The 69,068-nt window shown below is 42.3% G+C and overlaps 2 protein-coding genes across 4 annotated transcripts; both read left to right on the top strand.

Moving 5' to 3' along the window:
• The first annotated feature begins 38,064 nt into the window (after window positions 1-38,064).
• LOC106603908 (hepatitis A virus cellular receptor 1 homolog) lies at window positions 38,065-58,083 on the top strand. 2 transcript variants are annotated; one of them, XM_014198132.3, is made up of 10 exons: window positions 38,065-38,140; window positions 38,354-38,437; window positions 48,069-48,221; window positions 48,645-48,870; window positions 48,971-49,309; window positions 49,451-49,525; window positions 49,650-49,711; window positions 49,804-49,891; window positions 49,972-50,008; window positions 57,275-58,083. In XM_014198132.3, exons 4-10 carry the CDS (start codon window positions 48,822-48,824, stop codon window positions 57,408-57,410), a joined length of 786 nt encoding a protein of 261 aa, XP_014053607.1. In that variant the 5' UTR covers window positions 38,065-38,140; window positions 38,354-38,437; window positions 48,069-48,221; window positions 48,645-48,821; the 3' UTR covers window positions 57,411-58,083. The 2 variants fall into 2 exon arrangements, with proteins under 2 accessions (XP_014053607.1, XP_045573336.1); XM_045717380.2 differs by lacking the exons at window positions 38,065-38,140; window positions 38,354-38,437; window positions 48,069-48,221; window positions 57,275-58,083 and adding an exon at window positions 53,775-54,065 and having other exon boundaries at window positions 48,663-48,870.
• A 151-nt stretch (window positions 58,084-58,234) lies between these two features.
• LOC106603907 (hepatitis A virus cellular receptor 2 homolog) lies at window positions 58,235-61,825 on the top strand. 2 transcript variants are annotated; one of them, XM_082974769.1, is made up of 7 exons: window positions 58,235-58,588; window positions 59,137-59,472; window positions 59,682-59,744; window positions 60,501-60,577; window positions 60,715-60,826; window positions 61,069-61,102; window positions 61,289-61,825. In XM_082974769.1, exons 1-7 carry the CDS (start codon window positions 58,525-58,527, stop codon window positions 61,371-61,373), a joined length of 771 nt encoding a protein of 256 aa, XP_082830895.1. In that variant the 5' UTR covers window positions 58,235-58,524; the 3' UTR covers window positions 61,374-61,825. The 2 variants fall into 2 exon arrangements, with proteins under 2 accessions (XP_082830895.1, XP_045573338.2); XM_045717382.2 differs by having other exon boundaries at window positions 58,238-58,832.
• The last annotated feature ends 7,243 nt before the right edge of the window (window positions 61,826-69,068 follow it).

Raw genomic sequence — 69,068 nt, 5'->3', positions numbered from 1 at the left:
GGAGGTAAGGCAATAAATAGGCCATAGTAGCGAAGTAATTACAATTTAGAAAAACAATATGGGGATGAGGTAGGTAGATTGGGTGGGCTATTTACAGATGGACTATGTACAGCTGCAGCGATCGGTTAGCTGCTCAGATAGCTGATGTTTAAAGTTAGTGAGGGAAATATAAGTCTCCAGCTTCAGCGATTTTTGCAATTCGTTTCTCCTTAGAATAGTAAGGAGAATTTGGGACAGGGAATGATTCAATCAGATGGTTTTTCTTTGTCAGGACTAATTTCAGAGACTTTATCGCGGAAAGGACCGGAACAGACTTTTGTATCTCCCTAATAAAATCCACAAAATTGTTTCATCAGACTGACTCTGACACCTGACTTCACTTGGGCAAGAGGAACACCTATGTGAGAATGCTGTTCATTGACTACAGCTCAGTATTCAATACCATAGTGCCCTCCAAGCTCATTATTAAGCTAAGGACCCTGGGACTGAACACCTCCATCTGCAACTGGATACTGGACTTCCTGACGGGCCGCCCCCAGGTGGTGAGTGCAGGCAACAACACATCCGCCATGCTGACTCTCAACACGGGGCTCCTCAGGGGTGTGTGCTTAGTCCTCTCCTCTTCACCCACGACTGCGTGGCCATGCACGACTCCAACGCCATCATTATGCTTGTCGATGACACGACGGTGGTAGACCTGATCACAGATGACAATGAGACAGCCAATAGGGAGGAGGTCAGAGTCCTGGTAGTGTGGTGCCAGGACAACAACCTCTCCATCAACGTCAGCAAGACAAAGGAGCTGATTGTGGACTACAGGAAACGGAGGGCCGAGCACGCCCCCATTCCATCCTGTGTCCACATCACTAAGGATCTATCATGGTCCACATACACCAACACAGTTGTGAAGAGGGCTCGACAATGCCTCTTCCCCATCAGGAGGCTGAAAATATTTGGCAGGGGATCTCAGATCCTCAAAAAGTTCTACAGCTGCACCATCGAGAGCCTCTTGACTGGCTTCACAACTGCTTGTAATGGCAACTGCTTCTCATGCAACCGCAAGGCACTACGGAGGGTAGTGTGTATGGCCCAGTACATCACAGATAAAGCAACACCTCACGGCACAACGCCTCTCCCCTATTTGACCTAGATAGTTTGTGTGTATGCATTGATATGTAGGCTACGTGTGCCTTTTTAAAAATGTATGTCATTTTGTCCTTGAGCTGTTCTTGTCTAATGATGTTCTGTATTATGTCATTCTGTGTTATGTTTCATGTTTTGTGTGGACCCCAGGAAGAGTAGCTGCTGCTTTTGCAAAAGCTAATGGGGATCCTAATAAAATACTAAATACCAATACCATTGGGGCCGAGCTCCCTGCCATTCAGAACCTCTATACCAGGCGGTGTCAGAGGAAGGCCCGAAAAATTGTCAAAGACTCCAGCCACCCAAGTCATAGACTGTTCTCTCCGCTACCGCACTGCAAGCGGTACCAAAATGACCTGTAACCAAAATGACCCTGAACAGCTTCTACCCCCAATCCATAAGACTGCTGAATAGTTAGTTACATAGTTAACCAAATAGCTACCTGGATTATCTCCACCCTTTTTGCACCAACTTTTTTAACTCATGACATACGCTACTGCTACTGTTTATTATCTGTCACTTTATTCAGTTGCTCAGTTACTACTTATTTATCGATTACCTCGTACCCCTGCATTGTTGGGAAGGGCCTGTAAGTAAGAATTTCACTGTTAGTCCACACCTGTTGTTTACGAAGCACGTGACAAATCATTTTTTTATTTGAGCAGCCCAACAGGTCATCCCTTTCCTTCAAACATTTTATTAATATGTTCAACATACCACAGTTATCAACAGCATGACACATATACCTCATACACAAAGCATACAACACAAAACAACAACGACGCCCAAGTCCTCCAAAAAAACATGTTTCAACGAGACGACATTTCAAACATCCTGGGCCTTCCAGTTGGTCCACAGCCACCCAAACACGCCCCGGTGTCCACACCCCAACCAACCCCGCACCAAAATGCCACAAAAAAAAAAAGACCATCTCCAAGGCAACAACCAGACACCTGAACAGTTTGTACTAGATGAGCCCCAGCACATCCGGAGCCCCGAGGTGCCCCAGCTTGTTAGGGCCAGATCCATCTGTATAAAAGGAAGTCAAGCAAATACATCTCTGCAGTTGAAGGAAACTGAAAAACTGTGAATGTGATAAAACCATATTCTTGTTGCAATTGCTGAAGAAAAAAATGTATGGTGTGTTCCATCATAGAATAAATCATTCTGTGTCGTGGTACCAGCTTTGTACCAGTCTTTAAACCTCACTTTTTGATTGGCAGTTTGAGTGTTTCTTATTTAATTTTAGGTTGCTTGTTGTGCCAAATAAATATTGACATTACTCTGTGAATTGATTTAAAAAAAAAGGTAAACCCTAATCTGTTCAAGCCATGCAGCAGATCCATGCAAATGATACAATAGCCATTGAAACCTCAAATTCATCCACTGATGCTCTGTCATCTCTTTATAATGGATGTGGACTGATGCCTTTAAACAATGTGTCCCAGTGGTATTAACTGACCTTCACCATCAACAGAGAGTTCTTTTAGAACAAATGACCTGCCTCTGAATAAAGGTAAAATAGGACAGACATTACAATAGTAATTATGGGCTACAAATGCAGGTGGGACTTTCTGCCTCCCAGGACATGACATAATAGTCTTCAAGGTACCTCTAGTCACTATAAGGCTGCATTTACACAGGCAGCACAAATCTGATTATTTTGCCTCTAATTGGTCTATTGATCAATCAGATCTGCTATTTGGCAATAATTGGGTAAAAGATCAGAATTGGGCTGCGTGTGTAAACTGGAGGCTTCAAGAAGCACTCAAACAGACTTGATCTGATCTAGCTACTGTTGTACCCTGTATCTCTCTTTATATTACTTATTGCATTTTATTCTGCTTAACAAGCACTTTGAGATTCTGTCTGTAATGAAAAGCACTATAAAAGTTGAACAAATGATTTGTTTTATTACTGTAGCATCTTTAGGGGAGAGAGGGTCTGGGGGAAGTATGATAAGCACATCATCCGTTTACACTACACACTCCAGAAACAAAGTCCTACAGGAGAGAAGAAAAGTTTACTGTGCGGAATAGGAAATTCAGAATAAATATTCTGATTTGAAGCCAGAAACTTAAAGTGGTGGAAAATTGTGGTGGAATATGTAAAAGGTAATTACCTAATCTTCTTCACTCATTTCAGTGGCTGATTTGATCTACAATATGGCAAATTAGGGGATGAAGCAAAATCATTACTATTCTGTCATTCATTTAAAATGGACACCTTTATAAAATATGAATTTCAATAGACCTAAAATACAGAAATGTATGTAAAAATAAACATTATCTGACAGTGTTATAGCTCTGTACAGAAAATGTACATCTGTTATCAATTCACGATAGTAGAGGAAGCCTGACTTTTTGATTAATGAATTTGGGGTATTTTTCCGCAGAGAATAACTATGAGCATAAGGCTGGCAGGACCCAGGCTTTAGAGGAGAAATGAATTGCCAAGCTTTTAATGGCTTTTTACATATTTCTTGGTCCCCAGTGAGAGTTTTTGAATGGAGCAGTATTTGCCATCATTGTGGCCTCAAAGTGGGTATGATGTTACGCTGATCTAACATTATCGTGATCGCTACTACAGAGCCTGTCATATGAGGATCCCAGCATTACTTTACTGTGAGGTGGAAAATGTATCATATTCATTACTCTTAGCCCTGATGAATGAAGGGTTTAGTCGGAAAGACAGAAAACACACTGAGTTGGTGGGGCCACGGCACTTTTCCCAAAATGAGTGCTTCAGAGTGGATTGGATTACAACATCTAATGAGACTGTGGTTGGTACGTACTGTAAAGTAAACATTTCTGATGCATGGTGTGGGGCCAGAACAGTGATTCTCAGCGGGAAGTCGATAGCTGTGTCAATAAGACTGGTCTTTTCTAGAGCCAAGTCCTGCTTGAGTTGGCGGCCAATGCAGCGGCTTACTCTGGGACTTAGCATTTATCTGTCTAGCCAGGAGCTCAGATGATCTGTGCACAGACCTGGAGCATTCTACCAAATGGGCCTTCACTTTGCCAGCTGACAAATCAAACGGAAAAAAAGGAAACTGGCAAAGTAGATAGAGGAGAGCATTGGAATGAAATACAGTAGATATTAAGAGGAAAGGAAAGATTGATGTAGTGGCGCTCCAGAGGGCCTAAACCTCTGCTGTTTGGTAGCATGATGTAGTGGCGCTCCAGAGGGCCTAAACCTCTGCTGTTTGGTAGCATGATGTAGTGGCGCTCCAGAGGGCCTAAACCTCTGCTGTTTGGTAGATTGATGTAGTGGCGCTCCAGAGGGCCTAAACCTCTGCTGTTTGGTAGCATGATGTAGTGGCGCTCCAGAGGGCCTAAACCTCTGCTGTTTGGTAGCATGATGTAGTGGCGCTCCAGAGGGCCTAAACCTCTGCTGTTTGGTAGCATGATGTAGTGGTGCTCCAGAGGGCCTAAACCTCTGCTGTTTGGTAGCATGATGTAGTGGCGCTCCAGAGGGCCTAAACCTCTGCTGTTTGGTAGCATGATGTAGTGGCGCTCCAGAGGGCCTAAACCTCTGCTGTTTGGTAGCATGATGTAGTGGTGCTCCAGAGGGCCTAAACCTCTGCTGTTTGGTAGCATGATGTAGTGGCGGCTCCAGAGGGCCTAAACCTCTGCTGTTTGGTAGATTGATGTAGTGGCGCTCCAGAGGGCCTAAACCTCTGCTGTTTGGTAGCATGATGTAGTGGCGCTCCAGAGGGCCTAAACCTCTGCTGTTTGGTAGCATGATGTAGTGGTGCTCCAGAGGGCCTAAACCTCTGCTGTTTGGTAGCATGATGTAGTGGCGCTCCAGAGGGCCTAAACCTCTGCTGTTTGGTAGCATGATGTAGTGGCGCTCCAGAGGGCCTAAACCTCTGCTGTTTGGTAGCATGATGTAGTGGTGCTCCAGAGGGCCTAAACCTCTGCTGTTTGGTAGATTGATGTAGTGGCGCTCCAGAGGGCCTAAACCTCTGCTGTTTGGTAGCATGATGTAGTGGCGCTCCAGAGGGCCTAAACCTCTGCTGTTTGGTAGCATGATGTAGTGGCGCTCCAGAGGGCCTAAACCTCTGCTGTTTGGTAGCATGATGTAGTGGCGGCTCCAGAGGGCCTAAACCTCTGCTGTTTGGTAGCATTGATGTAGTGGCGCTCCAGAGGGCCTAAACCTCTGCTGTTTGGTAGCATGATGTAGTGGCGCTCCAGAGGGCCTAAACCTCTGCTGTTTGGTAGCATGATGTAGTGGCGCTCCAGAGGGCCTAAACCTCTGCTGTTTGGTAGATTGATGTAGTGGTGCTCCAGAGGGCCTAAACCTCTGCTGTTTGGTAGCATGATGTAGTGGCGCTCCAGAGGGCCTAAACCTCTGCTGTTTGCTAGCATGATGTAGTGGCGCTCCAGAGGGCCTAAACCTCTGCTGTTTGGTAGCATGATGTAGTGGCGGCTCCAGAGGGCCTAAACCTCTGCTGTTTGGTAGATTGATGTAGTGGCGGCTCCAGAGGGCCTCAACCTCTGCGCTCCAGAGGGCCTAAACCTATGCTGTTTGGTAGCATGATGTAGTGGCGCTCCAGAGGGCCTAAACCTCTGCTGTTTGGTAGCATGATGTAGTGGCGCTCCAGAGGGCCTAAACCTCTGCTGTTTGGTAGCATGATGTAGTGGCGCTCCAGAGGGCCTAAACCTCTGCTGTTTGGTAGATTGATGTAGTGGCGCTCCAGAGGGCCTAAACCTCTGCTGTTTGGTAGATTGATGTAGTGGCGCTCCAGAGGGCCTAAACCTCTGCTGTTTGGTAGCATGATGTAGTGGCGGCTCCAGAGGGCCTCAACCTCTGCTGTTTGGTAGCATGATGTAGTGGCGCTCCAGAGGGCCTAAACCTCTGCTGTTTGGTAGCATGATGTAGTGGCGCTCCAGAGGGCCTAAACCTCTGCTGTTTGGTAGCATGATGTAGTGGCGCTCCAGAGGGCCTAAACCTCTGCTGTTTGGTAGCATGATGTAGTGGCGCTCCAGAGGGCCTAAACCTCTGCTGTTTGGTAGCATGATGTAGTGGCGCTCCAGAGGGCCTAAACCTCTGCTGTTTGGTAGATTGATGTAGTGGCGCTCCAGAGGGCCTAAACCTCTGCTGTTTGGTAGCATGAGTCATGTTGTCATGTGGTAAATAACTTGTCTCCGACAATTTTGTTGTTGTAGACAAAAGGAACTCTGCTAAGGAATGTTCAGTCAGACATCTCTGACTGGGTGTTCCAATCAGTTTCAGAACTCCCATAAAGAGATCTTAAACACCACTTTACACTCTGCAGTATAATTTCACCCTCTGTGCAAAGGGTGTTGTTGCTGCTAGCCTGTTACAACAACTTGTTTGGAGGAAAGAAAGAAGACTGTTTAGCCAGACAATATAATAAATAACAACTAAATCCAATTGCTTGAAACAAGGCGAAATCAAATCAAGTCAAATTAAGTTAGAGGTTACACAAAGAGGTAAGCTAATGCCGGACCATGTTAGATACACGTGCTTTCTCAGAGAATCTTTTGGTTAAGGGATAAAACGGAACAGAACATCAGCACAGATGTATTTCTGATGCTGCATCATAGCTGTGGTGCTTCACAGGAAAACACTCAGAGCATCACACTAGTATGTATGATATGGTGTAGTGTAAGGGTTAGGGTTGACTGACACTAACGGTTCTTTGAAGAGACAGACAAACTGCTGGTTCTAAAGTATTTTTCTCACATAGGATCTAATGATAAGACAGGAGGTGGCGGCACTAATGACCAGTATATAATGTACACTAATGACCAGTATAGGGCTTTAACCCCTCTGAATTAGAGAGATGGGGGGGGCTTTAACCCCTCTGAATTAGAGAGATGGGGGGGCTTTAACCCCTCTGAATTAGAGAGATGGGGGGGGGGGCTTTAACCCCTCTGAATTAGAGAGGTGGGGGGACTTTAACCCCTCTGAATTAGAGAGGTGGGGGGACTTTAACCCCTCTGAATTAGAGAGATGGGGGGGCTTTAACCCCTCTGAATTAGAGAGGTGGGGGGGAATTTAACCCATCTGAATTAGAGAGGTGGGGGGGCTTTAACCCCTCTGAATTAGAGAGGTGGGGGGGACTTTAACCCCTCTGAATTAGAGAGGTGGGGGGGCTTTAACCCCTCTGAATTAGAGAGGTGGGGGGACTTTAACCCCTCTGAATTAGAGAGGTGGGGGGGACTTTAACCCCTCTGAATTAGAGAGGTGGGGGGACTTTAACCCCTCTGAATTAGAGAGGTGGGAGGCTTTAACCCCTCTGAATTAGAGAAGTGGGGGGACTTTAACCCCTCTGAATTAGAGAAGTGGGGGGGCTTTAACCCCTCTGAATTAGAGAAGTGGGGGGACTTTAACCCCTCTGAATTAGAGAGGTGGGGGGCTTTAACCCCTCTGAATTAGAGAAGTGGGGGGGCTTTAACCCCTCTGAAGTAGAGAGGTGGGGGGGACTTTAACCCCTCTGAATTAGAGAAGTGGGGAGGCTTTAACCCCTCTGAATTAGAGAGATGGGGGGGGCTTTAACCCCTCTGAATTAGAGAGATGGGGGGGCTTTAACCCCTCTGAATTAGAGAGATGGGGGGCTTTAACCCCTCTGAATTAGAGAGGTGGGGGACTTTAACCCCTCTGAATTAGAGAGGTGGGGGGGGGTTTAACCCCTCTGAATTAGAGAGGTGGGGGGCTTTAACCCCTCTGAATTAGAGAGGTGGGGGGGGTTTAACCCCTCTGAATTAGAGAGGTGGGGGGGACTTTAACACCTCTGAATTAGAGAGTGGGTGTGGTGTAACTAACGATCACGCTAGGACAACTCAAAGGCCCCTCTGCGCAGTAGGTCTGGCAACATCATAACAAAACCCTCTATGCTCGGATGATAAAATGACTGCCCTGTCTCAGTTGGTAAAACCCAACCACTCCGAAAACAAAGGAACAAATCAGCAGAGCTGGTTATTTGAAGAGAGATTATTCGGCTCTCATCGGTGAAAGAAATACAAAGAGACGTTTTAAAAGTTGGAAAACAAACTCCCAATCTGTATTTCAGAACTGCCTCTGACGCCATGGCACTTGGAAATGAATTATTTGCTACGACAAGCTGCAAATTGATTAATGGCTCCTTTCCGAATTGAGGACAGAATGCAGAAACAAGGGGGCCTGTAGTGCACATTGTGTACTCCCTGAAAGATTTACCTTGTTGCTGACAACAGCATATAAACACCTGTCAGAGAAAATTTCATCTCGTTTATGTCACACAGCCAGGTAGATAAAATTTGGACATTTGCAGCTAAAACACATCCCTATCGATAGTTAAGAAAATACTTCTTTGACCAAAGCATACTGTATGTCGGCAATGTGTTCATGAGACCCGAATACAAAATAATCTTTTTCAGCACCATCCCGAGAGTGTCCAATATGTTTAGCTACATGAGCGAAGATTACACACATGCAGAATCAATTTAAGAGTTAAACGTCATAAAAAGTTATAACATTAGAAGTTATGTTATGGGTTGTTCTACGAAATGAGTGTCTTTTCCCTCCCTTTGATGTTTTAAGTAGAAATTGTGCACCAATATTACATTTTGAAAGCCAGTTATATTAAATGAAATGCCCTTTAATATAGACCACATGGAGAATAAAATAAAATGAATGCCATATGTACAGAATAAAGACTTGCTAAAGTGCCAAACTTCAGCATTTTGACATGTCCCTCTGTTCATCCTTTGTGACTTCTAGGAACATTTTAACCCAATTAACCCCAAAATGTCTCATTTGATTAGTGATTAATTTACATCTGTCCCTCCCTCATTTTAAGGTCAACCCTGTTACGTGAACTGAACTCTCGTTTTAATATGGTGAAACTATTCCTTTTAAACATTGAACATCTAATAGTCAAATTCATAGTATAAAATATGGTGAGCAGGTTCTAGAGTTTTTGTCCATTTTCTGGTGTTTGTTGGTGGAAAACTGAGCGGTTCGAACATAATAGGTCAAAATAGACATAGATAGACAGGCTAGAATGTTTGAAAACATTATTTTTTTTGTGAAGCTTGCATTCAATTGCCACTCCGTGTTGCACACAACAAGCTTCAATTTGTTGATTTAAAGATGCAGTCAGTAACATCAGAAGCTAGCAGATTCATTACTTACCAACAACAGCTGCAAATTCCAATAAAAATACCTCACGTTTTGAAGTTTCTTTGTCTAACAACACTAACATGAATCTAGCAAAGATCTTTTGTGGGTCAGAGTGAAGTATTTATTTCGTTTCATGGCAGAAACATTTGTTAGCATGTTTCTCACACTTGCTTTAGTCACGGAGGGAGCAGGCCTGCTTTAGCCAAGTGGAAAAGGGAAAGGGGGGATACCTAGTCAGTTGTACAACTGAATGCATTCAGTGCGGGGGGTTGCCTAGCAACACGTGCCTCTGAGGGAGACAACGTCTGCATAGTGGACAAATTCCCATAATTTATAAGGCTGTTCGGACCTAACAGCTAGCACGACATCCAAAAAATATGATTTCAGCTAATAGGGAGAAGTACAGTGTCTAACAAAATAACTACACTAATCATAAACTGTTTACATGTAATATACATTTAGCTACATTTGTAGATATAATTCATATTTATTCAACCTTTAAGATGATGTTGTCAACCCTGTTATTTAATAGGCACTTACTATAGTCATTTCTCTATATAATAACCTTGAGATGGTGATGTGACAGAATATTAAAATGAGGTGAAATCAAATGTTTTTTTGTTGTTGTTGATCAAGTTCACATCTCAAAAGGCATTGAATTGGTGGAAAATATGACACAAAGTCAAATGTTAGATTTCATTTTGAGTACCTGTATGACCAAAACAAACAATACAAAATTGTATCTAAATTCTAAATAGTAATCCCAGTAGCCCAAGGTGAAAATCAAGTGTACCGTAGACAAGATCCATCAAAAACTCACAACAACCCCTCAGACTTCAAACAACCTCACTTCTCATCCGCAGTGTGATATTAATTAGGACAGAATACAGTTATAACAGCCTTGTCCTGATCAACACGCTTCTATTATTCAAAGTCAACAGAACATTAAGCCACAGTGGCTTTCCTGACCAGTGGCTTTACCGTCTCTTCAAATGTTATTACATCTAGCTGTGACCAACTGGGAGGAGATAGATAGCAGCGTTGGGGGAGGTGGGATCTCTAAATATCGGCATTAACAAAACAACACGCTACACACCAGGCGACATGCATGGATGGAAAAGGGGACTATGTCCAGCAAGCACATCCAACAGGGGTTAAATATGTTGAGGACAGAGAGGCATCATAGCACTGGACCTTCAGAGTCTGAACTCTGTCACCCCTCAGCTCTCCCCAGCTTTCCCTCACTACCTCACACCCCTTCACCAGACAACTAGAGACATAGAAACTGCACAAGAGCCACAGTAATGAATAGAACTATTAGTATTGATAAAAAAATGGACCAAGGCCAATGTTAGATGTGTATACTTCAAGTCTGGGTACAAAATGGTTAGGTCAGGTGCCTTTAAAACCAAGTCCCATTTATATAACATACCTATTTTTCTTGATCATTAAAATTGAGATGATGCTGTGTACAGGTACATAGGAAACTCTTTAATTTCATGAGTCTATTTTCTGTCACACCTGTCAGTGAGTCACGGTCCAAATGATTGGTATGAATGGTCCAATGAGACAAAGGATTCATTTGACTATTTTAACAAAGGCTGTTGAAAACCCTGTGGCTAAAATGTAAATGTCTTTGCTTCATTGCAAGTAAAACAAATTTGAAAGGCAAATGAAGAATGTAAATTCTGAGATAATATCACATAATATGCATTAGATGTTTATTTTGTCAATTACTTTTAATTAATGAACATGCTATTCTTCTAACCAACCCTTTCATAATACTAAAAGTTAAATTATGGAAAACGCCGCGAGGCAATTAGCTAATTAGAGAAAAGAGATGCATTCACGACCATGTTCACAATCAATGATCTACAGTCAATGTTAGTGTAGCGCATACATTAACTATGTTAGCTGATATATGTATGGGTATGGAACATTTCTGGGAACTTTTATTTCAACTCATGAAACATTGGACCAACACTTTACATGTTGCATTTATTTATTTGTTCGGTATCATTTTGCCAAAACCACCTTATTTCTAAACACAAAAGGACCAGACATAACCATCCATAAAACATATAGATATATCATTATTATAATGTTGTTTTTTTTTTTTTTTTTTTTTACTGTATACAGTAATGCAGATATCCAGTGTATGTTCTCTGAATGAAGGGAGGACAAAGTCTCAAAGGGTAGGCAACCATTGAAGAGAGGTTGTGTCCCTGGCCTTCTTGTGAAAGCCTATGTAACTGTCTCACTGTGAGATAGGTTATACCGTTACCATGGTAATCAGGTCAAGATGTTGATGAACGTCACAACTAGGGTACATGTAATCTTTTCAGACTGTATACAGCCCTGTGCAAATGTCCTCAACATGCGCTGGACAGGCTCAACAGGAAACAGAGATGGATAGAGGCTTCTGGAATCTCCTCCCTGTCTAATTCCCAGGCATGCAGAGAGCTCCACACTAGCTGTTCTCCTAAGGGAATAAATCCTATTCATATGACATATTCATGTATCGCTGGTGAAAATTCAGTAGCTCTGTTTATATTTTTGAGATGAGTTTGCAGCTTATCAAGTCCACAAATAAACATTCCCTGGCATTCATCTGGGAGATGGAGAAAAGGGTAAGCTTCTGTTCTTAATCTAGGGATAGCTCTTAGGACATACTGGATGACAGTGGATGTGTCTGTGGATGCTTCTGTTCTTAATCTAGGGATAGCTCTTAGGACATACTGGATGACAGTGGATGTGTCTGTGGATGCTTCTGTTCTTAATCTAGGGATAGCTCTTAGGACATACTGGATGACAGTGGATGTGTCTGTGGATGCTTCTGTTCTTAATCTAGGGATAGCTCTTAGGACATACTGGATGACAGTGGATGTGTCTGTGGATGCTTCTGTTCTTAATCTAGGGATAGCTCTTAGGACATACTGGATGACAGTGGATGTGTCTGTGGATGCTTCTGTTCTTAATCTAGGGATAGCTCTTAGGACATACTGGATGACAGTGGATGTGTCTGTGGATGCTTCTGTTCTTAATCTAGGGATAGCTCTTAGGACATACTGGATGACAGTGGATGTGTCTGTGGATGCTTCTGTTCTTAATCTAGGGATAGCTCTTAGGACATACTGGATGACAGTGGATGTGTCTGTGGATGCTTCTGTTCTTAATCTAGGGATAGCTCTTAGGACATACTGGATGACAGTGGATGTGTCTGTGGATGCTTCTGTTCTTAATCTAGGGATAGCTCTTAGGACATACTGGATGACAGTGGATGTGTCTGTGGATGCTTCTGTTCTTAATCTAGGGATAGCTCTTAGGACATACTGGATGACAGTGGATGTGTCTGTGGATGCTTCTGTTCTTAATCTAGGGATAGCTCTTAGGACATACTGGATGACAGTGGATGTGTCTGTGTGGGTGGAAACAACACACACAACTTAATCTATCAATATTGTGTTTTGGTTGTTTAGTCTATAAAACAGTGATTTTTGAAACCTCATAAAAAAAGTGACCCAACGTCAATTTCTTTGATCCATAAAGTTGGTGCAATAATAATAGCAGTGAAAATGCCAGAGGAGTAAAGGATATTTTAATGACAATCCCGAGATGAAACACCAGTGACCTGTGACATTATGAAAGAGGCTAAATAGGTACAGATTTTGGTAAACTAATCTCAAAAATATATTTGTAGGGAACTTTCAAGGCTTTATCGATTTTCAGCGTCAATACAGGTAAGGGAACCCCGTATATGAGGAATAGGTTGTATTCAGTACGTTTTGCAATGGAAAATGTTTATAGTTTAAGAACCAAACGGAAGCAAAAACATAACAAACGGAACGGGGAGGAAACTCTAGTTTTCCTTGCAAAACATTTTCCGTTTGGAGTAAAATGGTTTCTTTTGCAAAACGTTTTGCACCAGACGAAACGTTTTGCAACAGAATCTCCGTAATGAATACACCCGTAAATTGACAGGTGGAAACACCCAGCAGAGGATCTTCACCCCACAGAAATAATGTCAAAGCTCAACATCCAGATAAAAAACAACCATTAAGTACACAAATCAAAGAGATACAATGTGAGGAGAGGTAAGTAAGCCCTAACACTTCATTTCAAGTAGGAGTCATGATGTCCACAGCATGATTAAGATATATGTTACAATCTGTCTCAAACACTATGGGGAAGTTGGACAAACAATACATATTAAGCCTGTTCCTGGACACTACTGCAAGAAGCATTTTTCTCAGTCAAGGAGTACGTTTATAGTCTAAATCCTTGCAACTGCCTAACAGTTCATTAAAAAGCATACCCAGCAAACGAAAATTGGTTTTGTCAACGTTCCCAGAACATCCTTCGTTAGGTTGCCCTAAAACTTCTCACAACACAAAAACTGTCTGAGTTTGTATAAAACATTTGCCTGATGTTGCAACAAATGTTGTTATTATATTACCTGGGGGGTGGCAGGTAGCCTAGTGGTTAGAGCGTTCGGCCAGTAACCAAAAAGTTGCTGGATCAAATCCCCAAGCTGACAAGGTAACAGTCTGTCGTTCTGCCCCTGAACAATGCGTTTAACCCTCTGTTCTTAACTGACTTGCCTAGTTAAATAAAGGATAAACTGGAAACCTAGCAAGAACCTCATGGGAATGTTCTGTGGTAGACTTTACAGATGTTGTGCACAACATTTTAGTGAATGTTAGGAAAACATTCCAAGGATTTCATTTAAAACATAAATAAACAAAAAACATTTTGCAATCAAAACCATTATTTGATGGTGTTTTTGGGGATGTTACCATCCTAATATGAGACAAAAACCCTAACTAGAACACAATGAGAATGTTAGCTAATGTTCTGGGAATGTTGCCAGTTTGCTGGGTAAAATCTGGTAGCCTCAGATTTGAAAATGATGCAGTGCACATGATGTTAGCACTCTCGGCCTCATCAGTTTGTGTTGTACCCTCCAGCGCTACCAACACATCAGTCACGTGTTCCTCAAAATGTTTCTCACCAATTGAATCTTAATCATCTGCTTTCCCTTTGCTAAAATAGCACCTTTATCTGATTATCTGATAAAGGATAGAGAGAGAGCGGGAGAATAAACAGTGTCCGCCTAGTGATGTTTGAAATCGGACATTATTTCATTTGGCACGCTCAGGAAACGAATATCTTCATCTGAGATGCAGGTGTGTGTTATGGAGGATGATGGTGGTGGGTGGGTGAGTGGGTGGAGTGTATTGAACTTTGCAGATAAATGCTGCATCCTGCATTGTCACAGCAGCCTGGTACTAGAGGGAGGAGGCTGGGGGATAAGGGGGGAGGAGGGAGAGGGAGAGGGGAGGGAGGAGGGAGAGAGGGGTAACTGAATCAGCACTCTCAGCTGCTAACTTGGCGCTTACTCATAACTCCATGCTCCTCCCAAACGGTTGACAGCCAGGCTCATTCCCTGCTTCCCTCACACTCTTGTCATTCATATTTCTGGACAGCCAGGCTCATTCCCTGCTTCCCTCACACTCTTGTCCTCTTTCCTTTATACAAAACATTATGAACACCTGCTCTTTCCATGACATAGACTGACCAGATGAATACAGGTGAAATCAATGATCCCTTATTGATGTCACCTATTAAATCCACTTCAGTCAGAGTAGATTAAGGGAAGGAGACAGGTTAATGAAAGAGTTTTAAGCCTTGAGACAATTGAGACATGGATTGTGTATGTGTGCATTCAGAGGGTGAATGGTCAAGACAAGAGATTTAAGTACATTTGAACGGAATATGGTAGTAGGTGCCAGACGCACCAGTTTGTGTAAAGAACTGCAATGCAGCAGTTGCCTGTGTGTATGAAGAATGGTCCACCACCCAAAGGACATCCAGACAACTCAAAACAACTGTGGGAAGCTTTGGGGTCAACATGGGCCAGCATCCCTGTGGAACGCTTTCTACACCTTGTAGAGTTCTTGCCGACAAATTGAGGCTGTTCTGAGGGCAAAACGGCAGGGGGGGGGGGTTTGCAACTCAATATTACCGACCTGGTTAAAAGAGTCATAAAAAACCTTCATTCCTACTGTTAGGTTCAGAGAAATCCCCATCTGTCTCTTTTAGTTGGACTACTCAGGGAGCTGGGAGCAGTGCCAGGTGACAGAGAGGGGTCTGACGAGGCGAGAGGCTGGTCACACGGTGCAGGGGAGGATTTAGTGTGGCTCTGTAAGCAGCTGTACCGCAGTCGAGGCAATCATTGGTTTAACCAATTAAAACTATTCATAGAGCTATGCAATAATGCAGGGAGACTAGTGGTTAGAGTGTAGGGGCGGCAGGTAGCCTAGTGGTTAGAGTGTAGGGGCGGCAGGTAGCCTAGTGGTTAGAGTGTAGGGGCTGTAGGTAGTCTAGTGGTTAGAGTGTAGGGGCGGCAGGTAGTCTAGTGGTTAGAGTGTTGGGGGCGGCAGGTAGCCTAGTGGTTAGAGTGTAGGGGGGGTAGATAGTCTAGTGGTTAGAGTGTAGGGGGGCAGGTAGACTAGTGGTTAGTGTGTAGGGGCGGCAGGTAGCCTAGTGGTTAGAGTGTAGGGGCGGCAGGTAGCCTAGTGGTTAGAGTGTAGGGGCGGCAGGTAGCCTAGTGGTTAGAGTGTAGGGGGGGTAGGTAGTCTAGTGGTTAGAGTGTAGGGGCGGCAGGTAGTCTAGTGGTTAGAGTGTTGGGGGCGGCAGGTAGCCTAGTGGTTAGAGTGTAGGGGGGGTAGATAGTCTAGTGGTTAGAGTGTAGGGGCGGCAGGTAGCCTAGTGGTTAGAGCGTTGCGGCAGTAACCGAAAGGTTGCTGGATTGAATCCCTAAGCTGACAAAGTAAAAATCTGTCATTCTGCCCCTGAACAAGGAAGTTAACCCACTGTTCCCCGGGCCCCGAAGTCGTGGATGTCGGTTAAGGCAGGCCCCCCGCACCTCTCTGATCCAGAGGAGTTGGGTTAAATGCAGAAGACACATTTCAGCTGTACAACTGACTAGCTATTCCCCTTAATGAGAGGGAAATACAATTTTTGAGCATTTCTGGAAACATGCGGAACACATTTTGGGCACTATTCCAATTGAGGACAACAACAAAAACGTCTTAATTGGTAACCAATCAAATAACCAGAAAAACATTGCAGATACACTACGTGATCAAACATCTCATTCCAAAATCATGGGCCTCCAGTCGAGCCAGGGACTTGTTTCCATTCAGCCACAAGAGCATTAGTGAGGTCGGGCACTGATGTTGGGAGATTAGCCCTGGCTCACAGTCGGCGTTCCAATTCATCCCAAAGGTTTCCGATAGGGTTGCAGTCAGGGCTCTGTGCAGGCCAGTCAAGTTCTTCCACACCGACAAACCATTTCTGTATGGACCTCGCTTTGTGCACGGGAGCATTGTCATGCTGAAACAGGAAAGAGTGTTCTCAAAATTGTTGCCACAAAGTTGGAAGCCCTTATTCTTCTCGAATGTCATTGTATGCTGTAGCGTTAAGATTTCCGTTCACTGAAACCATGAAAAACAGCTCCAGACCATTATTCCTCCTCCACCAAACCTTATAGTTGGCGCAATGCATTGGGGCAGGTAGCGTTCTCCTGTCATCTGCCAAACACAGATTTGTCCATCGGAGTGACAGATAGTGAAGCGTAATTCATCACTCCAGAGAATGCATTTCCACTGATCCAGAGTCCAATGGCAGCGAGCTTTACACCACTCCAGCAGACACTTGGCATTGCGCACGGTGATCTTAGGCTTGTGTGCAGCTTCACGGCCATGGAAAGGTATTTCATGATGCTCCCGACAAACATTTATTGTGTTGACGTTGCTTCCAGAGGCAGTTTGGAACTTGGTAGGGATTGCTGCAACCAAGGACAGACGAGTTTTACGCCCTATGCTCTTCAGCACTCGGTGGTCCCGTTCTGTGAGCTTGTGTGGCCTACCATTTCACAGCTGAGACGTTGTTGCCCCAAGATGTTTCCACTTCACAATAACAGCACTTACAGTTGACCGGGGCAGCCCTAGCAGGGCATAAATTTGCCGAACTGACATACTGGAAAGGTGGTATCCTATGACGGTGCCACATTGAAAGTCACTGAGCTCTTCAGTAAAGCCATTCTACTGCCAATGTTTGTCTATGGAGATTGCATGGCTGTGTGCTTGATTTTATACACGGGGCAGCCGGTAGCCTAGTGGTTAGAGCGTTGGGCCAGTAACCGAAAGGTTGCTAGATCATATCCCGAGTTGTCAAGGTAAAAATCTGTCGTTCTGCCCCTGAACAAGGCAGTTAACCCACTGTTCCTAGACCGTCATTGTAAATAAGTATTTGATCTTAAGTGACTTGCCTTGCCTGTAAAATTAATTAATACACCTGTCAGCAATGGGTGTGGCTGAAATATCAGAATCCACTGATTAGAAGGGGTGTCCACATACTTTTGTATATATAGTGTATATTATCAGATGATCATGTGTCAAGTTTCATTTAATCATTATTTGAATATAGACTGCTTTCTTGAGACTATACTATTTCATGTCAGTGGGAAGATGTGACAGTGCTCAAGTCTGTCCAAAACAGAAAACATCAAAGCTATTCTATTTACCATTGTAATGACAACTGTAGTCTCTAAATGTACACTTAAAATAAAGGCTGTAAAATGCCTGGCCAAGTTACCAATGTGAAGAGATGGAACTGCAGACTGCATAAAAATCCATGTCTGGGACAGGCCCATAAAAGGCGCAGAAGTGAAAGGGGAAAAGTTTTGAGGCCCCATACCAAAAGCTTCTGCTCAACTGAGAGCATCATGAGGAGTATAGATTGCTCTCCGTCAGTTTCCCATGAGCAAGACATCCATCGCACAAAGCTAACATCCCCCACCAGAAAGACTGTATGGTGGTTGGTGACTATAAACTCCCTCTAACTAACCTGTTCCCAAGGTTGATTTCATCTGTCATCTCTATGACAACATAGTAATTCCCCCTTCCAAGAGAAAATCAAATCAAACTGTATGTGTAGGCTTTACGGTGAAATGCTTACTTACAAGCCCTTAACCAACAGTGCATTTCAAGAAGAGGTAAGAAAATATTTACCAAATAAACTAAAGTAAAAAAATTTAAAATAATAAAAAGTAACATAATAACGAGGCTATATACAGGGGGTACCGGTACTGAGTCAGTGTGCGGGGGTACAAGTTGGTTGAGGTCATTTGTATATGTAGGTAGGGGTGAAGTGACATACATAGATAATAAACAGCGAGTAGCAGCAGTGTACAAAACAAATGGGGGGGGGGTCAATATAATAGTCCGGTGGCCATTTGATTAATTGTTCAGCAGTCTTATGGCTTGGGGGTAGAAGCTGTTAAGGAGCCTTTTGGTCCTAGACTTGGCGCTCCGGTACTGCTTGCCATGCGGTAGCAGAGAAAACAGTCTATGACTTGGGTGACTGGAGTCTCTGACAATTTTATTGGCTTTCCTCCGCCTATTATATAGGTCCAGTGATGTACGTACGCACTACCCTCTGTAGCGCCTTATGGTCAGATGCCGAGCAGTTGCCATACCAGGCAGTGATGCAACCGGTCAGGATGCTCTCGATGATGCAGCTGTAGATCCTTTTGAGGATATGGGGACCCATGCCAAATCTTTTCAGTGTCCTGAAGGGTAAAAGGTTTTGTCATGCCCTCTTCACGACTGTCTTGGTGTGTTTGGACCATGATAGTTTGTTGGTGATGTGTACACCAAGGAACTTGAAACTCTCGACCCACTCCACTACAGCCCCGTTGATGTTAATGGGGGCCTGTTTGGCCCGCCTTTTCCTGTAGTCCACGATCAGCTCCTTTGTCTTGCTCACATTGAGGGAGAGGTTGTTGTCCTGGCATCACACTGCCAGTTCTCTTACCTCCTCCCTATAAGCTGTATCATTGTTGTTGGTGATCAGGCCCTACCACTGTTGTGCCATCAGCAAACTTAATGATGGTGTTGGAGTCGTGTTTGGCCACGCAGTTGTGGGTGAACAGGGAGCACAGAAGTGGACTAAATACACACCCCTGAGGGGCCCCAGTGTTGAGGATTAGTGTGGCAGACGTGTTGTTGCCTACTCTTACCACCTGGGGGCGGCCTGTCAGGAAGTCCAGGATCCGGTTGCAGAGGTAGGTGTTTAGTCCCAGGGTCCTTAGCTTAGTGATGAGCTTCGTGGGGCACTATGGTGTTGAACACTGAGCTGTAGTCAATGAACAGCATTCTCACATAGGTGTTCCTTTTGTCCAGTGGGAAAGGGCAGTGTGGAGTGCGATTAAGATTGCGTCATCTGTGGATCTGCTGGGGCGGTATGCGAATTGGAGTGGGTCTAGGGTATCTGGGAGGATGATGTTGATGTGAGCCATGACCAGCCTTTCAAAGCACTTCATGGCTACCGACGTTAGTGCTATGGGGCGGTAATCATTTAGGCAGGTTACCTTCGCTTCCTTGGGCACAGGGACTATGGTGGTCTGCTTGAAACATGTAGGTATTACAGACTCAGTCAGGGAGAGGTTGACAATGTCAGGGAAGACACTTGCCAGTTGGTCCGCGCATGCTTTGAGTACACATCCTGGAAATCGATCTGGCCCTGTGGCTTTGTGAATGTTGACCTGTTTAAAGGTCTTGCTCACATTGGCTACCGAGAGCGTTATCACACAGTCATCCAGAACAGCTGGTGCTCTCGTGCATGCTTCAGTGTTGCTTGCCTCGAAGTGTCACTGGGCAGCTCACATCTGGGGTTTCCTTTGTAGTCCGTAATAGTTTTCAAGCCCTGCCACATCCGACGAGCGTCAGATCTGGTATAGTAGGATTCAATCTTAAATCTGTATTGAAGCTTTGCTTGTTTGATGGTTTGTCTGAGGGCATAGCGCGATTTCTTATAAGCGTCCGGATTAGTGTCCCGCTCCTTGAAAGCACCAGCTCTAGCCTTTAGCTCAATGCGGATGTTGCCTGTAATCCATGGCTTCTGGTTGGGATATGTAAGTACGGTCACTGTGGGGACGACGTTGTCGATGCACTTACTGATGAAGCCGTTGACTGAGGTGGTGTACTCCTCAATGCCATTGGATGAATCCCGGAACATATTCCAGTCTGTGCTAGCAAAACAGTCCTGTAGTGTAGCATCCGCGTCATCTGACCACTTCCATATTGAGGGAGTCACTGGTACTTCCTGCTTTAGTTTTTGCTTGTAAGCAGGAATCAGGAGGATAGAATTATGGTAAGATTTGCCAAATGGAGGGCGAGGTAAGCTTTGTGTGCATCTCTGTGTGTGGAGTAAAGGTGGTCTAGAGTGATTTAAGTTTACCTGCATTAAATTCCCCAGCCACTAGGAGCGTCGCTTCTGGGTGAGCATTTTCTTGTTTGCTTATGGCCTTATAGAGTTGATTGAGTGCAGTCTTAGTACCAGCATTGGTCTGTGGTGGTAAGTAGACAGCTATGAATAATATAGCTGAGAACTCTCTTGGTAGATAGTGTGGTCTACAGCTTATCCTAAAGTACTCTACCTCAAGCGAGCAATACCTCAAGACTTCTTTAATAATCTACAGCATACAATGACATTCTAGATGCACCAGCTGTTATTGACAAAAAGACACACACCCCCACCCCTCGTCTTACCAGACATAGCTTCTCTGTTTTGCCGGTGCACATGGAAAATCCCACCAGCTCTATATTATCCGTGTCGTCGTTCATCCACGATTCGGTGAAACATAAGATATTACAGTTCTTAATGTCCCTTCGGTAGGATAATCATAATCGTAGGTCATTCGTTTTATTTTCCAATGATTGCATGTTAGCAAGTAGAATGGATGGCAGTGGGAGTTTTCTCGCTCGCCTACGGATTCTCAGCAACAACAAAAAAATGGTGTCCCTGAAGTGACGAAAAATCCTTACCGTTGTCCAAAACAAAAACATCACAAAATGTCATCATAATATGTATGTAATATGTACCGCATGTTTCGTCAGGGAAGCATGCGGACTCCTTAAATCATCACTTTTTTAATGAATATTTAGAGTATTCAATGGCACCTGACCTTATATGTGAGATGACATCAGTAAGACATTGACATTACTAAGAAAAAGTTACATTCCTAGAAGTCCAGTCAGAGGTTTGGTGACCCATAAGAGAGTCAGTTAACAAACACAATATCTATCCAAGGCTACTATCTTTGACTTTGCACCGGCATACATTTATCTAATGTAAGAGGGGGTCAGGCATAATATGTTTTGACTGTAAATTCAATTTTATAACCCTCTGATCCTAAATAAGGTTTTCAGTCCTTTCTCTGGTGATTCATTGCCATCTGATCTACTAAGACTCATCCTGGATCTGAAGGTTAGACTAAATATTGTCAACCCCTACCATATAATACTATAAATACTGTATTTTGTATATACAATTTGTTTTTATATTTCTTATTAAGACTCAGGCGATGTCCTTTCATAATCTGTAACTAAACATACTGCTCTATCTAAAAAGATCTGTTTCCAATATACCAATTATTGATAACAAAACCGCAAACAGAAGGTGCAAAGCGATAGCTCATAGTTTTATAATTTCCTTGTTGTTCTTTCGCTGACTAGAGATTGATACTGCTGCTGGCCTTGCCAGCTTTGGGGCACTTGTTAAGAACGTGGCATGATTCATTTCTCACAGAGGCAGGCAGCACCGCCCTGGGGTGTTGCTATGATATGGGACACTATCTCACTGTGGCATAATTTTATTGAGCTACTGCACTTAATCTATAGAAGCACTGATTGGTTCACAATGTGTGTATCCCGAAGCTTCACAGAGTCTAAATTAGATGGCAAACTCACTAATCTGATGACCACGGTAATGTCAACAGAATTGAGATAAACAAATAAATAGCCTAAAACTCACATTGCGGTCTCTGGATATAGCAACAATCACACATTTTTTGAGATGAAACAGATTTAACTCACATGTTATTTCAAGAAACAATTCGTTTTTTCCTTGTTATACGTTTAATGTAATAACACAGGTGAGGTATGCCGGGTGATCGGTGCCCATACAGCCCTTCACGGCGGCTATATGCCGGGTGATCGGTGCCCATACAGCCCTTCACGGCGGCTATATGCCGGGTGATCGGTGTCCATGTAACGCTTCACACCGGCTGTCCCCACCAGCAGACACAACATTGGGCCCGGACCCCTGAGAGCAGGCATCCCAAAAATTCCCCCCAGACTCCAGCTCATTTCCCAGGCATTCAATCTAGTTTATCGGTGGGGCGAAGGCTATAACTCCCAGAGGAGGTGATGGGATGTCCTCCCTGTTCATGAGCAACACAGGAGTCACATGTGACGCGGTCAGAGATTTAGATATTACAGTAGTGACAGTGTCTGGGATGATGAATGCCATGGAGCTCAGTGTGAGAGAGCCCTGGATCAGAGCAGGCTCGACACACACAGGACAAAGACCACCTCTATAAATAAACTCAAAGATACACCACAGTGGTGGGCTGGAGGGATGGTGGGCTTTATGACATCACTTCCAGGTAAGGACACTACTCTGTGGTGTGAAGTTGAAGTAACTTCATTATTTCACAAGGACAAATAAATACCAGAAAAAGCGGATGCCAAGTGCGTAAATCACCTTTATCCACAATAGAAAATTGAAGGAACTTGGACAGAGTGTCACATGGATGACGCTGGAGAGACGAAGCAGGTACGGAGGGGGAGTCAAACATTTAATGTAGAACGGACATGAAACGAGACAGGAACAGCGTCAGCAAACAGGTAATACAAACAAAAAACAATTAATGCAGCAGCAGGGAACAGAGCAAGGGAACTGACAAATATAGGGAAGGAAATAAACAGGTGATGAATGAGTCCAGGTGAGTCCAATATCGCTGATGCGCGTGACGAGGGAAGGCAGGTGTGCGTAATAGATGGAAGGAGTACGTGATGCAGTGCAGCCTGGCGCCCTCAAGCGCCGGGGGGGGGGGGGAGAGCGGGAGCAGACCTGACACAGAGATACAACTGTGTGATTTTAAGGTGTCATAAAGGTTTTTCAGAAATAGAAAAGACTGAATCCTAAATCCCATTGACATCAATGCATGGTCTATGCAGAAATTTGAGTTACGTGTGCAGACTTAAATAATCCAACATCAAGGATGTAATTTTGTCACCATAGTGATGATTACATTCAGTGATCAGCGCTGCAGCTGTTAACTCCCTGTTATCCCCCTGAGCAGTTTTTCACTTTGGTTTACACTCAGAAAAATAGCGTGTTATTAATAATAGATCCCATTTAGCAGAAGCTTTTATCCAAAGCGGCTTATAGTCATGCGTGCATAAATTGCACATATGGGTGGCACCAGCAGGAATCGAACCCGGGAAAACGTTGGCGTTGCAAGCACTACCGACTGTCTCTCTGCCAGGAGCATGGAGCCACAGACAGACCGAGTCAGGGTGACTGACAGACTACTCCTCTAATGGCATAGTGCCCTAGGTCTCCATCGTCCTTTGGTCTGATGAAATGACTTGTCATAATTACTTCACCTGGAACAGTGTGCTGCTGCCTGAACGAAAGTAGAGTCACCGGCCTTATCAAGAGAACACAAGAGGTAGCATTAAAGTGTCTGAATAGGCACCGGTAGTCCTGTACATCTTGACGGGGAAGGATAACAGGAAGCCTTTATGATCAGAAAGGAAACTGAAAAGCTCCGTAATAAAACACTGAAGACGTGAAACTCAATACTCTTCAATATAATGTAATTTAGAGTCTATCTCAGACATTTACCGTAAACACCATTCGATTTAGGCTACGACATCAGCAGAGAGAAGGCTTCCAAAATAAAAGGAGAACTGCATGAGTAATTATGACAAGTGACACGGTCATTTGATGGTCTTGCTACTGTATTTCTCCATAGGTGATGTCATCTTAAGCCGGTTATCGGTGTGGCCCAGGGCTGGTTGTGACAGTGAGTTAAGCTGCACATCTGTTGTGGTCATTCGTCTGCGGAGTCACTCACACCAGTCTCCTCCTGAATTCTTCTGTTACAGGAATGATTAGAGGTCCATATTATCTTGGAGGTGAATTCTGCTGTTACAGGGATGATTCGAGGTCCATATTATCTTGGAGGTGAATTCTGCTGTTACAGGGATGATTCGAGGTCCATATTATCTTGGAGGTGAATTCTGCTGTTACAGGGATAATTAGAGAGGTCCATATTATCTTGGAGGTGAATTCTGCTGTTACAGGGATGATTCGAGGTCCATATTATCTTGGAGGTGAATTCTGCTGTTACAGGGATGATTAGAGGACCATATTATCTTGGAGGTGAATTCTGCTGTTACAGGGATGATTAGAGGACCATATTATCTTGGAGGTGAATTCTGCTGTTACAGGGATGATTAGAGGACCATATTATCTTGGAGGTGAATTCTGCTGTTACAGGGATAATTAGAGAGGTCCATATTATCTTGGAGGTGAATTCTGCTGTTACAGGGATAATTAGAGGACCATATTATCTTGGAGGTGAATTCTGCTGTTACAGGGATGATTAGAGGACCATATTATCTTGGAGGTGAATTCTGCTGTTACAGGGATGATTAGAGGACCATATTATCTTGGAGAAGAATTCTGCTGTTACAGGGATGATTAGAGGTCTATATTATCTTGGAAGTGAATTCTGCTGTTACAGGGATGATTAGAGGACCATATTATCTTGGAGGTGAATTCTGCTGTTACAGGGATGGAGAAGTCCATATTATCTTGGAGGTGAATTCTGCTGTTACAGGGATGATTAGAGAGGTCCATATTATCTTGGAGGTGAATTCTGCTGTTACAGGGATGATTAGAGGACCATATTATCTTGGAGGTGAATTCTGCTGTTACAGGGATGATTAGAGGTCCATATTATCTTGGAGGTGAATTCTGCTGTTACAGGGATGATTAGAGGTCCATATTATCTTGGAGGTGAATTCTGCTGTTACAGGGATGATTAGAGGACCATATTATCTTGGAGGTGAATTCTGCTGTTACAGGGATGATTAGAGGTCCATATTATCTTGGAGGTGAATTCTGCTGTTACAGGGATGATTAGAGAGGTCCATATTATCTTGGAGGTGAATTCTGCTGTTACAGGGATGATTAGAGGACCATATTATCTTGGAGGTGAATTCTGCTGTTACAGGGATGATTAGAGGACCATATTATCTTGGAGGTGAATTCTGCTGTTACAGGGATGATTAGAGAGGTCCATATTATCTTGGAGGTGAATTCTGCTGTTACAGGGATGATTAGAGGTCCATATTATCTTGGAGGTGAATTCTGCTGTTACAGGGATGATTAGAGAGGTCCATATTATCTTGGAGGTGAATTCTGCTGTTACAGGGATGATTAGAGGACCATATTATCTTGGAGATGAATTCTGCTGTTACAGGGATGATTAGAGGTCCATATTATCTTGGAGGTGAATTCTGCTGTTACAGGGATAATTAGAGGACCATATTATCTTGGAGGTGAATTCTGCTGTTACAGGGATGATTAGAGGACCATATTATCTTGGAGGTGAATTCTGCTGTTACAGGGATGATTAGAGAGGTCCATATTATCTTGGAGGTGAATTCTGCTGTTACAGGGATGATTAGAGGACCATATTATCTTGGAGGTGAATTCTGCTGTTACAGGGATGATTAGAGGTCCATATTATCTTGGAGGTGAATTCTGCTGTTACAGGGATGATTAGAGAGGTCCATATTATCTTGGAGGTGAATTCTGCTGTTACAGGGATGATTAGAGGACCATATTATCTTGGAGGTGAATTCTGCTGTTACAGGGATGATTAGAGGACCATATTATCTTGGAGGTGAATTCTGCTGTTACAGGGATGATTAGAGGTCCATATTATCTTGGAGGTGAATTCTGCTGTTACAGGGATGATTAGAGGACCATATTATCTTGGAGGTGAATTCTGCTGTTACAGGGATGATTAGAGGACCATATTATCTTGGAGGTGAATTCTGCTGTTACAGGGATGATTAGAGGTCCATATTATCTTGGAGGTGAATTCTGCTGTTACAGGGATGATTAGAGAGATCCATGATGGTGGACCGCTCCAGGCACTCCTTTTGTGAAATATTAGGTTGGTAGATACAATAGAGCGCAGTACAGTAATGTGTTTTTGTTTACTGTTTGATTTCCCAGCAAGGAACATTAAAATAGTAGGCTTAATAACGACTGATGTTCTGGATGTGCTCTTCACAAATACTCTCACAGCACTGTTTTCACACATTCACAATAAAATAGGATAAATTATTTTCATCTTGCATTTTGCCTGCAAGTATACCAACTTGTAGACTTGTATTTTATAAAGGAGATTGCATATGTACATCCAACTTGGAACAGGAGCTGGACAAAAAAGATCAACCTGGAATGAAGCTAATCGACATAACCTTTTTCTTAACTTGTCTTTTTACCTTCTATCAGGCCTTTTGCTGAGAAATCAATGAAATAACCCTCCCTCCACCGCATGACACGTTCTGTTCAGGCTAAACTCAGTAAAGGCTGATTCTAAGGAGCAGCATAATTAATTCAGGTACGTGTCAGGTCCCAGGAATACAAAATGTTCAAGGCCATTGAAAAGAACATCCTGGAAAATTGGCTTTTAAGTTTTGTTTAGGATTCAAGATGGTCAAGAAGAGAAAATAAACGACAAACACCAAGTTGTCTCGATTATTCATAGCTTTTATTAGTTATGTCTGAAATCTAGCTACGGAATACTACTGTAAATATTAAACATTATATTAGCATCTGCAACCTTGCTGGTAGGCAACCTGACATTTTTCAAAAGCTTGCTTTAATAATATATTTTGGAAAAAGTACAAATCGTGCTTAACGACAAAACTCTACTCAGGCAAGAATATATACACAGGTATATGCCATTTAGCAAACAGTAACATATCCAAAGCAACTTACAGTCATGAGTGCATCCATGTTTTTATATATGGGTGGTCTTGGGAATCAAACCCACTATCCTGGTACTATAAGCATAATGCTCTACCAACTGAGCTACAGAGGACCAGAGAAGTTGCTCATCATGTAAGCGTAGGTAACCTAACCATGTTAAATTTAAATATTTTAAACTCAAGTATATATGTGATCAGAGTTTGTAGTTATTACATTGCTTGTTGTCAGTTACATGTTTAAATCCTATAACCGGGTACAATGAAACCCACTGGACTGCTGCGCCTATGAATCTACCATGCAGATCTGAATGGCTGAAAGGGTTTCCTTAGTAACGGATAATACACATCCTCTTGTGTTCGGTTTGTGGAGAAACACAAAAGGGGGGGCTGTCCTAATATGGGCATGATCCAACCCTATTCTTATTTACAATGACGGCCTACTGGGGAACAGTGGGTTAACTGCCTTGTTCAGGGGCAGAACGACACATTTTTACCTTGTCAGCTCGGGGATTCAATCCAGCAACCTTTCAGTTGTTGGCCCAACGCTCTAACCACTAGACTACCTACCGTCGCTAAACTACAATGACTGAAATGAATGAATGAATGAATGAATGAATGAATGAATGAATGAATTAATTAATTAATTAATTAATGACATTTTATTTTCGTGTCGAATCGCCAGTTGGCAACCCATCCCTTGTGGGATTAACTGACACATAAACAAACATTACAATAATTCACTGGGATGAATTCAGTGATAATTCTTCTACCGGTGTTCTCTGCAGTGCGCATCGCATAAAGAGTGAAACAATTAAATATACAAATCAATACATAATAGTAAATAAGCTTATCCAAATAATAATTATATCCCTAGAGCAGTACAAATAATATACAGCACCAGTCAAAAGTCTGGACACACCTACTCTTTCAGGTTTTTCTTTATTTTTACTATTTTCTACATTGTACAATAATAGTGATTGTTTACTACATGATTCCGTGTGTGTTATTTCATAGTTGTGATGTCTTCACTATTATTCTACAATGTAGAAAATAGTAAAAAATAAAGAAAGCCCCTGGAATGAGTAGATGTGTCCACACTTTGGACTGATACTGTATATTACATCTACTGTACCTCAGTCTGTAGATCAGACACACCATCCAGACAGAACCATGCTGTTGGTTTGTACCTAAATACTCACATTTACACCCACAGTTTCTGCTGAGTAGAAACCATTGGGAATATCATGTACAGCAGTTCTCTGGAAAGTGGTCAATGTCTTTCTCGCTCTAAAATCATTTCATTGATTGAATTGTATAAAATCATTATAAGCACATGTATTACTTACTTGTTTTGATTGGTTTTCTTGTTTCCTTGATTCAACATAACATCATCAGTAGACCATCAGTCTACATTGTGAGTTTACACAGAAATATATGAAATACATGTTTTTACCATAAGACCTCATTCACAGAGTAGACTTAAGTTCTTAGGCATACTGGTCCAGGAGATGCCAGGCCTTGGTACGTGCAGTCAGGTGGATGATCGTCAAGCCGTCACAGAGAGGAGGCCAGATGCTTCTCAGCCGGTCTTTCTTTGTTTTTCTTCATTTTTTAGTTTTTAGTTTTGTGTCATGTCCTTCGGTACTTTCGTTTTTGTATATATTTCTTTCGTCACCATCTGAACAAACAAAAATCAATTTTATCTAAATTCTGTGATAACTTAAACGTCAAGACAAACATGATTATTATTTAAAAGTTCTAAAATATAAGCAAATCTCATTTATAGAGTGATACATTTTTATTAATGTATATCATACAGGTGTCTCAATTGAAATATATATCCCAGGCAAGATTAAAGAATGGGACAAAGTGAACGTACTCTAAGTTGGTGCTTGTGTCCGTAGCAGTTTGCATGAATTTAAGTGGTTATATACAATACATGTTGACAAAATGGCTGTGAGACAGAGAGACTGTTGACTCCAGGATGCTGGCCTTCTAGGCAGAGTTGTAAAGAAAAAGCCATATCTCAGACTGGCCAATAAAAAAAGATTGGCAAAAGAACACAGACACTGGACAGAGGAACTCTGCCTAGAAGTCCAACATCCCGGAGTCGCCTCTTCACTGTTGACATTGAGACTGATGTTTTGCGGGTACTATTTAATGAAGCTGCCAGTTGAGGACTTGTGAGGGGTATACAACCACATATGTTACTGTACTTGACTAAACCAACAGTACATCTGTTAGAGAACCCATCACTATTGCAGACCAACAGAACATCGGTTAGAGAACCCATCACTATTGCAGACCAACAGTACATCTGTTAAAGAACCCATCACTATTGCAGACCAACAGTACATCTGTTAGAGAAACCATCACTATTGCAGACCAACAGAACATCTGTTAGAGAACCCATCACTATTGCAGACCAACAGTACATCTGTTAGAGAACCCATCACTATTGCAGACCAACAGAACATATGTTAGAGAACCCATCACTATTGCAGACCAACAGAACATCGGTTAGCCTGTTAGGGCTAGGGGGCAGTATTGACACGGCCGGATAAAAAACGTACCCGATTTAATCTGGTTACTACTCCTGCCCAGTAACTAGAATATGCATATAATTATTGGCTTTGGATAGAAAACACCCTAAAGTTTCTAAAACTGTTTGAATGGTGTCTGTGAGTATAACAGAACTCATATGGCAGGCAAAAACCTGAGAAGATTCCAAACAGGAAGCGCCCTCTCTGACAAGTTGTTGTTCATCTTGGCTCTTTTTATTGAAGACTGAGGATCTTTGCCGTAACGTGACACTTCCTACGGCTCCCATAGGCTCTCAGAACCCGGGAAAAAGCTGAATGATATCGAGGCAGCCTCTGGCTGAAACACATTATCGCGTTTGGATAGTGGCTGGTCAGAGTACTCTGAGACTCACGCTCGTGCACGAGGGCACGAGATGTATTTATTTTCTCTCTCTTTGTACGTATACAGGCTTTCCCGGTCGGAATATTATCGCTTTTTTACGAGAAAAATGGCATAAAAATTGATTTTAAACAGCGGTTGACATGCTTCGAAGTACGGTAATGGAATATTTAGAATTTTTTTGTCACGAAATGAGCCATGCTCGTCACCCTTATTTACCCTTTCGGATAGTGTCTTGAACGCACAAACAAAACGCCGCTATTTGGATATAACAATGGATTATTTGGGACCAAACCAACATTTGTTATTGAAGTAGAAGTCCTGGGAGTGCATTCTGACGAAGAACAGCAAAGGTAATAACATTTTTCTTATAGTAAATCTGACTTTGGTGAGTGCTAAACTTGCTGGGTGTCTAAATAGCTAGCCCTGTGATGCCGGGCTATCTACTGAGAATATTGCAAAATGTGCTTTCACCGAAAAGTTATTTTAAAATCGGACATATCGAGTGCATAGAGTTCTGTATCTATAATTCTTAAAATAATTGTTATGTTTTTTGTGAACGTTTATCGTGAGTAATTTAGTAAATTCACCGGCAGTGTTCGGTGGGAATGCTAGTCACATGCTAGTCACATGCTAATGTAAAAAGCTGGTTTTTGATATAAATATGAACTTGATTGAACAAAACATGCATGTATTGTATAACATAATGTCCTAGGGTTGTCATCTGATGAAGATCATCAAAAGTTAGTGCTGCATTTAGCTGTGGTTTGGGTTTATGTGACATTATATGCTAGCTTGAAAAATGGGTGTCTGATTATTTCTGGCTGGGTACTCTGCTGACATAATCTAATGTTTTGCTTTCGTTGTAAAGCCTTTTTGAAATCGGACAGTGTGGTTAGATTAACAAGAGTCTTGTCTTTAAAATGGTGTAAAATAGTCATATGTTTGAAAAATTGAAGTTTTGCATTTTTGAGGTATTTGAAGATCGCGCCACGGGATTACACTGGCTGTTGAGTAGGTGGGACGCAAGCGTCCCACCTAGCCCATAGAAGTTAGAGAACCCATCACTATTGCAGACCAACAGAACATCGGTTAGAGAACCCATCACTATTGCAGACCAACAGTACATCTGTTAGAGAACCCATCACTACTGCAGATTAATGGTGTACTACCAGGAAATATGTCAGTGGTACATTGTACTGGCATGATAAGTGGACTTAATAGAGGAAAAGTCACAAGTATGCAACTATCTAATGAAACGAGAAAAAATATGAGGACAAATAAAATGATTGAATTAGCCAATGATCTGAGAGAAACAGAGAGAGAGAGAGAGAGAGAGAGAGAGAGAGAGAGAGAGAGAGAGAGAGAGAGAGAGAGAGAGAGAGAGAGAGAGAGAGAGAGAGAGCAGACAGACAGACAGACAGACAGACAGACAGACAGACAGACAGACAGACAGACAGACAGACAGACAGACAGACAGACAGACAGACAGACAGACAGACAGACAGACAGACAGACAGACAGACAGACAGACAGACAGACAGACAGACAGACAGACAGACAGACAGACAGACAGACAGACAGACAGACAGACAGACAGACAGACAGACAGACAGACAGACAGACAGACAGACAGACTCTTTTATTTCATACCTTGTTATCCTGGAATGTAATCAGATTAGTGGGACTAACATTCGGGAGAAGGCAGAGGGCGGTTTCATGGTGTCCAAGACCAATCCGACAGTCTATATCAAAAGGAGAGGAATAAAGGGTCATTTAACCTTTTGTTGTGGATCATTTTCATTGTCAGCAATATTCTTGTTTGTAATGTCTCTGGTTACTGATCTCTCTCTAGTTGGAGAAAGTCGTTTTGTAACCCGTCTGTCGACAAAACAGAATAAAGCTCTGCTTGTAGTATAATGTGTCCTTCCGACTGTTACAACCTGTTCCTCTGTCCAGATGAAACTCTGACACATCATGTGGCCTTAGTCTTCTTCATCAGGTTACACTGCTGATACAGATCCCTTTCAAGATAATATCGTCTCAAGTTCTGTTTACGAAATTGCGTAATGTGTTCCTTAAAATGTTATACTATTAGCAAGAGTGAGACTACTGCATGTATTTCTTGTGTGAGTGTATGTGTGTGTGTGTGCGTGTGTGTGGAGCAGGGGGCTTCCACACTGGGCACCAATGGAGGAGTTGTTGTGGGGGACTAAGTGTCTTGCTCAAAGGCACAACGACAGGCAATGACATTTAGAATACCACAACCCTGTGGTTTCCAGCTCACTTCCCACCATATCTTTCCCCTCAGACCTGGGTTTCCAGCTCACTTCCCACCATATTTTTCCCCTCAGACCTGGGTTTCCAGCTCACTTCCCACCATATTTTTCCCCTCAGACCTGGGTTTCCAGCTCACTTCCCACCATATCTTTCCGCTCAGACCTGGGTTTCCAGCTCACTTCCCACCATATCTTTCCCCTCAGACCTGGGTTTCCAGCTCACTTCCCACCATATCTTTCCCCTCAGACCTGGGTTTCCAGCTCACTTCCCACCATATCTTTCCGCTCAGACCTGGGTTTCCAGCTCACTTCCCACCATATCTTTCCCCTCAGACCTGGGTTTCCAGCTCACTTCCCACCATGTTTTTCCCCTCAGACCTGGGTTTCCAGCTCACTTCCCACCATGTTTTTCCCCTCAGACCTGGGTTTCCAGCTCACTTCCCACCATGTTTTTCCCCTCAGACCTGGGTTTCCAGCTCACTTCCCACCATATACTTCCCCTCAGACCTGGGTTTCCAGCTCACTTCCCACCATATTTTTCCCCTCAGACCTGGGTTTCCAGCTCACTTCCCACCATATTTTTCCCCTCAGACCTGGGTTTCCAGCTCACTTCCCACCATATCTTTCCCCTCAGACCTGGGTTTCCAGCTCACTTCCCACCATGTTTTTCCCCTCAGACCTGGGTTTCCAGCTCACTTCCCACCATATCTTTCCCCTCAGACCTGGGTTTCCAGCTCACTTCCCACCATGTTTTTCCCCTCAGACCTGGGTTTCCAGCTCACTTCCCACCATATCTTTCCCCTCAGACCTGGGTTTCCAGCTCACTTCCCACCATGTTTTTCCCCTCAGACCTGGGTTTCCAGCTCACTTCCCACCATGTTTTTCCCCTCAGACCTGGGTTTCCAGCTCACTTCCCACCATATACTTCCCCTCAGACCTGGGTTTCGAACCCTCCAGTTGCCTGCTCGCCGAGCTCTAACCGCTAGGCTACCTGCTGATGGCCACTCAGGAAGTGTGACCTTCGTTCCAGCCCAATAACAGCTGACTCAGGGTTTCTGTGATGCTTACTGCTGAAGCAAGAGAAAGGAGAAAAGACAGAAGCAAAGCAGGGAGATATATACTGGGTCTGCTCCAGGGCTTTTGTCACGTCCTGACCATAGAACGATGTTATTTTCTATGGTAGAGTAGGTCAGGGCGTGACAGTTTTTTCTCTCTCTATGTTTTCTATTTCTATGTTGTCAGGTTCTAGTTTTGTAGTTCTATGTTGGGGTTTTGTTTGGGATGATCTCCAATTAGAGACAGCTGGTCCTCGTTGTCTCTAATTGGAGATCATACTTAAGTAGGGTTTTTTTTCCACCTGGGTTTGTGGGAGATTGTTTTTGAGTAGTGTATGTTTCACCTCTGCGTCACGGTTTGTTGTTTTGGTCTTTCGTTTATGTATTGCATAGTTTCACAGTGTAAATAAAATGTGGAGCGACACACACGCTGCACTTTGGTCCGCTTCTCCTTACGACAACCGTGACAGCTTTGTCCATCTAACCCTCTCTTCTGCAATGTCATCCTAAAGACAATGATGTAACCGCTTCATTAAGTCCACGCTGGCTTCACCTAGACCACAGAGTTGAAAAAGACACCTGTGCATCCGACTTCTTCCTTACTAACATTTAGTTAAATATATGGGATTGATAATTGAGAAGAGAGTGAGTCTCAGTCTTGGATAAAGTGATTCCCTTCAATGTTTCTGGTCAGTGGTCACAGTACTGTAGATTGTATGGAGAATGGAATGGCTGTTCTCACGCTAAAAGCAACACAATTGAGTGGCTGAAGAGGTCAAGGACAATAGTCTTTTCTACCAGACTCATACAGTTGGCTCTCTTCCTCAGTGGCACCGCTGTTGAAAGTGTCTACCTCCACAGCAACGCAAAAATCGCCTCCCATTGTGCCCTTGCTGTTCCCCAACTCTGGCCTGCAGGTGGTTTTATTTCCCTCCTAAGTTTTCTGAGCAAAACAAATAAATATTTTTTACGTTTTTTCATTGTTGGACATAAAAGACTTTAAAAACCAGGAAATCAGCTTCAAGTGATTTTAATTTAAGAAATATGTTCCCAAGTATTTCCATGCATAATAGAGAGACACGTGATTGTATACAAATGTAGTCAAACATCATATCTGTTTGGGCTTCTTGCAGTCAATTGGAAGTCTACAAGCTATTGGTAATTGTGTTCCGGCCCCCTGACCATCCAATCAAGAAAAAAAATCTCATTGATGATCCCGGCTGTAGACTACAGGGTCCTAACTGTAGAGTACATGCTTGGCATACAATGGACTATACAATTTCAATCCACAGAATACAGAGGAAGGAAGTTCACATAACAGCCCTACTGTGAAATGACATAGAGTTGCTGGTGTAAAATACACCAGAAAAACAGACTTTTACTGATCAGTGTGTTCTGTATAGTACCATGCTGTACAGTGTGTTCTGTATAGTACCATGCTGTACAGTGTGTTCTGTATAGTACCATGCTGTACAGTGTGTTCTGCATAGTACCATGCTGTACAGTGTGTTCTGCATAATACCATGCTGTACAGTGTGTTCTGTATAGTACCATGCTGTACAGTGTGTTCTGTATAGTACCATGCTGTACAGTGTGTTCTGCATAGTACCATGCTGTACAGTGTGTTCTGTATAGTACCATGCTGTACAGTGTGTTCTGCATAGTACCATGGTGTACAGTGTGTTCTGTATAGTACCATGCTGTACAGTGTGTTCTGTATAGTACCATGCTGTACAGTGTGTTCTGTATAGTACCATGCTGTACAGTGTGTTCTGTATAGTACCATGCTGTACAGTGTGTTCTGTATAGTACCATCCTGTACAGTGTGTTCTGTATAGTACCATGCTGTACAGTGTGTTCTGTATAGTACCATGCTGTACAGTGTGTTCTGTATAGTACCATGCTGTACAGTGTGTTCTGCATAGTACCATGCTGTACAGTGTGTTCTGTATAGTACCATGCTGTACAGTGTGTTCTGTATAGTACCATGCTGTACAGTGTGTTCTGTATAGTACCATGCTGTACAGTGTGTTCTGTATAGTACCATGCTGTACAGTGTGTTCTGTATAGTACCATGCTGTACAGTGTGTTCTGTACAGTGTGTTCTGTATAGTACCATGCTGTACAGTGTGTTCTGTATAGTACCATGCTGTACAGTGTGTTCTGTATAGTACCATGCTGTACAGTGTGTTCTGTACAGTGTGTTCTGTATAGTACCATGCTGTACAGTGTGTTCTGTATAGTACCATGCTGTACAGTGTGTTCTGTATAGTACCATGCTGTACAGTGTGTTCTGTATAGTACCATGCTGTACAATGTGTTCTGTATAGTACCATGCTGTACAGTGTGTTCTGTATAGTACCATGCTGTACAGTGTGTTCTGTATAGTACCATGCTGTACAGTGTGTTCTGTACAGTGTGTTCTGTATAGTACCATGCTGTACAGTGTGTTCTGTACAGTGTGTTCTGTATAGTACCATGCTGTACAGTGTGTTCTGTATAGTACCATGCTGTACAGTGTGTTCTGTATAGTACCATGCTGTACAGTGTGTTCTGTATAGTACCATGCTGTACAGTGTGTTCTGTATAGTACCATGCTGTACAGTGTGTTCTGTACAGTGTGTTCTGTATAGTACCATGCTGTACAGTGTGTTCTGTATAGTACCATGCTGTACAGTGTGTTCTGTATAGTACCATGCTGTACAGTGTGTTCTGTATAGTACCATGCTGTACAGTGTGTTCTGCAAATGTAAAACTAACAACACATTTCCCAGACAACCTGCTGCTGTATTCTTAGTCTGTGTGACTGTGACTACAGTATATTGATACAGAGTACACTGTGTGCATTGTGGAACCATGAGATGAGCAAGACATTCACTGTTTACAACTGACTGTAAAACACTCTCCAATCCAGTAAAATACAGTTAGAGACACCAATGTTCATGACCCATCTAAGACCCCCCCCCCCCCCTTAACTTCCTCCTCAGAACAGGGACCTAGACCTACTGCATTTCAGTGACTAGGAAAACAACCGTCCTTGTAAACAACAGATCTATTCATAGATCATTTCTCCACAACTCCCTCAGAGTGTTCGTTTGGTACTGTGTGCGTACTGCGTACTGCGTAGCGCTGGTGTGCTGGGCCTCGGTGTAGATCCACAGCAAGGCTAAATCTATCCCACGTAGCCTCTAGGTCTGCTCTCCTACTTAAATCATCAAATGGTGCAACAGCTGGACAGATTTGAATAAGTAAACCAGTCACATTAGACAAGGGCTATTAAGAGTATCTCCAACCATCTGGGCGGAATACACCACTGACTCTTTACAAAGAATAAGACTTTGTTTTAGTTGTTTTCCCCTCTGAATTCCCATCGATGCATATGAATACTTGCATTCTCCTGTTCTTTAACTCTCAATTTAGTTCCTGTGTGGTTTTTATTCTTACTTTACATTTTTATTCTATTTTCTATTATTATTATTATCTCTTATTATTATTATGATCACTGCATTGCTGGGAAAGAGCTTTCAAGGTAAGACTTTTACTGTACTCTTTTACACCTGTTGTATCCTGTGCAAGTGGCGAATAAACTTTGAAACTATAATGTTCCCCACATTACTACGATGAAAAGCACAAGTCAAACATTTGTAGCTGACATGTCTTCCTATCTTAGTTCCCCTCCTCCCTATTGATGTAATAAAGAGACGATAGGTGATTGATTTTATCCCTGGCTGAGTGTCTAATCAAGCCGCAGGTTGGAAGCTACATACGTAGTAATCATGGGAAATCACTTCACAATGACAGATAGATAATTTGGCAAATCATATTCGTAGAGATAACAAAATATATTATATATAATATAATATATATATTATTATTATTATTATTACTATTATTATTAACTTATTCACTTCACTTACGATCCACAACTCCGTATTTGAACAGTAATGCTGATTTCTGAAGAGTTTTTGACAGACTTAAAAAGCAGTCTCACTACTCCCCCTGGTGTGTGAACTCTGAGATCTTGGCAAGGCTTGTGGGCGATGCCAGAGAAGTGGTGCGGTATTTGAGGCTTGATTTGCACATCCTATTGACTGTGATACAGATCTTTGAGAGCCTTTGAGAGAACACAACGACAATGCTGTCTATAGGTAATAGTTTTAAGTTAATACCTTCCTCACAGTCTCTCTGTTAACATGTAAGTCCTGTCTGTTTCACTCTCCATTAACCACAGTTAGGTAAAACAAATCTATCAAAAACAAGGAAATCTCTACACACTCTTCTGTTTGACTGGTGTTGAAGTCCCATTTAACATGTGTTATTGTGTATTTCCAGCCCGCAGTGTGTGAGGGCGTTATGGAGACAGTGGTTGATGTTGCAGGGAGGACGGTATCTTTCCCCTGCAGGTATGATACTGGGACCCTGGTGTGCTGGGGGAGAGGGGCAGAGCCATCTCTGTTCGGCTGTGAGAACGCAGTCATCGATACTAGTAGAGTAGGGGTGACCTACAGCACGTCCTACAGACACAGGTTACCAGGTTACCAGGGGAGCTGCAGAGAGATGTCTCTCTCACTATCTACAACGCCAGAGAGGGAGACTGCATTCTACTACTGCCGCGTGGAGCTACCAGAACTGTTCAATGACCTGACGCACACTGTTCATTTAATTGTTCGACAAGGTGAGAATATACAACTGTAATCGTGAATATAAAAGGTGTGGCTTCTGATTCGTTGATGCATGTGAAATCATGAATGATTATTTCGTTACATTAAGAGCCGTTGCTACTATGCAAAATACGTACTTTTTCCAGAAACAACAAGCCTATAAAGACCCATAGTTATAATTTTGAAAACATCTGTAACGTCACCTTATTTGATGTGCTTTTAAACAGAAATATGTTGTTGTTGTCCCAACTGCGCCAGCAGATAACTGCCCCAGCACACCCACTGTCTCACACCAGAGAGGAGCAGGCAAGGTATGTGACCTTAACACCACCACTATCATTATCATTATGAAGATGATAAACCTGTGTTACACATTCAGATCATAAATAACAACAATACAGTCTGAGATATAGTGGATCTTTCTGTCTTTGCAAAATTTACTTTAATTTTTTTGGAAGATTTAGCAGACGCTCTTATCCAGAACGACATACAGGAGCAATTAGGGTTAAGTGCTTTGCTCAAGGACACATTGACAGATTTTTCATCTAGTCAGCTCGGGGGTTCAAACCAGCGACCTTTCAGTTACTGTACCAACGCTCTTAACCGCTAAGCTACCTGCCACCCTTTATGACTGCACTACAGGCCTCTGTAATAGGTCTTGTCAAGAGAATCAAGGTACAGTAGTGGGATATGAAGTGGATCATATCCAAAATGTGCCAAAGCTAAGGATACATACAAACAGAATATTGTACATAAACATTTATTTTTATGTTGCAAAATGCAAATCTTATGCAAATACATTTTCTATTTCAACTTTCTCTTCAACCACAATGCCTGAAACAAAAAACAATGACTATAACCCACAGCAGAACATAGCATCTCCATCCCTGGAAAGGTACATACGGCACACAGTGAGAGTGGGAGCAATCGTCTCCATCCCTGGAAAGGTACATAGGGCACACTGTGAGAGTGGGAGCAATCGTCTCCATCCCTGGAATGGTACATAGGGCACACAGTGAGAGTGGGAGCAATCGTCTCCATCCCTGGAATGGTACATAGGGCACACAGTGAGAGTGGGAGCAATCGTCTCCATCCCTGGAATGGTACATAGGGCACACAGTGAGAGTGGGAGCAATCGTCTCCATCCCTGGAATGGTACATAGGGCACACAGTGAGAGTGGGAGCAATCGTCTCCATCCCTGGAATGGTACATAGGGCACACAGTGAGAGTGGGAGCAATCGTCTCCATCCCTGGAATGGTACATAGGGCACACAGTGAGAGTGGGAGCAATCGTCTCCATCCCTGGAATGGTACATAGGGCACACAGTGAGAGTGGGAGCAATCGTCTCCATCCCTGGAATGGTACATAGGGCACACAGTGAGAGTGGGAGCAATCGTCTCCATCCCTGGAATGGTACATAGGGCACACAGTGAGAGTGGGAGCAATCGTCTCCATCCCTGGAATGGTACATAGGGCACACAGTGAGAGTGGGAGCAATCGTCTCCATCCCTGCTTTGATCCTAGCACTGCTTCTCAGTGAATGGTGAAGCATTTTTAAACAGTCAGAAGAATTACTATTTTTTTCCTTCAATCATTATATGAATATGTTACTTGTCTTCTTCAATTCGGGCATTAGCTCAATGCATGAGTTGAAACTGTCTACTCTGAGTTCTACTTTAACAACTCTTTGTTCAGGGGCTAATATTGGCAGCAATAAATTTAGCTATTTCAACAGTTTGTCTCTCAGAGTGGAAGTGAAAGAGGTGACTCATTATTTCTGCTTACTGTGCATTGTTTGTTATTAAATGTAAATAAATATTACCTAAGAGAAGGTTTGTCCCTGAGACTTGATTCTAAACAAAGTGGTAGACTGCGTCCTTCCACAAAATTGACGAGAGAAAACAGTTAATTATATGCACAATATTATTATAGAAGTGAAACTAGCTGTAGGGTCAAAACAGGGGAGAAGTTTAGCCTCGCGCTTTAACCTCTTGGTTGTGTCAGAAACCACACCTCCTCTGCCTTTCTGATTGCATGGGAAACAACTGCATGGGAAACAACTGCATGGGAAACAACTGACAGCAGATGGGAAAGAAGTGATCTGACACACATCTGACGCCCCGTTTATACCTGGAGCTACAGTAATATGCGTCCTGATCTTATCCACATTCTCATTTTTTTTTATTAGGTCTTTTTTTACTTTTTGCATTAATTCGAGCATGGAATTAAATGAAGTATATTTTTGCATCTCAGCCTCATTTTAACTTTACATCACCCCATCATGGAGACTCGCTGCATTTAAGGCTGGTTTCTCCAAAGTCTACTTTCATGTAAGCGATGCACGATGGCCCCGTCTCCTTTAAGCTGGTTATCAAGTTAATAATAAGTTCATTAATCATTTACAATTGAAAGTCTCTTTGCATTCCCAGCCAGTGAATGCAGTTTCCTTAGTCTTATGTTTTGTGGGTCATGTAAAAAATTCATGGTGTATCAGCCATATGCTGAGGGAGAGGAGCCATACCGACCTCTGTTGATTGTAACAATGAAGTCATCTAAAATGATGTAAATAAGTAGCTCCTCAAATCAAATCAAATTTTATTGGTCACATACACATGGTTAGCAGATGTCAATGCGAGTGTAGTGAAATACCTGCGCTTCTAGTCCGACAGTGCAGTAATATCTAACAAGTAATCTAACAAATTCACAACGTCTACCTTATACACACAATTTAAAGGTATGGAATAAGAATATGTACACATGAATATATGGACGCACGATGGCTGTGCGGCATAGGCAAGATGCAATAGATGGTATGAAATACAGTATATACATATGAGATGAGTAATGTAGGATATGTAAACATTATTAAAGTTTGTTTATGTGTAACTCTGTGTTGTTGTTTTTGTCGCACTGCTTTGCTTTATCTTGGCCAGGTCACAGTTGTAAATGAGAACTTGTTCTCAACTGGCCTACCTGGTTAAATAAAGGTGAAATAAAAATAAATAAATAAAAGTGGCATTGTTTAAAGTGACTAGTGATACCATTATTAAATCAATTTATTAAAGTGGTCAGTGAAATGAGGCTGTATGTTGGCATCAGCCTCTCTATGTTAGTGATTGCTGTTTAGCAGTCTGATGGCCTTGAGATAGAAGCTGTTTTTCAGTCTCTCGGTCCCAGCTTTGATGCATCTGTACTGACCTTGCCTTCTGGATGATACCGGGGTGAACAGGCAGTAGCTCGGGTGGTTGTTGTCCTTGATGTTCTTTTTGGCCTTCCTGTGACATCGGGTGCTGTAGGTGTCATGGAGGGCAGGTAGTTTGCCCCCGATGATGCATTGTGCAGACCACACTACCCTCTGGAGAGCCTTGCGGTTGAGGGCGGTGCAGTTGCCGTACCAGGCGGTGATACAGCCCAACAGGATGCTCTCGATTGTGCATCTGTAGAAGTTTGTGAGGATTTTAGGTGACAAGCCAAATTTCTTCAGCCTCCTGAGGTTGAAGAGGCACTGTTGCGCCTTCTTCACCACACTGTCTGTGTGGGTGGACCATTTCAGTTTGTCTGTGATGTGTACACGGAGGAACTTAACTTTCTACCTTCTCCACTACTGTCCCGTCGATGTGGATAGGGGGGTGCTCCTGCTGTTTCCTGAAGTCCACGATCATCTCCTTTGTTTTGTTGATGTTGAGTGAGATATTATTTTCCTGACACCGCACTCCGAGGGCCCTCACCTCCTCCCTGTAGGCTGTCTTGTCGTTGTTGGTAATCAAGCCATCCACTGTAGTGTAGTTTGCAAACTCGATGATTTAGTTGGAGGCGTACATGGCTACGCAGTCATGGGTGAACAGGGAGTACAGGAGAGGGCTGAGAACGCACCCTGTGGGGCCCCAGTGTTGAGGATCAGCGGGGTGGAGATGTTGTTTCCTACCTTCCACCTGGGGGCGACCCGTCAGAATGTCCAGGAACTAGTTGCACAGGTCGGGTCGAGACCCAGGGTCTCAAGCTTAATGATGAGTTTGGAGGGTACTATGGTGTTAAATGCTGAGCTGTAGTCAATGGACAGCATTCTTACATAGGTATTCCTCTTGTCCAGATGGGATAGGACAGTGTGCAGTGTGATGGCGATTGCATCGTTTGTGGACCTATTGGGGTGGTAAGCAAATTGGAGTGAGTCTAGGCTATCAGGTAGGGTGCAGGTGATATGATCCTTAACTAGCCTCTCAAAGCACTTTGATGACAGAAGTGAGTGCTACGGGGCGGTAGTCATTTAGTTCAGTTACCTTAGCTTTCTTGGGAACAGGAACAATGGTGGCCATCTTGAAGCATGTGGGGACAGACTGGGATAGGGATTGGTTGAATATGTCCGTAAACACACCAGTCAGCTGGTCAGCGCATGCTCTGAGGACGCGGCTGGGGATGCCGTCTGGGCTGGCAGCCTTGCGAGGGTTAACATGTTTAAATGTTTTACTCACGTTGGCCACGTTGAAGGAGAGCCCACAGTATTTGTGTCAGCGTATACACTCACCGAGTCAGCGTATACACTCACAGAGTCAGCGTATACACTCACCGAGTCAGCGTATACACTCACCGAGTCAGCGTATACACTCACCGAGTCAGCGTATACACTCACCGAGTCAGCGTATACGTCGGTGTTATTGTCTGAGGCTACCTGGAACATATCCCAGTCCACGTGATCATAGTATTCTTGAAGCGGGGTATCCGATTGGTCATACCAGCGTTGGATAGACCTAGGCACGGGCGCGACCTGTTTTAGTTTCTGCCTATAGGTGGGGAGTAACAAGATGGAGTCATGGTCAGATTTGCCGAAGGGAGGGTGGGGAAGGGCCTTGTATGCATCGCAGAAGTTAGAGTAGCAGTGGTCCAATGTTTTGCTCGAGCGGGTGCAACAATCAATGTGCCGGTAGAATTTGGGCTTGTTCTCAGCTACAATAAATGCAGCCTCAGGTTATACTGTATGGTTTCCAGTTTACATAGAGTCCAGTCGAGGTATCTGCTTGGGGGGGGGGGGGGGGGGGGGGGTATACACGGCTGTGACTATAATCAAAGTAAATTCTCTTGGAAGATAATGCGGTCGGCATTTGATTGTAAGGAATTCTAGGTCAGGTGAACAAAAAGTATTGAGTTCCTGTATGTTGTTATGATTACACCATAAGTCATTAATCATGAGGCATACAGCTCTGCCCTTCTTCTTACCAGAGAGATGTTTGTTTCTGTCGGCGCGACGCATGAAGAAACCCGGTGGCTGTACCGACTCTGACAACATATCCCGAGTGAGCCATGTTTCCGTGAAACAGAGAATGTTACAATCTCTGATGTCTCTCTGGAAGGCAACTCGTGCCTTAATTTCATCCACCTTGTTGTCTAGAGACTGGACATTGGCGAGTAGTAGGCTCGGAAGCGGTGGATGGTGTGCTCGCCTTCTAAGTCTGACCAGGAGGCCGCTCCGTCTGCCTTTCCTGCGGCAACGACGTTGTTTTGGATTGGCCGCTGGGATTAGAACCCATGTCCAGGGTGGAGGTCTGAACAAGGGATCCGCTTCTAGAAAGTTGTTTTCCTGGTCGTAATGTTGGTAAGTTGACGTCGCTCTTATATCCAATAGTTCCTCCCAGCTGTATGTAATAACGCTTAAGATTTTCAATACAATATAAGAAATAATACATAAAAAACGAATAACTGCATAGTTTCCTAAGGACGTGAAGCGAGGCAACCATCTCTGTCGGCGCCATCTCAGTTAGGTATCAGTTATTGGGTGAGCTGAAGACGGGGGATGTCTCTCTAACCATCTCCAATATCACAAAGAACGACTCTGGACGATATGGCTGTCTTGTGCATGTACCCAGATCGTTCAATGATGAGAAATATCATGTCATCTTGACCATTGAGAGAGGTAAGGTAAAACTACGGCCTAGAGACTAACATCAGACAAAGAAGTCTTACTTTGTTCATATTGGCAGTATTATTGTTACATGTGAAATACTTGTAATTTCTCACATGACCACACATTCTACGGTGTATTCAAACAGATCCACACCACGTTAAAGCAATTCAGAATCGGGAAAGCATGCTTCTATACAGCGATTCCATCTGGTACTGTATTGAGATGTAAGAATTTGTGATGTGCAGGGCAGAAAACCATCACTTTAAACCCACAACATGCTGGAAGTCTACGTGGGAAACACAGTCAGAGTAGGAGCAATCATTTTAATCCCTGTTCTGTTCTCAGTGAGTGGTAATATAAATATTTGTATTCATATACACTGAGTTTGCACAACATTAGCTCTTTCAATGACAGACTGAACAAGTGAATCCAGGTGTGGAACACTTTCAACACCTTGTAGAGTCCATGCCCCAAAAAATGTAGGCTGTTCTGAGGGCAAAAGGGGGTGCAACTCAATATTAAGAAGTTGTTCTTAATGTTTTGTACACTCAGTGTATCTATTTTCTTATTCAATCAGTGTGGGACAGCTGAGTAGGATTCTGTAACTGTTAATATCTTGCAGACCTGGGTACAAATACTATTTGAAATAAAATCTCCAAGAAGCGTTTCAAGGTCCTAGCACAAGACCAGAAGAGAGCCCCCCTTGATACACAATGTTCGGTCCCAGACCTTTGGTGCTAGGACCCCTAATCATTTCAAATACTCAACTCAAACTTTATTTGTCACGTTTCATAAACAACATGTGAAGACTAACAGTGAAATGCATACTTACGGCCCTTCCCAACAATGCATGGAGAAAAGAAATAGAGAAATAATAGAAAAGTAAAACACGTAATAATAAAAGTAATAATAAATACACAATGAGTAATGATAACCTGACTATATACACTGGGTACCAGTCCACGATCAGCTCCTTTGTCTTGCTGATGTTGAAGGACAAGTTGTTATCCTGGCACCACATTGCCAGGTCTCTGACCTCACTATTGGCTGTCTCATCACCATCGCCATGATCAGGCTTACCACCGGCGTGTCGTTGGCAAACTTAATGATGCTGTTGGAGTCGTGCACGGCCACGCAGTCGTGGGTGAACAGGGAGTACAGGAGGGGACTAAGCACACTCCCCTGAGGGGCCCCCGTGTTGTGGGTTAGCGTGGTGGATATGTCGTTGCATACTCTCACCACCTGGGGTTGGCCTGTCAGGAAGAACAATAACCTAAGACACAAGCCCAAATAGATACTGGAGTTGCTTACCAAGACGACCTTGAATGTTTCTGAGTGGCCTAGTTACGGTTTGAATTAAATTTACTTGAAAATCTATGGCAAGGCTTGAAAATGGCTGTTTAGCAATGATCAACAACCAACTTGACAGTGCTTAAAGAATTTTTAAAAGAATAATGTGCAAATATTGTACAATCCAGGTGTGCAAAGCTCTTAGAGACTTGCACAGATTGTCTCACAGCTGTAATCACTGCCAAAGGTTATTTAGTGGTGTAAATACTTACAATACCAGTCCAAATTTTGGACACACCAACTTATTAGAATAATAGTGAAGACATCAAAACTATGAAATAACACTTTTAAAAAATATATATTTCACCTTTATTTAACCAGGTAGCCTAGTTGAGAACAAGTTCTCATTTACAACTGCGACCTGGCCAAGATAAAGCAAAGCAGTTCGGCACATACAACAACACAGAGTTACACATGGAATAAACAAACATACTGTCAATAATACAGTAGAAAAAGTCTATATACAGTGTGTGCAAATGAGGTAAGATAAGGGAGGTAAGGCAATAAATAGTCCATGGTGGCGAAGTAATTACAATACAGCAATTAAACATTGGAATGGAATCATGTAGTAACTAAAAAAGTGTTAAAGAGTGTGCAAAGTTGTCATCAAGGCAAAGGGTGGCTACTTTGAAGAATTTGAAATATAAAATATATTTTGATTTGTTTAGCACTTTTTTGGTTACTACAGGATTCCATTTGTGTTATTTCATAGTTTTGATGTCTTCCCTATTATTCTACAATGTAGAAAATAGTACAAATAAAGAAAAACCCTGGAATGAGTAGGTGTGTCCACACTTTTGACTGGTGCTGTATTCAAATGAGATATTTCTGTATTTCATTTTCATTCAATTTGGAAAAATTCCAAGAAACATGTATTCACTTTGTCATTATAGGGTATTGTGTGTGTGTTTTATTTTTTAAATTTTTTAATTTCACCTTTATTTAACCAGGTAGGCCAGTTGAGAACAAGTTCTCATTTACAACTGCGACCTGGCCAAGATAAAGTAAAGCAGTGCAACACAAACAACAACACAGAGTTACACATGGAATAAACAAACATACAGTCAATAACACAATAGAGAAAAAGTCTATATACAGTGTGTGCAAATGAGGTAAGATTAAGGAGGTAAGGCAATAAATAGGCCGTAGTGGCGAAGTAATTACAATTTAGCAATTAAACACTGGTGTGTGTGTGTGTGTGTGTGTGTGTGTGTGTGTGTGTGTGTGTGTGTGTGTGTGTGTGTGTGTGTGTGTGATATATATATGTGTTTAAAAAAATATATTTAATACATTTTGAATTCCGGCTGTAACACAACAAAATATGGAATAAGTCAAGGGGTATTTTCTGAAGGCACTGACTGACCTGACTGATGTGGTAAACTCCTCCATGCCATCGGATGAATCCTGGAACATTTTCCAGTCTGTGCTAGAGAAATGGTCATGTAGTATAGCATCCGCTTTATTGGACCACTTTCATATTGAGCAAGTCACTGGTACTTCCTGTTTGAGTTTTTGCTTGTAAGCAGGAATCAGAAGGATAGAGTTATGGTCAGATTTGCCAAATGCACAGCAATGGAGAGCTTTGTATTTGTCTCTGTGTGTGGAGGAGAAGTGATCTACAGTTTTTTTACCTCTAGTTGCACAGGTGACATGTTGCTAGAAATGAGGTAAAACGAATTTCAGTTTCCCTGCATTAAAATCACCAGCCACTAGGAGCGCCGCCTCTGGATGAGCATTTTCTTGTTTGCATAATGGCCCTATACAGTTCGTTGAGTGCGAGTGACAGCATCGTGGTGTGGTGGTAAATAGACAGCTACAAAAAATATTGATGAAAACTCTCTTGGTAAAAAGTATGGTTTCCAGCTTATCAAGAGGTATTCTAACTCAGGCGAGCAGAACCTTAAGACTTCCTTAATATTGTATAATGTTAACAAAGAGACATACACCTCCCCCATTGAGCTTTTCCGACTCTGCCGTTCTGTCCTGCTGATGCATAGAAAAAACAGCTAGATGTATATTATCCATGTCCCAGCCACGACTCTGAGAAACATAGGATATAACAGTTTTTCAGGTCCCGTCGATAGGATTGTCTCGAATGGAGCTCATCCTGTTTGTTCTCCAGTGGTTGTACGTTCGCCAATAGATTGGAGAGTCGAGGCGGTTTATCTACTCACCGACTTAGTTTTGTCAGGGTGCCCGCACATCGGCCTCACTCACGCCGCCTTTTTATTTTCTGAGTCTCAGGGATTAGGGCCTGGTCCGGGGGGAGCAGTATGTCCTGCGTCTCCGACTCGTAGAAATCTTCATACAAATCAATGTTAGTGATCACTGTTCTGATGTCCAGAAGCTATTTTTGTTAATAAGAAACGATGGCGAAAACATTATGTACAAAAAGAGTGACGAGCAGTACAAAAAAACGAACAAAATAGCAGAATTGGTCAGGAGCCCGTAAAACGGCTGCGCCATTCTCATACCAATAATATCTGTGCTTGATTGAGCTTGCCTGTTGCAATGAAACCAATAGAAACATCCTGCTCACCTGAAACTCCAGGAAGGTTAAAGTAAAGTATTTGAAAGATTTCTAATAGTATTTGAACCCAGGTCTGCTATCTTGGGCCATTACTAATAATGACTGTTGAAACATTGTCTGCCCCCACCTCACTCTTTCTATGCACTGCCACTGTGCATCTCTAGGTCGGAGACTGTCAAGGAATAGCCGTACCAGAGGAGAACCTGCCAGTTCCCCCAGCGTCTGCAGCAGGAACACCCCAGTGAAAGAACCCATGTGAGAGGACTTAAGACACCATGCAGATCGACAGAACTATGAAGCTCTTACAGACATATAAGGTGATCCAAACATACAGTTGAAGTCGGAAGATTACATACACTTAGGTTGGAGTCATTAAAACTCGTTTTTCAACCACTCCACAAATTCTTGTTAGCAAACTATAGTTTTGGCAGGTCGGTTAGAACATCTACTTCGTGCATGACACAAGTCATTATTCCAACAATTGTTTACAGACAGATTATTTCATTTATCACAATTCCAGTGGTACAGAAGTTTACATACACTAAATTGACTGTGCCTTTAAACAGCTTGGAAAATTCCAGAAAATTCTGTCATGGCTTTAGAAGCTTCTGGTAGGCTAACTGACATAATTTGAGTCAATTGGAGGTGTACCTGTGGATGTATTTCATACAATCATACACTGGATTTCATTTATTTTCAATTAATGATGAATTATGTGAACTTGCCTAAAACGTGTGCAGGTCTGTGTGCATTATTTGGAAGGGTAAAACAGAAGAACACTGACCCTCTGCTTCTCTGAGCGCAAAGGAAACAGCTGTCATTATTTGTGAAGGAGAGGAAGTCATGTGACCAGGCGAGTTGATTTGAGTTTATTAAAGACCTGACACATGAGAATGAGAAAGTGACATAACCCGATCATGGAGACTCGCTGCATTTCAGGCTGGTTTCTCCTCTGTCTTCTTTCAGGTTAGTGATACTCGATATATCTCTTTTAGCCTGGTTAATAAGTAAATGAATAGGATTCAAAATTAAAATTCAGTTCTCACTACTTCTCTCTCATTTTCAGTCAGTGAATGCAGTCAAGTCATTGGTATTGAGGGTCAGAATATCACTCTGCCATTTAAATATGATGCCAAATCTCATGGTCTGCAACACATTTGCTGGGGGAAAGGAACCATACCGAGCTCTGGTGGCTGTGACAACGAGATCATCTCAACTGATGGATCTGAAGTGACACGTAGATCGTCAGTCAGGTATCAGTTATTGGGTGAGCTGAAGACGGGGGATGTCACTCTAACCATCTCCAATATCACAGAGAACGACTCTGGAATTTATGGATGTCGAGTGCAGTACGCTGGATGGTTCAATGATGAGAAATATCATGTCAGCTTGACCATTGAGAAAGGTAAAGAACGCACAACATGCCAGGATATAGCTTGATGCTTATCAGATGAGAATTGTGAGCCTACTAAGGAATATTATGATTTCACAGCATTTATACTCGTTCAAGCTGAGCAGTTAGTATTTTTCTACTGTCTGATTTCAGCACCTGTCCCGACAACATCCCAGACATCTGCCAATGTGACCATAACCGCACAGACCATGGACAACCACAACCACGGTATGGAACACAGCCTACAGAACAACATGATGTCAGTCCATAGAAGTCTTATTTTATATTGTTTTTTATTGCAGTATTATTCTTACACGTGAAAACAACATACTTTTACTTCCTCATTGTGTAGGTCCTGTGACCACAATATCTACTGAGTATTCATCCACGCTAGATTACAGCAAATCAGAATCGGTAAGCTTGACAACATACTGCAATTCCTGCAAAGATACGAAACACTGCTGTGAGATGCCGTTTTAACTGATATGAATCTGTGATGTCTACAGGAGACGAGAGGTCACGACCTGGCTGTGATCCTGGTGTCCATTCTGCTTGTTCTGACAGGCGTGGGGATTGTGTCTGTACTCGTCATGAGTAAGTACACACCATCTATACCTTTGCCTGTATAATAAGAAGTTATTCTCTCGATGAACATCTTACTGATGTAATTGCAGGAAAACGATGGGAAAGAATTGCTACGGTACTCCAAATGTAAGTAGACTATTATCATAACTACTATAACTCTTCCAACTGACTCAGTATTTGAATCACCACAATATGCCAAGAGAATGACTGAATAACTGTGCAATATCTACCCATGGCACATGTAGGCCTAATTAGCAAAACCATTAGGTCTATGGTAAATGTCTGTGAGGTCATACTGTAATTATGACTAGTGAGACCCAAGACCACAACAGATTGAGGAAGTGAAACAATAAGGAGGCTTTAGTGGCTGGAATAGTGGAGAACAATTGGAGGTTTACTCAGTAGCAGTGCAAATAACATGGTACAGCTATATGGACACTCAATCATTATGGTACTTTTTAATGGTAAGTTTACAAACATATATTATGATAAATAGAATTTAAATGTGTATCTCATTATGATAAATGGTGAAATAAGTAGAGCCAGTTATAATTGTAATGGTTTAGCAGATAATAAGACAAGATGATCAGTGTTACCTGGGTAAAATTGAAGGAATATAATCTAATAATCTATTGTTTACAGGAAAATCATTCAACAATTTTTGATTTTTTGGGGGAAAGGGACTGGGGGGGGGGGGGGGGGGGGGTATACTTCTCCCATGGGCAAAGACACTTAAAAGGGGTGATGTTATTAATGAACAATAATTTTCATCTGAATAAGCAAATTGTCCAAACAGATAACAGATTTGTAAAGTAGATTATGTTAAATATGTTATTGGACCATAAACAGATTAGCCTCATTAATCTGTATGGTCTAAATAATGATGATCCATGCTTCTGTTAAAAGTATGTATATATATTCAGCTAGCCTAAAAGCAATACAAGACTCTATTATTATGGTGGGAGATTATAATACGGTTTTAAATACCTCAATGGACCGTAAAGGAAAATCACACTACAAACACCCTCATGCACTTAAGGAAATCACTAATATCATAGATATATTGGAACTAGCGGAGGCTTAAATATCCTGATCGAGTGAGATATACAGTACCCTCTCTGGGCTAGGCGGGACGAATTCGTCCCACCTACGCAACAGCCAGTTGAATCCCGTGGCGCGATTTTCAAATACCTTAGAAATGCTATTACTTCAATTTCTCAAACATATGACTATTTTACAGCATTTTAAAGACAAGACTCTCGTTAATCTAACCACACTGTCCGATTTCAAAAAGGCTTTACAACGAAAGCAAAACATTAGATTATGTCAGCAGAGTACCCTGCCAAAAATAATCACACAGCCATTTTCAAAGCAAGCATATAATGTCACAAAAACCCAGAAGACAGCTAAATGCAGCACTAACCTTTGATGATCTTCATCAGATGACGCACCTAGGACATTATGTTATACAATACATGCATGTTTTGTTCAATCAAGTTCATATTTATATCAAAAACCAGCTTTTTACATTAGCATGTGACGTTCAGAACTAGCATACCCCCGCAAACTTCCCGGGGAATTTACTAACAATTTACTAAATTACTCACGATAAACGTTCACAAAAAGTATAACAATTATTTTAAGAATTATAGATACAGAACTCCTTTGTGCAATCGAGGTGTCCGATTTTAAAATAGCTTTTCGGTGAAAGCACATTTTGCAATATTCTCAGTAGATAGCCCAGCCATCACGGCTAGCCATTTAGACACCCACCAAGTTTAGCCCTGACCAAAGTCAGATTTACTATTACAAAAGTTTGATTACCTTTGTTGTCTTCGTCAGAATGCACTCCCAGGACTGCTACTTCAATAACAAATGTTGGTTTGGTCCAAAATAATCCATCGTTATATCCAAATAGCGATGTTTTGTTCGTGCGTTCCAGACACTATCCGAAATGGTAAATCAGGGTCACGAGCATGGCGCAATTCGTGACAAAAAAATTCTAAATATTCCATTACCGTACTTCGAAGCATGTCAACCGCTGTTTAAAATCCATTTTTATGCCATTCTTCTCGTAAAAAAGCGATAATATTCCGACCGGGAATCTCCGTTTAGGTAAACAGAGGAAAGAAAACAAAGCATTCGGTCGACTCGGGCACGCGCCTGAGTCTCACAGTACTGTAACCAGCCACTACCCAAACGCGCTACTTTTTTTCAGCCAGAGCCTGCAAAGCCACGATTCGGCTTTTTGCCGCCTTCTGAGAGCCCATGTGAGCCGTAGGAAGTGTCACGTAACAGCAGAGATCCTTTGTAATGGATAGAGATAATCAAGAAGGGGAAGAAATTGTCAGTCAGGCCACTTCCTGCATGGAATCTTCTCAGGTTTTGGCCTGCCATATGAGTTCTGTTATACTCACAGACACCATTCAAACAGTTTTAGAAACTTTAGGGTGTTTTCTATCCAAAGCCAATAATTATATGCATATTCTAGTTACTGGGCAGGAGTAGTAACCAGATTAAATCGGGTACGTTTTTTATCCAGCCGTGTCAATACTGCCCCCTAGCCCTAACAGGGTACCAGTCAAAAGTTTGGACACACCTACTCATTCCAGGGTTTTTCTTTATTTGTACTATTTTCTACATTGTAGAATAATAGTGAAGACATTAAAGCTATGAAATAGCACAAATGGAATCATTTAGTAACCAAAAAAGTGTTATATATTTTATATTTGAGATTCTACAAAGTAGCCACCCTTTGCCTTGATGACAGCTTTGCACACTCTTGGCATTCTCTCAACCAGCTTCATGGGGTAGTCACCTGGAATGCATTTCAATTGTATTTATTTTTCCTTTATTTAACTAGGCAAGTCAGTTAAGAACAAATTCTTATTTTCAATGATGGCTTAGGAACAGTGGGTTAACTGCCTTGTTCAGGGGCAGAAAGACAGATTTTTACCTTGTCAGCTCAGGGACTCAATCTTGCAACCTTTCGGTTACTAGTCCAATGTTCTAACCACTAGGCTACCTGCCGATTAAAAGGTGTGCCTTGTTAAAAGTTAATTTGTGGAATTTCTTTCCTTCTTAATGCGTTTGAGCCAATCAGTTGTGTTGTGACAAGGTAGGGGTGGTATACAGAAGATAGCCCTATTTGATAAAATACCAAATATTACGGCAAGAACCGCTCAAATAAGCAATGAGAAACAACAGGCAATCATTACATTAAGACATGAAGGTCAGTCAATGCGGTAAATTTCAAAAACGTTGAAAGTTTCTTCAAGTGCAGTCGCAAAAACCATCAAGCGCTATGATGAAACTGGCTCTCATAAGGACCGCCACATGAAAGGAAGACCCAGAGTTACCTCTGCTGCAGAGGATAAGTTCATTAGAGTTACCAGCCTCAGAAATCGGTAATAAACTGCAACTCAGATTGCACCTCACAGAGTTTAAGTAACAGACACATCTCACCATCAACTGTTCAGAAGAGACTGCGGGAATCAGGCCTTCATGGTTGAATTGCTGCAAAGAAACCACTACCGAAGGACACCAATAATAAGAAGAGACTTGCTTGGGCCAAGAAACATGAGCAATGGACATTAAACCGGTGGAAATCTGTCCTTTGGTCTGATGAGTCCAAATTTGCGATTTCTGTTTCCAACTGCCGTGTCTTTGTGAGATGGAGAGTAGGTGAATGGATGATCTCTGCATGTGTGGTTACCACCATGAAGCATGGAGAAGGAGGTGTGATGTGTGGGGGTGCTTTACTGGTGACACTGTCTGTGATTTATTTAGAATTCAAGGCACACTTAACCAGCATGGCTGCCACAGCATTCTGCAGCGATACGCCATCCCCTCTAGTTTACGCTTAGTGGGACTATCATTTGTTTTTCAACAGGACAATGACCCAACACACCTCCAGGCTGTTTAAGGGCTATTTGACCAAGAAGGAGAGTGATGGAGTGCTGCATCAGATGACCTGACCTCCGCAATCACCAAAACTCAACCCAATTGAGATGGCTTGGGATGAGTTGCACTGCAGAGTGGAGGAAAAGCAGCCAACAAGTGCTCAGCATATGTGGGAACTCCTTCAAGACTGTTGGAAAAGCATTCCAGGTGAAGCTGCTTGAGAGAATGCCAAGAGTGTGAAAAGCTGTCATTAAGGCAAAGGGTGGCTAGTTTGAAGAATCTTGTTTAACACTTTTTTGGATACTACATTGATTCCATATGTGTTATTTCATAGTTTTGATGTCTTCACTATTATTTTACAATGTAGAAAAAAGTAAAAATAAAGAAAAACCCTTGAATGAGTAGGTGTGGCCAAATTTTGGACTGGTACTGTACAGATTTTCTCGCTGTGTTGATAGATGACAGAATGCGGTCAGACCATCAAATAATTGGCATATAGAGTGGTTTCTGTAGCTCAGTAGTTTGGACATACAGTGCATTCAGAAAGTATTCCGACCCCTTGACTTTTTCAACATTTTGTTACGTTACAGCCTTATTCTAAAATGGATTAGATACAAAATGTGACTCACCAATCTACACACAATACCCCAATCTTTTGCTAATTTATTTAAAACAAAAAACAGAAATACCTTATTTACATAAGTATTCAGACCCTTTGATATGAGACTTGAAATTGAGCTCAGGCGAATCCTGTTTCCATTGATCATCCTTGAGATGTTTCTACAACTTGATTGGAGTCCAGCTAAATTCAATTGATTGGACATGATTTGGAAAGGCACACACCTGTCTATATAAGGTCCCACAGTTGACATTGCATATCAGACCAAAAACCAAGCCATGAGGTCGAAGGAATTGTCCATAGAGCGTCGAGACATGATTGTGTGTCGAGACACAGATCTGGGGAAGGGTACCTGCAGCATTGAAAGTCTCCAAGAACACAACGACCTCCATCATTCTTAAATGGAAGAAGTTTGGAACCACCAAGACTCTTCCTAGAGCTGGCCGCCAGAGCAATCGGGGGAGAAGGGCCTTGGTCAGGGATGTGACCAAGAACCCGATGGTCACTCTGACAGAGCCAAGCTTGTAGCGTCATACCCAAGAAGATTTGAGGTCGTAATCGCTGGCAAAGGTGCTTCAACAAAGTACTGAGCCAAGGGTCTGAATACTTATGCAAATGTGATATTTCCGTATTTTTATTTTTTTTCTATTTGCAAAAATGTCTAAAAACCTGTTTTTGCTTTGTCATTATGCGGTATTGTGTGTAGATTGATGAGGGGGGGGAAACTATTTAATCAATTTTAGAATAAGGCTGTAACATAACAAAATGATGAAAAAGTAAAGGGGTCTGAATACTTTCTGAATGCAATGTACATTACTCTTACAGCATTTCCACGTGGGCGAGGAAATTGGAAATTTAATCAAATCCTATTGGATGACAAGTTGTTTTTAACCAGGACAGAAGAATTTATAACTGACTTTTTCTGACATAACATACGTACAGCAGACCGCTTATTGTATCTAAAATAAATGGAGGAACTTATTCAAGAAAGATAAAGTGGAATATATTATAAAATAAAGCAAACTGGATATTGGAAAAAATGCACCAAATTATTTTTTAATCTTCAGCATAGAAACGCTACCAAAAATAATTGACTGAAAGTAATTTACTGAAACTAATTTACTGCAACTTACAAATAACGGAGTCACCCATGACTCACCAAACGATCATTTGAAAGAGGAAGCAAAGTACTTTAAGCACATGTTTTCGTTTCAGCCTCCTCCATTTCCACTAACGAAAGTTAATTGCAAGGATTTGTTTTCTATTAATAATGTAAAATTAACAGCTGTACAGAAAGACTTATGTGAAAGCCAAATTAGAGGATGAACTTGATGCAATTTGTCACGGTTTTCGTCGGTAATGGAGGACCAAAACGCAGCAGGTATGTGTGCGCTCATCTTGACGTTTATTAACTTCCCAAAATGAACACCAAAATAACAAAACAAGTGAACGAACGATATACAGACAGTCTGGCCAGGCACAAGGCTAAACACAGAACAATCTCCCACAAACACACAGACAAACACACCCAACTAATATAGGACTTCCAATCAAAGGCAACACCACACAGCTGCCTTCAATTGGAAGTCCACCCCAATTAACTCTACATAGAAAAACACTTACTAGACTACACATAGAAATACATAAACATAGACCATAAACCAAAAACCCGGAAATACTAAATCAAACACCCTTTTACCAAAACACCACCCCGGAACACATAAAACAAATACCCTCTGCCACGTCCTGACCAAACTACAATAACAATTAACCCTTATACTGGCCAGGACGTGACACAATTAAAGCCTTTAAGGCTGGGAAAACTTCAGGGCTGGATGGCGTACCAGTTGAAGTATACCAAACCTTTATTGATATACTCAGAGGACCATTATTAGCATGTTTTAACCACTCCTATATAAATAGTAGATTATCAGATACTCAACAAGAATGTCTGCTTTCATTATTCCTGAAATACAAAGATCCAGTCCATATCACTATTTTAAAACAAGCCATTGAAATTTGGTTGCAGTTTCATTTTAATCCACCAGAAAAGACAGAACAAATATTACAACACATATTATAGTTAAACTCAAATATACTAACTGATTAAAAAAACATTATTTTTAAAACTGTATAATCTTTGTAAATTATGTCATAAATAGGAATGGTGGAGTTATGTCATATGTGCAGCTAAAAAAATATATGGAAATGTCTGCTCTATCCAAAATTACAACCAGCTAATTGCATCATTACCGCAAAAATAGAAGAAGCAAGTGGAAGGGGGAGAGTATAGCAGTTTCATTTAGGAACCAAAAATCTGACAGCTGTATCATATAGAGTGAAAACCAGATGGGAAGAGATGTTCGATATACTGATTCCATGGCACATGGTTTATGAACTGATACCCAAAATGACGCCGGATTCTAGTTTTTGGTCGCAGGTTCAGGAATGGCTGAAGAATTGCAACATTTACCTGGAGTTAACTCTGCGAATAGCACTGCTGGGTGATGTGAAAAGTCATAGTCAATCGATCAATAATATAATAATACTCGTACCTAAAATGTGTATCTTTAATTTACAATCTGTAGAAACGATGAGAATAGAAAGGTTCCAAACGTTTTGTGAAACATCACAGCTGAAGAATATATGGGATTCTCAATACTGTACAAAACAAGTAGGCCTGTCCTAAATAAATAAAATCAATACCAACTTTATTTGCTATGTCAGATTTTACACCAACACTCCAAAACTTTTCTCAGCATAAATTCAACTGGATCAGAAACTAAGCAGTATAATGCAGAAGGACAATACAGTATTAGCTCTGCATTAGCTTAGCTTAGCTCTGCATTTACTGGTCTTTCCTTTATCAGACCACAGCGCTCTGGCGGCTCAGTCCTGTACAGAAACTCAGTGTCCAGCTTGGGCCTGCACACTCGAGAGACGGCTGTAGAGAACGTCTATCAGATAGAGGACAACGAGAGAGACGACTATGAGGATATCCACTGACGAAGCACGGACACTTCACCACCACGCTCATGCTGTTAACACGTTGCAGTGCATAGTGCAGTAGCTCTGTGTTACAAGGCTGAGGTTGATTTATAGGCTAATGATTCAGCCAGACAAGACAAAAGTTACTACAGAATCAGTAGTGTTTTGCTGATAAGTGAAGCAAAACAGTTGATTTGTGTTATTGAAAGGTTTATTTGAAAAAAAGGGCCTTACTAATATGGCTCCCTATGTGTATTCAGCACTAACACTAGAAGCACAAGCATTTCGCTACACTCGCAATAACATCTGCTAACCATGTGCATGTGACCAATTACATTTCATTGGATTTGATAACACTGTATGTTTCAATTGATTATGATGACCAGATAATTTTTTTATGTAATAGCCTAAAAGCGACAAAAGAAAAAATGCCATCAGCTTTAATGCCTGATGCAATGAAAAGCAATGACTTAGCAGAAAGTGTGCTATGGCTTTCTATTCCCTTCATGTCCTCTAACCAGGACATTTAGCTACACCCATCTGCAACATCACCCAGGCATACAAAGGCAGTGAAAAGTCACACATAACCGAGACATTCTTCGGAAAATGGTCTCCTTTACCCAATTTTGCGGTGTATATAGTCTTGTTCAAACCCAACCTGTTGCATGATAATAAAAATTCTAACTTGAAATTCTAATGTGTCTAATTATTCATTCGCTACACAATTGTTGTTCCACTAATACATTGTTATAAACTACTAGAAGCCTTACAGCATCAATTTAAGGAATTTGGGCACTGGCTAGCCCGAGCAAGTCATAATCTTTGGCTACGTGTTAGCTTTTAAAAACACACTGTGTACCCTGGGAGATGAGCCTCCTAAATCATCAATGCAGTTTGTTTACTCTGGTATATGCAGATAAAAATTCCATCAACAATGGGCCTTTTCTCCGCTCCCAGCCCTGCCATGGGAGGAGGTTAGCAGAGGGGTCACAGTGGCTCTGGCTGTCCTGCCTGGAGATGTCACAAGCAGTGGCCCCCCGAGAACACAGCTGCCCATTCAGATGCCCTGTCTCTGCGCCACCCTGCCCGTTCCCAGCACACACCCTCCACTCCTACACACTGGATATACAAGATGGCTGCTAGTTCTGGACCGTTTTTCCCCCGCCGTTGGATCCTCGTCCTCCTAACATTTTCAGGCAAGGAAACGTTATCTAAAACAGTACAAATAATTTGAGTTTAGGCTGTTGAATGATTGGGTACAATGGGTGTAGTTTGAGTTGGATGCCCCGCCACATAATCTGACTAACACCACAGAAACAGCCTCAGTCTTTGTGTGTCCTTTGTTTACTACTAGTGTGCCACAGGTCTCCAACGGTTTTGTTCTGGACAGGTTGGCAGCTTTGGCCTTGGCTGAAGGTGTCCTGTCCGCAGCTACATTGAGTAGGTCTAACTGTTCAACGTTAGACATGGCAGTTTTCATACAATAATGTGTTTCGGTGTTACTTTGAGTTATTTGACATGACTGTGTATTAGTGTTTCCTACCTACATAGGCCTACTGTTTCGAAGACTACCATACTTTTACTTTAATTATAGCAAGCTACAAAATATAGCCCTTTGATTAAAACTTGAGGCAAAATGTAGAACGTTTCGTAGTCGACCTTGGGATGTTGTTAAGATGTGTATGGAACTCGGGAAGGAGGAAATAGCCTTGTCATACCAGTGTTCATTTCCTCCGCTCAACAGCCAGGTGTTCAGTGTCAGCATTCAAGGTGATGGAAGGTGCTACTGCGACATTGTCCTGTCAATATTCAGTGAGCCGTTTGGGTTTGAGCCGCGTGTGCTGGGGACGAGAATGTGGCACGTTCTGGTGCAACAACATCCTCGCGCAGACAGACAAACATGGCGTCATCTCCAAGGTGTCGGACAGGTACAGACTGGCAGGTGATGTCCTCGCGGGAGAAATGGACTTGGGAATTCTCGACGTCAAGCGGACAGACAGTGGGCCATACTGTTGCAGAGTGGACATAGATGGCATTTTCAACGACAAAAAAAATATTCAAAACTTAAGGGTCATGAAAGGTAATTTGTGGCGAGATATAATTTATTTTCACTACTTTACACTCTTGGCCAACAATGGGAATCAATGAACTTAGTCTTTCTAGCTTTCTCGTCCACAAAAAACACGCCGGCCCTATTTGCTGTATAGCACATAATTAACTCAAAACTGGCCTATAATGCAATTCACTCTCCCAAAATGTATGTTTTGAATTTGTGAATTGTTTTCTTAGCTCCGGTGACTGTTACGCCAACAAGCATCACTGTACATGTTACAGAAGCTCCTCCTACCACAGGTGAGTGTATTATAGAGAAAGGGGTGAACTCATGGGACCCTGATGTATGTGAGATGAGTATTTCCTATCAAAGATATACAATAAATAGATCAAAGATATACAATAAATAGATCAAAGATACACAATAAATAGATTGTATTAATCTCATGTGAACCCTAGAGGAACCAAGGCTTGACCGACTAGCCTCTTGGGTTGCATTAATCATCATAATGATGATTCATGTGTGGTTATAAATGAAGAAATCCTAATGAGATGGGAATGAAAACGGCCTATTTCAACATTTACCCTTCATTCACACTACCAGGTCTATGACATCAATGATCAAACTCCCTGGAACTCGCAAAGTTTCTGAATGTGCTTACCATTGGAGAAAAATGATGTTAACAGTTCTCTGTGCCTTACAAACTTTCATTTCCAAAATGAGGACACCCTTCTCAGAGAATAGTTTCAGACCAAGATTCTAATTCCTTTTCTATGGCTGTTTAATCACAAAGAGCCTCAAACATTTTAAACACATGTTTTCTATGCAGTATTATCTTGAATCACATTGTGCTGCTCAGTGCAATGCAGTCCTCTGTGTATTTCATCAGAAACCACAAAGGGATGGGCCAAGTGTTGATATTACAGTTTTCATTTCGAGAGAATCAAGCAGCAGTGGTTGAGGACGTCTCAGGGGTGATTGAATGTCAGAATGTCCTGCCAAGTGAGAGATTACCATCCTTCCACATCTTCATTGTGAGGTTTCTCCCTTTGTAGAACACTGGAGGGCTGTTGAATCATCACATCTAGCCATTCCAAGACAGAACACCAGTGTTTTCCCTTCGCAAACACGTGTGAGTATTTTATATACTACTATATAGTAACGTCACTGGCATATAACCAAACATCACTCACCCTTAAACTATATGAAAGCCTAACGAATCCCTCCAAGAGTTTAACCCTTGTTCTTCTCTCTGTGCTCTGTAAGCAGATAGAGGAGCCTCTTCCCAGCTTCTCTCTCCAGATCAACATCCCAGTGCTCTCTCTCTCCCTCAGTCTACTCCTACTTATAATGGGGGCCTTGGTCATATTGGGGTTTAAACGTATGTAACCGTAAACTCACATCCTCTGTCGAGAAAAGCCCAGTGTGGTAATGCTCACGTATTCAGACATCTTGCTGTGATGTGAAATGTTTGCCCATATAAAAGTGTATTACCACTAACTAATTAAGAGTAATTATTTCATTGTAGTGTGTACAATGTGCTGAATATGCTGTATCCTCCTATGCATATTGACGAATAAACTTTGATTTGAATTGATTTCAACTATTTATTTTCTTCTCTAGGAGGGATTCACAGAAGAGCTTTAAAGACAGGCTGGTAAGCAAACACATGAAAAAGCACGACTGACATGTAGACATATGATTGAAAATACAAAACATAAACATTTTGTTACAAAGACAAATTTGACATATAAATGAACGAAGAATGTATAGGCTACAATTAGGCCAATTACTTATCATTGATTAGGAATGATCAATGCATGATGATGTTGTGTCACTCTAGTTTGTCAGCCAAAGAGCCGCCCCACATCATCTATGAGATCCGCATGAGGAGACCTGTGGAGGAGAACATCTATACTCTGGACTAGGGTGGAAGGGCCAGAGCACTGATCTGACTAATAGACAACTGTCAACATGATAGTGAGGACAGCCAGACTGATGTCTGTGTGTCACAGTGGGTGCGTCCCGTAAGGCACCCTGTTCCCTATATATTGCATGACCAGGTAGCTGGGGAATAGGGAACAGGGTGCCTTATGGGTACGCACCCACACTGTGACACACAGACATCAGTCTGGCTGTCCTCACTATCATTTTAACAGCCATCTATTGGACGGATCACTGAAGCCTGACAGCTGCCTCAGAATGATCACCTCTCAGAGGCTCTACTTTCACTTATGGTATCTACGGGAGTTTCCCCCTGTGTAAAATGGATTCACTTTTTTATATATTGTTATTATGTAGTGGTGTGATGTTTTGTAGATGCACAGTATTGGTCTAACTTATGCCTCTTTCTAATAAAAACAACAACAACCTAAAAGTAAACCCAACAAGTCATTTTGTTCATGATTCAACATTTTAGGCACAACTGAATGCATTTAACTGAAATGTGTCTTCCGTATTTAACCCAAAACTTCTGAATCAGAGAGGTGCCGGTGGGGGGGGGGGGGGGGGGGGGCACCACTTTGATGATGATTAACGCAATGGGAACAGTTGTTTTTTGGTGCTTAGTAGCTTGCTCAAGGGCAGAACGTAAGATTTTTCCACCTTGGCAGATTTCTCTCAGGGATTCAAACAAGCGACCTTTCGGTTACTGGCCCAACGCTCGTAATCACTAGGCTACCTGCCGCCCCTATTAGTGTTTCTAGAGACTACTCACCTGTCAAAACAGAGCACAAAGATCCTTTAGTCGTCTCTCTTTTATAACAAAGGCAGAAGCATAATGAGAGAGGGAAATTTGATGTATGCAAAATTCTCCTGATAAATTCTGATTCATAGCCACTTATTTTAAAGATAAATAAATGGTCTCCTTTATGAGTTTTATACATGTTTTATGATGACAGTGGTAGTAAATTCTTGATCAGCTTGATTTAGCATCAGGAGTCAGGACATGACTAAATGCAATGCAATATTATTTCTGCCCACATGATGGCAGCACTGTCTTAACTGAGCTTTTCGTAGGCTATCATTGTTTGTGCAAGTTTGTCTCCCTGTCAAATTTATGTCAAAACTGAAGGATTTGTGTCACCCTAGGGATATTTTTCTTAGCTTACAGCATTTTTTTTTTTTACATTCCCATATGCTTCCTTTTGCCATGAACATGAAATCTCCTAAAGTCACTTCTGTTAGACTTTTGTATGACAGTTGAGGATACTCACCTAATAAAACGTTTTTATGATTCATTGTTGAATCTATAATGTTTGCCAGATCTGGCTACTATCATCCAGTTCATTTCCACTGCACACACACTGGTTGAATCAACGTTGTCCCGCACTTATTTTCAATGAAATGACATTGAACCAACGTGGAATAGACATTGAATTGACGTCTGTGCCCAGTGGGTTGTGATTGTGACAGCCATACCGACCAATTGAACTCCTGTCTGGATGTGTCAGATCAGAGTGATCTCAAAAGCCTCAGTGGCAAAACTATGTGAATTATGTGAATCAAAAACATTGCTCCTCAGATTCATCAGCAGAAACACAGCCATGTTACCGTAAGGAGATCAGGCAGCCAGGTCTCCTGGGCATCAGGCTCCCAGGTGGGCAGCAGCAGCAGCAGCAGCCGCCACTGAGAGATGGGAGATAAATCAACGCTCAACCATGGAGCCGCATGAAGGGAAGTGGAGAATCAATCATGGAACCACATGAAGGGAAGTGGAGAATCAATCATGGAACCACATGAAGGGAAGTGGAGAATCAACTATGGAGCCACAGGAAGGGAAGTGGAGAATCAACCATGGAGCCACAGGAAGGGAAGTGGAGAATCAATCATGGAACCACATGAAGGGAAGTGGAGAATCAACCATGGAACCACATGAAGGGAAGTGGAGAATCAATCATGGAATCACATGAAGGGAAGTGGAGAATCAACTATGGAGCCACAGGAAGGGAAGTGGAGAATCAACCATGGAGCCACAGGAAGGGAAGTGGAGAATCAATCATGGAACCACATGAAGGGAAGTGGAGAATCAACTATGGAGCTACAGGAAGGGAAGTGGAGAATCAACTATGGAGCCACATGAAGGGAAGTGGAGAATCAATCATGGAGCCACAGGAAGGGAAGTGGAGAATCAACTATGGAGCCACAGGAAGGGAAGTGGAGAATCAACCATGGAGCCACAGGAAGGGAAGTGGAGAATCAATCATAGAACCACATGAAGGGAAGTGGAGAATCAACTATGGAGCCACAGGAAGGGAAGTGGAGAATCAACCATGGAGCCACAGGAAGGGAAGTGGGGAATCAACCATGGAGCCACATGAAGGGAAGTGGAGAATCAACCATAGAACCACATGAAGGGAAGTGGAGAATCAATCATGGAGCCACATGAAGGGAAGTGGGGAATCAACCATGGAACCACATGAAGGGAAGTGGAGAATCAACCATGGAACCACATGAAGGGAAGTGGAGAATCAATCATGGAGCCACATGAAGGGAAGTGGGGAATCAACCATGGAACCACATGAAGGGAAGTGGAGAATCAACTATGGAGCCACATGAAGGGAAGTGGAGAATCAATCATGGAGCCACATGAAGGGAAGTGGGGAATCAACCATGGAACCACATGAAGGGAAGTGGAGAATCAATCATGGAGCCACATGAAGGGAAGTGGAGAATCAACCATGGAGCCACATGAAGGGAAGTGGAGAATCAACCATGGAACCACATGAAGGGAAGTGGGGAACAGGGACAGGATGTGCCACACAACTAGTCTGTGCCCCATTGGAGAGTGGGAGCCTGGCCACAGGACTAGACAGACAGACAAACAGACAGACATGCACATACACACATACACATGCACAGCAGTAGACACGCAAACACACACACACACCCTGCCCAGCGAGGCCCAGAGGAGAAGACAGATGTGACTTGGTAGCCCAGATGGGAGAGGCCTGGAGTCATTGGAGGCCAGGGAACAGATTGAAATTACAATTAAAATTGGGAGGGGACGATTAAAGAGACCATAAAAAAAGTAATTGACTCTCAAGTAACCGAAATGCCAGACCTGACATACTGAATACATTGACTACGTTACATACTGTACACAAGGAAGCAATGAAATTCTCAAATAGTCACATGAAACGAATCCTAAACATCACCAGACAGCTGCATGGGGTTTCATTTCCTCTCCACATGGATTTCACTTCCTCTTTAAAAATGAATGTCATAAGGATTTGTCAGTTATTTCAGTGTGATCAATTTGTCAATACCCTCTACTTTAATAAATCAGAACAAAGGACTAAATCCCTTTCATCCAGTGTCAAAGCAAAACCTCAGCATAAAGCAGCACTGCAGTTCTCTGTTCCTCTGAAGTGGTGGCTTTAAATGAGATAGATTCAGCGAGCAGTTTGTTGACTCATCATAAACAAACACATCAGGAACAGACACAACACGAAGGTCATCAGGAAGTAACATTGTGATGTAACAAGAGGAACGCAATGTTGTACAACACATAATAACTAACAAGTAGAGCTTTTGAGGCAGTCACAAATGCTACTACTGAGTCCCTCGGAAGACATGCTTACAGCAAGACTAGATAATTATCTCTCCAACGCTGTAGGAAATCAGATGTCTCTGTGCTCTTTAACCTTTTAGTGGGCTAAGTCAGGGTCACACCGTGTTTCTTGGTGGTCTTAAACAAATCTACTTTTAACAAAAGTATCCACCTCACACACATGGTTATGGGCTTTAAAAGAAGACACCTACCTGTACCATGTCAGATATAGAGTTGTAATGTATTACATTTTGAGTTTGCATCCCAATATTACACTTTATATACATCACAGAAGACTGAAATATAACAAAACCATTTGACATAGAAACACAGGATTTTATGTGTTTAAAAAAAATAAGAAAAATATTCCAGCCATGAGGCCACTAGAGGGCGATTTGGTCATGTGACTGCAGGAAAGCTACAGTCAGTGATAACAACCTAGGTCTTCTGTAGAATTGTTCAAAAATAATGATAGCATAGTTACTGACTGTACCTGCTGCTATGTTTTGAGGTGTTTGAGGGTGAGTTGTCCTCCTAAGACACACCAGGCTAGATATCCCGATAAAGCAGTTCCCTGAGATAACCCTACCCCTTCTGGACTGGAGCTACGCCACAGCCACAACGCCGGTCTGTTCTGTTGCCCCACTACATTGAGCTTTGTAACATGTCGGTCACTGACACAACTCCTCAGCATGGAAAAACAGAAAGGTGTTTCCCTCTCTTCTCTTTCAAAAGCATATACTTCTGGACATACTTTTTAATGCAGAATTACAGTATTACACTTCATACTGTTATAATGTGTACACATCACTGAGCGATCAGATTGATCAAATAAATTAACAGTTTCCTTCCAAAATGCTATATATCTATTTTCAGAAATGTTTGTAAATTAGCATTTTACTGTTTAAGAACATATGAAAGAGATTGTTGTGTTTTTTTCATCAGCTAATCATGGAATGACATACGCTAGCGATCAACAGTTTTAAAACACCAACTCATTCAAGGGTTTTTCTTTATTTTACCACTTTCTACATTGTAGAATAATACTGCTCTACCAAGCAAAAGGGTAGTAACTGCTCATTGAGTGTAACTGGGAAAAATGGATTTAAAGTTTTTACATTGTTCAGCCAAATTAGTTGTAGGAAATGGTTAACAACAAATGTGGTTATCTGTTGTCTTACTGTGAGGTAATGTTTGAGTCATATTGACCCTGACCTCTGACATGACCTCTGACCCTAGACGGCAGTTACTGCCTTCTTGCTTGGTATACCCACTAGAATACGTTTCCATGATCTTTTACCAAATAGGGCTGTCTTCTGTCACAACACAAATGATTGGCTCAAAAGCATTAAGAAGGAATGAAATTTCACAAATGTATTTTTGACAAGGCACACCTGTTAATTGAAATGCATTCCAGGTGACTACCTTATGAAGCTGGTTGAGAAAATGCCAAGACTGTGCAAAGCTGTCATCAAGGCAAAGGGTGGCTATTTTAAGAACCTCAATATAAAATATATTTAGATTTGTTTAACACTTTTTTGGTTACTACATGATTCCATGTGTGTTATTTCATAATTTTGATGTCTTCGCTATTATTCTACAATTTAGAAAATAGTAAAAAATAAAGAAAAACCCTGGAATGAGTAGGTGTTTTAAAAAACTTTTGACCGGTAGTGTACTTGTTTGGAATCTATCACTTGATTGTTTCATTTCAGAGAGACAAATTTCATGTTCTGTTGCAAAACGCTACATATTCGCCTCATCCTCAGATAAATAAGTGGTACTGCCAGGTTTTACACAATGAAATGTGACAAATGTATATATGTTTTTATAAAGAACTGTGCAAATGATACATTTGTGACATTAATATTTGAAAAAGGGTTTTGACATTTTAGTCATTTAGTAGATGCTGTTATCCAGAGCATCTTACAGGGCATTCATCTTCAGATAGCTAGGTGAGACAACCACATATCACAATTAAATCACATTTTATTGGTCACATACACATATCTAGCATATGTACATCACATATGTAGCGAAATGCTTGTGTTCCTAGCTCCAACCGTGCAGTGATATCTAACAATACACAACGATACACACATCTAAAAGTGTGTGCTCAGTCCCCTCCTGTACTCCCTGTTCACCCACGACTGCATGGCCAGGCACGACTCCAACACCATCATTAAGTTTGCAGACGACACAACAGTGGTAGGCCTGATCACCGACAACGACGAGACAGCCTATAGGGAGGAGGTCAGAGACCTGACTGGGTGGTTCCAGAATAACAACCTCTCCCTTAACGTAACCAAGACTAAGGAGATGATTGTGGACTACAGGAAAAGGAGGACCGAGCACGCCCCCATTCTCATCGACGAGGCTGTAGTGTAGCAGGTTGAGAGCTTAAAGTTCCTTGGTGTCCACATCAACAACAAACTAGAATGGTCCAAACACACCAAGACAGTCGTGAAGTGGGCACGACAAAGCCTATTCCCCCTCAGGAGACTAAAAAGATTTGGCATGGGTCCTGAGATCCTCAAAAGGTTCTACAGCTGCAACATCGAGAGAATCCTGACTGGTTGCATCACTGTCTGGTACGGCAATTGACCGGCCTCTGACCACAAGGCACTACAGAGGGTTGTGCGTACGGCCCAGTACATCACTGGGGCTAAGCTACCTGCCATCCAGGACCTCTACACCAGGCAGTGTCAGAGGAAGGCCCTAAAAATTGTCAAAGACCCCAGCCACCCCAGTCATAGACTGTTCTCTCTACTACCGCATGGCAAGCAGTACCGGAGTGCCAAGTCTAGGACAAAAAGGCTTCTCAACAGTTTTTACTCCCAAGCCATAAGACTCCTGAACTGGTAATCAAATGGCTACCCGGACTATTTGCATTGTGTGCCCCCCCCCCCCCCCCCCCCCCCCAACCCCTCTTTTACGCTGCTGCTACTCTCTGTTTATCATATATGAATAGTCACTTTAACTATACATTCATGTACATACTACCTCAGTTGGGCCTACCAACCAGTGCTCCCGCACATTGGCTAACCGGGCTATCTGTATTGTGTCCCGCCACCCACCACCCGCCAACCCATCTTTTACGCTACTGCTACTCTCTGTGTCACATCCTGACTATAGAAAGCTGTTCTTTTCTATGGTAGAGTAGGTCAGGGCGTGACAGGGGGGTTTTCTAGTTTAGTTTTTCTATGTTGTCATGTTCTAGTTTTGTATTTCTATGTTGAGTTTTGTTTGGGATGATCTCCAATTAGAGGCAGCTGGTGCTCGTTGTCTCTGATTGGAGATCATACTTAAGTAGGGGTTTTCCCACCTGGGTTTGTGGGAGATTGTTTTTGAGTAGTGTCTGTTTCACCTCTGCGTCACGGTTTGTTTTTTTGTTCTTTAGTTTATGTATTGCATAGTTTCACAGTGAAAATAAAATGTGGAACGACACACACGCTGCACTTTGGTCGGCTCCTTCCTATGACAACCGTGACTCTCTGTTCATCATATATGCATAGTCACTTTAATCATATCTACATGTACATACTACCTCAATCAGCCTGACTAACCGGTGTCTGTATGTAGCCTCGCTACTTTTATAGTCTCACTACTGTATATAGCCTGTCTTTTTACTGTTGCTTTATTTCTTTACCTACCTATTGTTCACCTAATACCTGTTTGCACTATTGGTTAAAACCTGTAAGTAAGCATTTCACTGTAAGGTCTACACCTGTTGTATTCAGCATTTCACTGTAAGGTCTACACCTGTTGTATTCAGCATTTCACTGTAAGGTCTACACCTGTTGTATTCAGCATTTCACTGTAAGGTCCACACCTGTTGTATTCAGCATTTCACTGTAAGGTCTACACCTGTTGTATTCAGCATTTCACTGTAAGGTCCACACCTGTTGTATTCAGCATTTCACTGTAAGGTCTACTACACCTGTTGTATTCAGCATTTCACTGTAAGGTCCACACCTGTTGTATTCAGCATTTCACTGTAAGGTCTACAGCTGTTGTATTCAGCATTTCACTGTAAGGTCTACTACACCTGTTGTATTCAGCATTTCACTGT

The sequence above is a fragment of the Salmo salar genome, chromosome 04 (genome assembly GCF_965601325.2).
Source record: "Salmo salar chromosome 04, fSalSal1, whole genome shotgun sequence".
Taxonomy (NCBI): Eukaryota; Metazoa; Chordata; class Actinopteri; order Salmoniformes; family Salmonidae; genus Salmo; species Salmo salar.
Note: the sequence above shows the minus strand (reverse complement) of the source record. Positions and strands in the feature narration are given on the sequence as shown.

What these genes read in the sequence shown, in the direction of transcription:
- LOC106603908 (XM_014198132.3), top strand. Translation starts at nt 48,822, where the DNA reads ATGGAGACTCGCTGCATTTCAGGCTGGTTTCTCCTCTGTCTTCTTTCA. An exon ending in CATGGACAACCACAACCACG is followed by an intron (nt 49,526 to 49,649) that starts GTATGGAACACA and finishes CTCATTGTGTAG; the next exon opens with GTCCTGTGACCACAATATCT. An exon ending in ATTACAGCAAATCAGAATCG is followed by an intron (nt 49,712 to 49,803) that starts GTAAGCTTGACA and finishes TGATGTCTACAG; the next exon opens with GAGACGAGAGGTCACGACCT.
- LOC106603907 (XM_082974769.1), top strand. Translation starts at nt 58,525, where the DNA reads ATGGCTGCTAGTTCTGGACCGTTTTTCCCCCGCCGTTGGATCCTCGTC. An exon ending in AGAAGCTCCTCCTACCACAG is followed by an intron (nt 59,745 to 60,500) that starts GTGAGTGTATTA and finishes CTCCCTTTGTAG; the next exon opens with AACACTGGAGGGCTGTTGAA. An exon ending in TTTTCCCTTCGCAAACACGT is followed by an intron (nt 60,578 to 60,714) that starts GTGAGTATTTTA and finishes CTCTGTAAGCAG; the next exon opens with ATAGAGGAGCCTCTTCCCAG.